Source organism: Erpetoichthys calabaricus, chromosome 3 (assembly GCF_900747795.2).
Source record: "Erpetoichthys calabaricus chromosome 3, fErpCal1.3, whole genome shotgun sequence".
NCBI lineage: Eukaryota > Metazoa > Chordata > Cladistia > Polypteriformes > Polypteridae > Erpetoichthys > Erpetoichthys calabaricus.
In genome coordinates, this window is record NC_041396.2 from 27,481,234 (window position 1) to 27,553,322 (window position 72,089).

The window sequence follows — 72,089 nt, forward strand, 5'->3', positions numbered from 1 at the left end:
TATGGTCTGGTATGGCCTTTAGGCCCTGTCCACAAGGACACCTGAACTGAGCATTTCTGTGCCGTCTGTACCATCAGACGAGACCAGATCGCATGCAGAGTGTTTTTACAAGGAGTAACTGGATGAGAACTGCCAGAGCCCTACAAAATTATCTCCAGCAGGCCACTGCTGTGATTGTCTCTGACCAAACAATCAGAAACAGACTTCATTAGGGTGGCCTGAGGGTCCAACGTCCTCTAGTGGGCCCTCTGCTCATTGACCAGCTGGCACCATGAAGCTCAATTGGCATTTACCATAGAATACCAGAATTGGCAGGTCCACCACTTGTGTCCTGTGCTTTTCACAGATGAGAGCAGGTTCACCCTGAGCACATGTGACAGACTTGAAGGGTCTGGGCAAGCCACGGAGATCGTTCAGCACTACCGGTTTGGTGGTGGGTCAGTGATGGTCTGGGGATGCATATCCATGGAGGGACGCACCGACCTCTACAGGCTAGACAACGGCACCTTGACTGCCATTAGGTATAGGGATGAGATCCTTGGACCCATTGTCAGACCCTATGCTGGTACAGTGGCTCCTGGGTTCCTCCTGGTGCACGACAATGCCCAGCCTCATGTGGCGAGAGTATGCAGGCAGTTCCTGGAGGATGATGGAATTGACCTCAATCCTATAGAACACCTCCGGGTGGGACATTATGTTTCGGTCCATCCGACACTGTCAGGTTGCACCTAAGACTGTTCAGGAGCTCAGTGATGCCCTGGTAAAGATCTGGGAGGAGATCCCCCAGGACACCACACATCGTCTCATTAGGAGCATGCACCCCTCCCACCCTGATGTTGTCAGGCATGCATACAAGCACGTGGGGGCCATACAAACTACTGAGTACGATTTGGAGTTGTTGAAAGAAAACTTCGGCAAAATGGACTAGCCTGCCGCATAATTTTTTCTCTTTTGATTTTCGGGGTGTCTTTGAATTCTGTAGGTTGATCATTTTCATAATTTTCATTTCCATCAAAAGATGTGGCATCCTTTCATTCCTAACACATTACCCAGTCCATATCGGTAGAGATATCCAGCAGGATTTTTTTTCCCCATTGAGATCTGACGTGTTTTCAAAGCGTTCCTTTAATTTTTTCAGCAGTTTATATATATATATATATATATACATATATATATATACATATTATATACACTAGGGGCTGAGTAATAATTTCCATTTGTTTATGCTAATGCAATCTTTACTATCAACTTTTGAGACTTTCAAATTTTAGTACTTTCATTATCTCTAACCTGCTCTGCATGTGTATAGCGCCAACGTTTTTGAATTCTTTACTACGTTCTACAGGGTGGTCCAGATCTAATTATGCAACTGTTCGACTGGCAACCGTCTCCCCGCCATTTTGGAATGCAGGGCAGTTGCTGCCATCTATCTGCAACAAAAAGAATTTTAAGTGAACTCTCTATGTGCAGGGCAGGTGCTGTGAATTCTCTATGTAATAAACCTAATAAGTTATAGCGTAATGAAAATTGCATAATTAGATCTGGACCACTCTACTCATCTACTCTTTCTTTTATTTCCAGACCCAGGCATGATTAAATCTCTTGGCACAAAGTCTTGTCTCGCGAGACGTGAAAGTATCTCTCTGAAAAAGTCTTGTCATAGTCCCAGGATTTTTTTTATTATAATAGAGAGAAATATAATATATATGGGCACAAATTAAGTTCTATCTATCTATCTATCTATCTATCTATCTATCTATCTATCTATCTATCTATCTATCTATCTATCTATCTATCTATCTATCAATCACATGACTAAGATGACATTGCAAAACATTTTCCAAACAGTCTTATTACAGTTGTGGGTTGTGAGAGACAGAAGTCTTTCTGTGCAAAATTAGCTGCAAGGCCAGAATTAACCCTGGATAAAGTGGTAGTTTGTCACAGAGTTCACTCACTCACATATTCATACTCACACAGGGCCAATCAACTTGGAAATCCTAACTGACCTAATAAACACACACACACGTCTCATGGGATGTAAGCACAAATTAGTGTAGGAGGAAGAAAATCCATGGAGACATATGTTGACTCTACATGGACAACAATTATTGCAGGATTCAAACCCAGGATAGTAGATTTGTGAGGTCAACCATGGTGCCCCCATAATTAAGCACATGGACATTAAGACATGGAATAAGAGCATTTGATCTACCCCAAAAGACAACATGGTGGCAACAGTGATTAGCAGCACTGCATCACAACTCCTGGGACTCAGGTTTGACTTTCAGCAGGGTTTCAGTCTGTATAGTGTTTGTATGTTCTCTCTGTATGTGTTTGAGGATTTCCTCTGTATTCTGTGATAGTTGACTCTAGTATGAGTAGCTGTGCCCTGTGAATGTGAGGTGTGAGGACAACTTAGCTATTAGCTACCTAAACAAGTCTGCTGGACTGATTGGTCTCCTCTTCTTTGTCAAACTTAGGCTCCTACAATCTAGGTGAGTAGTTCTGCTTTTCTTGATATCTCCGAGTAACACACCAATTTCATTGAGAACCAAAATATTTAAGTATTCATCTTCTAATGAGGTCAAAATTGTTTGTGAGAGATGGAACAGTTTACCCCTCTCTTCTCCTCGTCCTGGTACTCTGGAGCACTGGGGAACCAAGTTTTACCCTGGCGATTTCTTTTCAGAAGGACAACTTGTATTCCATAGACAAGTACAACATTCAAAACAGTGAAAAGTTTAATTTAATGATGAAACATTTTTGATAAAAACACTGCATTCCTTGCTACCAGAAAAATACATATTAAAAATGAATGTATCACATTTGTAGTATTGCACTTGAAGCAGTTCTACCAGAGCAACAAATTACTTCCTATTTATTAAAAAAATTTATCCACCTTAATAAAAGGACAAGTGTCTGTGCCTCTGTAATGTTCATCTGGTTGTTATGTCTTTGTCATTCCAACAGATGGCGCATCACAAACATTTGTAGTAATAACATGGATTGCATTTTTCATTCCAAAAGTCGGTTCATCACAAACAAAATTGCTTTTATGAATTTCATACGAAATGGCATATAATGGAGACCTATGCATTGTATTTTTCCAACAGATAGTGCATCACTAACAATATGCAATAATTAATTTTATTAATACAAATGTTGGTAATTTGCCATCTGTTGGAACTGCAAATGCAATGTGTGTTATTACTGCATGCATTACAAAATAAATTCCAATAGATGCTGTGCTGCAGACATTGAAATCAATGTAAACCTCAGTGTTAATCTGTTTTAGACAAGTAGCACAGCTAGTTACTGTATAAAGCAGTAACAATTCCAAGAGTTAAGAAATTAATTAACTGAGTTATGGATTTTTAATAACTGTGCACTTATGAAACCTGATCTTTTTCAAAAACATCTTGGCTGGTTTGTCTTTACAGGACGCAATGTAACATGGCCTGTGTTGTTCACCTCTGGTGACTATACCAGGAAATTACAGCTTCTGCATCTACTAAAACAGCCTAATGAAAATTTCTCATGTTTAAAAATCCTCTTCTAAAGATTGTGAGCACTCTTGAGTTTGGAAATTATGTCATTGAGCTAAAAAAACAGTTTTGCATAAAATACCCAACAGCTTTACTGTAGTAAAAGTAGAGTTCGATTTTAGGAAAGCACCTGAAGAAAAATTGCCCATGAGAAAGCCTACACAAGTGGAAGTTTAAACAATCTGATATTAAGTGTAGTTAAGTATCGAAAGTATCAGCACCAGTAGAGCACAATTCCAAGGATGATATGCTCAAGCTTCATAATGCACTGCTGAGGCCACATATGGAGTACTGTGTACAGTTTTGTTCTCCAAGCTATGAAAAAGGACATAGTAGCACTAGACAAAGTCCAGAAAACCATGACTAGACTGATTCCAGGGCTACATGGGATGAATTATGAGAACAAATTAAAAGAGCTGAGCCTTTAAAGTTTAAGCAAAAGATAATTAAGGGGAGACATGACTGAAGTGTTCAAAATTATGAAGGCAATTAATCCAGTGGATTAAGACTTTAAAATAAATTCACCAAGAACATGGAGACACATTTGGAAAAAGGTAAATTTTGCACAAACATTAGGAAGTTTTTCTTCCCACAGAGAATCATAGACTCATGGAATAAATTACCAAATAGTGTACTGCAAACTATGACTCTAGGGACCTTCAAAACTTAATGCTATTATGAAGGAATTAAGCAGATAAGACTGGTGAGCTTTGTTGAGAGATATGGTGTGAGAGACAGCTGGCAGCTCAGCCCGGCCGGGACGCCCCTGTAATGGAAGGATGGGAGAAGGCAGTGACATTTGGACACTGCCTCCCCCAAAACGCTACATGGCAGCTCCTCTGGTGTGTAGCAGTGCCCCGGATTCCAGCCATCTGTCACTATATATATACAGTATATATATATATATATGGGCGGCACGGTGGTGCAGTGGGTAGTGCTGCTGCCTCGCAGTTGGGAGACCTGGGGACCCGGGTTCGCTTCCCAGGTCCTCCCTGCGTGGAGTTTGCATGTTCTCCTCGTGTCTGCGTGGGTTTCCTCCGGGCGCTCCGGTTTCCTCCCACATTCCAAAGACATGCAGGTTAGGTGGATTGGCGATTCTAAATTGGCCCTGGTGTGTGCTTGGTGTGTTTGTGTGTGTCCTGTGGTGGGTTGGCACCCTGCCCAGGATTGGTTCCCTGCCTTGTGCCCTGTGTTGGCTGGGATTGGCTCCGGCAGACCCCCATGACCCTGTGTTCGGATTCAGCGTATATATAATTTAATATGGAAGCGAAGGTCTGTGATACGGTTTGCATATTTGTAGGTGGAGATCCACAAAGAGTGAGAATGTATCATAAAGTAGTTTTTATTCTTGACCTTTCAGCTCCTGCCAGGAGCCGTCATCAGAGGGTAATGATTAGACATACAAGAATCAAAAGCAATATATAGCAAAATAAGGTGGGGGGTGGGGATTTGGGATGGGTAGGTGAGTGTGTGCGGTGTGTGGGGGGGGGTAATGAGGTGGGGATAGAAAGGTGTTGGTCGTAAAGTTTTATTTATTATGAGGCAGGAGCTGAAAGCTTAAGAATTAAAACTACTTTATGATACATGATTCATTCTCTCCCTTTGTGGATCTCCAACTACAAATATATATAGTTTTATATATACTAGGGGGTTTCCCCCTGCTCACTTTGCTTGCCAACCCCCCTGGCCTGCACTACGCACCAGCTATTTTGCGTCTCTGCCACTCGCGTTGTGAAGAGGGGGGCTGAACGCACCCCAAGGTGATGCAGTCGCTCCTCTGAAACCCCCTCTTAAACGGTGATACAATGGGAAAACAAGTTTTTTTTTTTTTTTTACCTCCTCTTTGCTCGATCAGCTGCTGACTTCCTGCTGCTGCTGTGCCATGTGATCTGCATCTTGCACTGCACTTCGAATATTTAAAAGCGTGTACAGCAGCTGTCCTACTCTTTGTCTTTTATTTCTGGCCTCAGGCGTGGTTAAATCTCTTGGCACAAAGTCTTGTCTCGCGGGATGCAAGTTCTTGATATTTTTTAGCTTATAATTTAAAAATGGAATATGAATCTGAAAATCTAACAAGATCACATTAAAGTTCGATAAATTCTGAAAAGAATGATACCAAACATACAGTATGTATGTAGGTTTTAAAGTAAGCCTGATTTAAAGTGACATATACATCACATAAAATCATTACACTTTTAGGCTTAGAATTGTGTATATGTACTGTATATGTATATATAATATATATATATATACATATATATATATATATATATATATATATATATATATATATATATACAGTGCATCTGGAAAGTATTCACAGTGCATCACTTTTTCCACGTTTTGTTATGTTACAGCCTTATTCCAAAACGGATTAAATTCATTTTTTCCTCAGAATTCTACACACAACACCCCATAATGACAGCGTGAATAAAGTTTACTTGAGATTTTTGAAAATGTATTAAAAATAAAAAAATTGAGAAAGCACATGTACATAAGTATTCACAGCCTTTGCCATGAAGCTCAAAATTGAGCTCAGGTGCATCCTGTTTCCCCTGATCATCCTTGAGATGTTTCTGCAGCTTAATTGGAGTCCACCTGTGGTAAATTCAGTTGATTGGACATGATTTGGAAAGGCACACACCTGTCTATATAAGGTCCCACAGTTGACAGTTCATGTCAGAGCACAAACCAAGCATGAAGTCACAGGAATTGTCTATAGACCTCCGAGAAAGGATTGTCTCGAAGCACAAATCTGGGGAAGGTTACAGAAAAATTTCTGCTGCTTTGAAGGACCTAATGAGCACAGTGGTCTCCATCATCCGTAAGTGGAAGAAGTTCAAAACCACCAGGACTCAGTGGAGAAAGGCCTTAGTCAGGGAGGTGACCAAGAACCTGATGGTCACTCTGTCAGAACTCCAGAGGTCCTCTGTGGAGAGAGGAGAACCTTCCAGAAGGACAACCATCTCTGCAGCAATCCACCAATCAGGCCTGTATGGTAGAGTGGCCAGATGGAAGCCACTCCTTAGTAAAAGGCACATGGCAGCCCGCCTGGAGTTTGCCAAAAGGCACCTGAAGGACTCTCAGACCATGAGAAAGAAAATTCTCTGGTCTGATGAGACAAAGATTGAACTCTTTGGTGTGAATGCCATGCGTCACGTTTGGAGGAAACCTGGCACCATCCCTACAGTGAAGCATGGTGGTGGCAGGATCATGCTGTGGGGATGTTTTTCAGCGGCAGGGACTGGGAGACTAGTCAGTATAAAGGGAAAGATGACTGCAGCAATGTACAGAGACATCCTGGATGAAAACCTGCTCCAGAGCGCTCTTGACCTCAGACTGGGGCGACGGTTCATCTTTCAGCAGGACAACGACCCTAAGCACACAGCCATGATATCAAAGGAGTGGCTTCAGGACAACTCTGTGAATGTCCATGAGTGTCCCAGCCAGAGCCCAGACTTGAATCCGATTGAACATCTCTGGAGAGATCTTAAAATGGCTGTGCACCGACGCTTCCCATCCAACCTGATGGAGCTTGAGAGGTGCTGCAAAGAGGAATGCGTGAAACTGGGCAAGGATAGGTGTGCCAAGCTTGTGGCATCATATTCAACAAGACTTGACGCTGTAATTGCTGCCAAAGGTGCATCGACAAAGTATTGAGCAAAGGCTGTGAATACTTATGTACATGGGATTTCTCAGTTTTTTATTTTTAATAAATTTGCAAAAACCTCAAGTAAACTTTTTTCACATTGTCATTATGGGGTGTTGTGTGTAGAATTCTGAGGAAAAAAATGAATTTAATCCATTTTGGAATAAGGCTGTAACATAACAAAATGTGGAAAAAGTGATGCGCTGTGAATACTTTCCGGATGCACTGTATATATATATATATATATATATACTAGCAAAATACCCGCGCTTCGCAGCGGAGAAGTAGTGTGTTAAAGAGGTTATGAAAAAGTAAAGGAAACATTTTAAAAATAACGTAACATGATTGTCAATGTAATTGTGTTGTCATTGTTATGAGTGTTGCTGTCATATATATATACATATACACATATACACACACATATACACACATATACAGATATATTATATATACATATACACATATATTTTTTATATATATATTTTATATATATATATATATATATATATATATATATATATATATATATATATATATATATATATATATATATATATATATACACATACATACATACATATACACACATAGATGCACTTACAATAACATAGAAATCAATATAAACAACATTAACATCATTATCATATGAGAATATGAAGTAATATATAAGAAGCACATTTCATATAAATATAAATTATTAAACAGTAAAATCTTCTTCAATAATTTGCTACCGTGGCTTTTCGTTGGTCTGTCCAGGATTTTAAATCACATGTAGCTTGCAAACCGTTTCACGTATTGACTTGAAATGTGGTACACATATAATACGTCACGTCTGCTATCCGCTTTATGGGTGATGATTGTATTACTCTTTTTATGTTTATTTTATTTTAGAATCAACTCCTATCTGCGCACACCAGGGCGGCCGTGGGCAGATGCGTATGGTGTATTCACTCCATGTTATCGTGCATTGCGCTGTCACTGGTATTTTCATAAAAGAATTTGAACAATATATAAGAAGCGTATAAATTATTAAACAGTAAAACATTAACATTTAAGAAGTAAAGTTACATTGAGTACTACTGCAGTGCCTTCGGGTATACCTCATTTTTTCTCTGCCCATTACATGCTTAAATGTATACATTTTTTGGTGTACCTACCCGAGAACACGCGACATATAACCGACCGTGGGAGAAGCATGGATTTTAAACACGCGTTGAGTTCATCTGCTGGTCTCCCTCGTGGAATAACTGGTAATGTTTGAGTAAAATCTACAGCGAGTAAAACGACATTACCTCCTTTTTTTTTTTACGATCTCTGAGATCTTGCTTTTTTCGGTTCAAGGCTTCATAAGCTCTTTTATGTTCAATGTTGTACTTAATAAGTACTAATTATCCCAAACCATCATCTTTGAATGTTGCAAGACTTTCGCCTTGTATGTAGATCGGGGTAATTACATTCATTGCATTCCTAGTCTGAATCACAATCTGATTGTATGGGTGGTTACCTGGCACTGTAGGGTTGCCACCCGTCCTTTAAAATACGGAATCGTGCCGCGTTTGAGAATGAAATTGCGCGTCCCGTTTTGAATCAATACTGGACGGGATTTATCCCGTATTTTTTTTATCATTTTTTTTTTAAAGCAGCGTCTCATGCAAATCATCCCACACGCATTTTATGAAGATGCCTCCTTTCCTAGTTTTGATTGGGTAATACTTGATGTCATCGTTAGTTTGATTGGTGTTTTTAACTGTCCAGTGAGGAGGGCGTGTCTTTTAAGTACAGTCTGCAAAGTGTTGGCACTGAGATATGGCGTCAGCGCCATAGTTGAAGCCCCTAACGTTGCGGTCAGCAAGTCGGCTAACATCCGCCATGTGCCGTCTTTCAGTTGCGAGAAGCAGATCATAGAATGGTTGAAACTGTTGCCCCTAACGTTGCGCCACGGCGTGTGCTTCGTTTATACCTCGTGTCTTCTCATTAAACTTTTATCTCGCGAATATGTTATTGCAATCCGCAGCGGGAGCGTTTCTATTAACTTAATTTAAACTTACGTTTTACACCGTGCTTTGTTTCCCTTATGAACATGCTTGTATGCTTAACTCGCTCCGTTCTCAATTGTTTAATTAATTTTTTGCTCTTCGCTGTTTGCGGCTGTTCCTCCATTTCCCCCTACTTCGTTCTTTTATCTCGCGAATATGTTATTGCAATCCTTAACGGGAGCGTTTCAATAAACTGATTGAAAATAGTTTTGCATTTACCTTTTTAGTAAAAGGCGAGCTTTTAAGCCTGAGAAATCACCCCGTAAATGCACACGTTTAATTGGACATGTGTTAATATGTATGGTTACACAGTATTAAAAGACAGTGAACAACGTCAGTTACCTTTCTTCCCGCATTTGATAAAAGGTGAGCTTTTAAGCCTGAGAAATCACCCCGTAAATGCACACGTTTAATTGCACATGTGTTAATATGTATGCTCACACAGTATTAAAAGACAGTCAAAAATTAACGTAATTTACCTTCGTTCCCGCGTGTGACTCGTGCTGTAAATGTCTTCCTTGTTTTTAGTTCACGTGATTACGTAGGAGGCGTGATGACGTGATACGTGACTCCACCTCCTCCATTACAGTGTATGGACAAAAAATATGTTCCAGTTATGACCATTACGCTTTGAATTTCGAATGAAACCTGCCTAACTTTTGTAAGTAAGCTGTAAGGAATGAGCCTGCCAAATTTCAGCCTTCCACCTACACGGGAAGTTGGAGAATTAGTGATGAGTGAGTCAGTGAGTGAGTCAGTCAGTCAGTGAGGGCTTTGCCTTTTATTATTATATATATATATATATATATATATATATATATATATATATATATATATATATATATATATATATATATATATATATATATATAAATATATATATATATATATAATGTATATATATAATATAGAGATAGATAGATATAAATCGAATCAATGATTCAGTAATCAAAATCCAATCAACCTAGCAAAGTCCAAAAACACAGAGACAAGTGAAAGAATACTTAAAATTAAAAATTAAAAAAGAAAAAAAATGTAAAAGCAAAATAGATCCAAACAAACAAAAGATGTTCAATGTCAAGAAAACACTGGGTGGATAGTTACTGAAGGCAGGGATTAAAAGAGAAGGAAGCCACCATGGACACTTAAATATGACTGCATGTATGCTTAACTATTAAATGTCAAAAGCATTGATTCCCTAATTTTATGGAGTATTTTTATTTATTGGGAGTTTAGGACATTTTGCAGACAGAATCAGAGAATGTAAGGGCAGAAACAAGTCTACAACTTGTGCAGAAAGTTAATCAATTGAAACAAATTAATAAAAGATGACCTTGCTGTCAGAATAAAGGTCAGGAAAACATGCTGGAGCATGTTAGAAGAAAAATCAATATGTAGACAAATAGGAATATATATTTTTATTGGGGCGGCACGGTGGCGCAGTGGTAGCGCTGCTGCCTCACAGTTAGGAGACCCGGGTTTGCTTCCCGGGTCCACCCTGCGTGGAGTTTGCATGTTCTCCCTGTGTCTGCGTGGGTTTCCTCCGGGTGCTCCGGTTTCCTCCAACAGTCCAAAGACATGCAGGTTAGGTGGATTGGCGATTCTAAATTGGCCCTAGTGTGTGCTGGGTGTGTTTGTGTGTGTCCTGCGGTGGGTTGGCACCCTGCCCAGGATTGTTTCCTGCCTTGTTGGCTGGGATTGGCTCCAGCAGACCCCCGTGACCCTGTGTTCGGATTCAGCGGGTTGGATAATGGATGGATGGATATAATAGCTTTATGGCTTGTCATAATTAAAAAGCACATTAAAAAAATTAAATTTCAGCATCACTCTCCAGGTTTAATTGCATAGCTCTTTATCACTTTAAATTTAACCAGTTTCATTTATATAAATACATTCAACAAAAATCACCTTTCTTATATTAAGTATATCCTCTAATAAATCCATCCTTACGCCTATTATCAAATCCATCCATCCATCCATTTTCCAACCCTCTGAATCCGAACACAGGGTCACGGGGGTCCGCTGGAGCCAATCCCAGCCAACACAGGGCAGAAGGCAGGAACCAATCCTGGGCAGGGTGCCAACCCACCGCAGTATTATCAAATCTACTTAATCCAGTTGAAGATTTTGGAAGGCTCGAACTGATTTATCAAAAGGATCCAGAATCTCAACAAATGATCCTTAACCAATTCTCCAAGACCAGATGTGACGTATTCGATATCTGATGCAATGAAGCGCCCCAGTAGTTGCTCTATACCTGATCTGCTTAGTCATTTAGTAAATATAAGTTATTATAAGTTTCACCTCAGCTCCCAGTTTTTGAACTTATATTGATTTGATTTTTTTCACCCACCAATTACAGAACCCACTCGTAGACAATGAAAGTGACTAAGTTAAGACTCAAACCCAGTCTCCCCAGGACTCTATTATAAAGCTTGCATTTGCACACAAAGTCTGCTTTTAAACAACGAAGTAAAACAAATCCTTAAGTAGATATTTTAAACTTCAAGTGAGACTCTGCTGCCGTACTCATCTTGGAGTCTTATTTGGATGCTGTAGCAAAAATGGCATTAAACTTGATGCCTAGGTCTTCCATTTCTTTCATGTGCACATCTTTGAATCCAGTGGCCTGCAGGGCCTCCATGTAGAGTTCAGGCTGCCACACCTTACCTCTTAGGAGCCCAAATGAGACCCCTGTTTTGACAGTATTCAGTCTGAGAGTGGTAACCATCAGTGCTTCTGTTAGTAAATGGAAGAAAAAAAAAATGTCAAATATACAGTATAGATAGATAGATAGATAGATAGATAGATAGATAGATAGATAGATAGATAGATAGATAGATAGATAGATAGATAGATAGATAGATAGATAGATAGATGGGTACTTTATTAATCTCCAAGGGGAAATTCACAATAAATGTAAAACATTTATGTTTAATAAATTTCTCCATATTGTGAACCAATTTCTCCCAGTATCATATAAAAGTTAGATGAATCTTGACTGGAATAGGTGTGTGGAAGCGAAAAATACGCTGAAGATTCTCACTTTAAATGAAGGCTAAAGGAGTCGAAGGATAGGCAAACAGAATAATTAGATTTATTGCAATAAACAATAACACGGACTCAGCCCAATTAGGCCAAACTAAGCTTAGCCCCGAACAGGCCAAAAATCACAGTTTATATAATCATTTCTAATCATCTTGACCTCGTTTGAAACAATGCCTTTGCATTGCAAAAGGCTATGACACTATAAACCTGTTATAATGGCTGAATGTCTTTTGAGAGGTATAGGAGGGTCCAGTGTAAGGCGGACGGCTGGGGGCCATATCCAGCCGGTACGCCTGGAAGGGCCGGGAGAGGGACTATACTTCCCCTGGGCCACGAGAGAGCAGCTGTCCTAGTCTGTATGGGGGCCACGGGAACAGAGCGTGGAAGCTCAGCCCTGTTGGGGCCTGTGGCCACTACAGGGGATGCCCTGAGGATTGTGAGCCCTGGATGTCAGCACTTCCAGGGACACACAGAGTGCTTCCGCGTACTCATGGGCACTTCCGCCACACCAGGAAGTGCCGCCGGAAGATCGTCAGAGAGCACCTGGAGCACATCTGGGTGATTACAAAAGAGGCCGCCTTCCTCCAGTCGGGGGCTGGAGTCGGGAGTAGGAAGACAAAGCTTGGGAGGAGAGGTGTAAAGGCGGCAGGATACAAAGAGTGAAGGAAAGAAGGGACTGAGTTTGGGCTGACGAAAGCATCGTGTTGGGTGGTGTTTATGAAAATCGTAATAAATGTGTGTGTTTCTGAACATTTGGTGTCTGTCTGTCTGTGCCCGTGGACTGTCTTTCCACAAGGGGCAAGATTAACACCCATGAGACAAGGAAGCAAAGCACGCGCTCTTTGGAGAACCTTCAGTAAGACAATGAAGAACCAGAGCAAAGCAGACGATAAGTGGGAGTCAGCGTGGGGAAGTAGCGGTCTCTTCTGCAGGTCTCTGGGCGTGAAGGAGTGCGTGACTCAACAATTACATTTTTTAGGCTGGCAGGCATTTTCCTGTGGTGTATTGTTATTGTGTTGTTTATTTGAAATCAAGACACCATATCCATGTTTTTTTTTTTTTTTTTGAGGAAAATGTATAAACACTGCAGACTTAGTGTAGCGGCTGGTTGGCTGACTGAGATGTGTAAGAGGGTCCAGGGACAAGATGGATAGCCGTGAGACATGCAATTGAAGCAAGCACTCTTTGGAGAACCCTTGGGAAGAAAACAGAAAATGGGCTGAGTCAGAGTGAAGTAGAGGATAAATGAGGGAGTCTGGGCAAGATTCAGTGGTCAGGACATTTATTACAGTGAATTGATAAGTTTGGCAGGAGTTTTCTGAACCCTAAACAGAAAGTTTAGCAAATACATAAAGTTATTGTCTTGTTTGGTTGAAATCAAGACTCCAGATTCAGGTTTACCTAAGCTGAAGTGTGTCATTATTGTCATGGAGTGGGAGGTGGTATGGACAGACCACTGGAGACAAACATCTAGTACAAGCGGAGGTCAGGGGTATGGGCCCAGTTCCAATTGTCTAAAATCAACGTAGAGCTTGTTGAAAGAAACTTTTTGTAGTCAGCTTGCCTTCCACTAGAGCTGCACACCAAGAATACTGGAAACCTGTGCTTTGTGGTTTTGCTACCAGTGGGGGAATCATAAAGAAATTATGTGATGCTGGGAAACCTGGTATACTATGGCCTACCTTTACCTTGAAGAGAAAAGCTGAAGATGAGTGCATTTAATGGTTTGCGTTCAGGTTAATGACTCTGCTAACAGATGGTTAACCAAGAAAGCTGGTAGTATGGTGCTGAAAGACCTGCCTCCTAAAGAATTAATGCATTTGGGAGCCATGTCAACTGAACTGGAGTGCAGATTTGACTGAATTGTGTCCCATTGGGGGGTAAGATTAAGTCACTAGTAAAACAGGCATACCCTAAGTTTCCATGGACAGTTGTGGCAGATTTATGAGGGATCTTATATCCGAGTCACTGTACCAGCATGAATACTTTACTCTTCCTGCTAGAATACAGTGACAGATTTGCCACTTACCCCGAGCATGTGGGCAGAACCCATTTGTCACATCAGTGCATAGATAGATAGATAGATAGATAGATGGGTACTTTATTAATCTCCAAGGGGAAATTCACAATAAATGTAAAACATTTATGTTTAATAAATTTCTCCATATTGTGAACCAGTTTCTCCCAGTATAATATAACAGTTAGATGAATCTTGACTGGAATAGGTGTGTGGAAGCGAAAAATATGCTGAAGATTCTCACTTTAAATGAAGGCTAAAGGAGTCGAAAGATAGGCAAACAGAATAATTAGATTTATTGCAATAAACAATCACACGGACTCAACCCAATTAGGCCAAACTAAGCTTAGCCCTGAACAGGCCAAATATCACAGTTTATATAATCATTTCTTATCATCTTGACCTCGTTTGAAACAATGCCTTTGCTGTCTATTCTGACTCACTACTCCAGCTGGCTACTCGCTGGCTACCAATATTTTCTGGTTTTCGTCATTAGTATCATTCCTTGCTTCCTGGCCTTGAAACAACAGGTGTTCTCCTTATTCCCCCTTCTTTGTCCTTGGGTAGTTTCTGTACGTCATTCTCTTCCTGCTCTAACTTTCCAAGTTACCCAGTATTGGTGATTTCGCTTTGAGCTTAACTAAAAATGAAATGTGACTAATGCATTTATTTAACTGTTTGCTTGACATATCTAATTTACACTCTATTTAATGCTTATAGAAGCTGTTAATTACTTTTATGTCTATTTATGCTAATACATAAATTTTTATTTTCCATAGGTGCAAGACAGGAATTGACCCAGAATGAGATGCCAGGGTACACCCACTCATATTTATACTAATGTGTACCTTTGTGATGAGTGAGGAAGATTCAGCACTTGGAGAACAACAAATAATTAGAACTGACAATATTCAAGCCTGAAATTGAATTCTACAGCTCTGGGGCAGTAGTGCATGATTCTCATTTTCAAACACTGTCTGTGCCAGATGACGTTCCCCAACATAAAAATATACAACTGCCAGGGCATGCTCTAGGTAATACCTTTTCAACCACCTTATTTATCCAATTACAGTATGTAATTAGATAAGAAAAAATGTAGAATTAACTATAACAGAAAAATGTCAAAACGCATGTGAAAACACATACCACGAGAATTTAGCCACATGTATTTTTTGATTAATTCTTTCATGCTACACATGTATGCACTCTACTCATATAATATTTGAAATTCAAGGTAACTGAGGAGTGGAGCAGATCCTGACAACACTGGATGCAAGGTAAGAAACAGTCCTGAATTGGGAGCCAGCCTATGGACCACTGATGCACACACTCCACACTAACTCCGAGCCGGTTTTCCTAACATCTACAGTATACTTTTTGAAGGGTAGCAGCAAAACCAGAAAACCCAGAGAAAAAAAAAAAACCTTAGCATACACACAGAAACCGTGCACTCTCCACATGCACACCACACTCTTTAAAAACAAAAGCTGGCAAAGTGATTCTTCAGAGTGATGCCATAGGTGAACTATTTTTGGTTTGTTAAAGAACCATCCACAAGAAGGTTCCAGAAAAAAACTTTTATTTAGACCCATAACAGTCTCCTTAAATAACCATGAATAGATGATAACATTCATTCATCCATTTTCCAACCCGCTGAATCCAAACACAGGGTCACGGGGGTCTGCTGGAGCCAATCCCAGCCAACACAGGGCACAAGGCAGGAACCAATCCCGGGCAGGGTGCCAATCCACCGCAGGACACACACAAACACACCCACACACCAAGCACACACTAGGGCCAATTTAGAATCGCCAATCCACCTAACCTGCATGTCTTTGAACTGTGGGAGGAAACCAGAGCGCCCGGAAGAAACCCACGCAGACACGGGGAGAACATGCAAACACCACGCAGGGAGGACCCGGGAAGCAAACCCTGGTCTCCTAACTGCGAGGCAGCAGCCCTACCACTGCGCCACCATGCCTCCCTAGATGATAACAGATTTATGAAATACTAATGGGTTTCTGATTGTTAAAGGAATCCCACTGCATACATTCAAAGAGGATAAGTTCAGGCTTTCTCAATCTGTGTTATCCTGGTAGGGAGTGTACTCTACATTAAAGATGTCTGTTTTGTCCACATATTGAGGACTGTTCAAGTCAAAACAGCCAGGTTCCTATGCAAAGAACAATTCACAGAGTGAAAAAAAATGAAATAAAAAAGTAGAAAAAAAAAAAAGAAGTAAAAGCTTGTCCATTTCACTCAAGACTAATGTAGGCACTGCAGCCCCTGTACCCAACTGGGACCAATGCATTTCCAATACAATGGCTTTGGCTCTTTCCAGCATTGAACTGGAATAAGCTAACTTAGATAAAATGAATGAAAGATAAAAGCAACTGCGTGGCAGAGACACTTGATCATTGATAACAAAAGTAAAAAGAGCAAACCTGGTTTCATCACTCTGAGAAGTTCTGCAGAACCCTTCTTGAGGTCTGGCCAGAAGTAGTAACAATTGCAGTGAAACACTCTGTCTACACTGGAGTCCGGTAGTGGGATGTCCTCCACGCTGCCCAGTATAAGCTGTACTTTTCCAGAAGTTATCTGCTTCTGGAGTCGCCTACTGGCCGTTTTGTGCATGTATTCAGAGTAGTCAAGTCCATACAGCATACCAGTAGAGTCAGTTAGGTAACGGAGAGCTTCCTGGAGCCCCAAACCGGGTCCAAATCCAACTTCCAGGACTGTGTTATTGGGCTGGATCTGTGCCAGATTTGCTGCTTTTACCTCTACGATCCAATTCTTTTTCACTAGAAATCCTTTTACCAGCCAACCAATCAATGACCGTGTGGGGTGTCCAAGCTGCTGAGACACTTTATTGATCAATTTGGCTAAAAAAAAAAAAACAATTATTGTTATTAAAGAGGTTTATTTAAAGAATGCACACACTGTTCTAGGTTTATTTTGGTTAGCTTTTGCATTTATCTAAAGAATCACATAAATTGCACAATTTAGTAATGTGACTTGCTCAAAGCCACACAATTAGTCAGTGGTGGCATTTTTGTGTTTTATGCCATTTCTGTTAGGGTTGTTATTTTCTACAGTTTTATTACATCTTGAAAAATTCTACCATTTCTTTAGTGTTTATTTGTTTTTTTATCATTACTAATAATACATACAAAACTGTGCAATTGATGCCAATATATAATCAATATCTTTTGAAGTCATTCAACTTGTTCTTTATACTTCCACAATCAAAATAAAAAAAAACACAGAAAATACTAATTCACTGTGTTACACAGTCTGTGACAACATTTTAAAGTGGGACACTATCAGGTAGTGTTGACATCGGCCAGCAATACCAAATCATCACTGGTCCAATGAGGGACTTACCAAACTTGGACTGCCAGCGATTAACCCATTTTGGGCCACTAATGGAACTTTCCCAGGGGGCTCCTTGTAGTTGACCCCCACATTGGGCCAGTGTTTGTTTTTTTTTTTGTAACCCACAATGACCATGGTCTTCCGACAGTGGTCCAATGAGTAGATGTTTGCTATATGCTACAATTTGTATGTGACAAAGAAAAGAAGGGTTGAGTTGATTTTTGTTTCATTATGTTTCAAAAAGTTCCAATTAGACATGGTCAGTTTTAAGACCAGCCAAGACTTCTCCTAAGTTATTATATATATACAATTAGGTCCATAAATATTTGGACAGAGACAACTTTTTTCTAATTTTGGTTCTGTACATTACCACAATGAATTTTAAATGACACAACTCAGATGCAGTTGAAGTGCAGACTTTCAGCTTTAATTCAATGGGGTGAACAAAACGATTGCATAAAAATGTGAGGCAACTAAAGCATTTTTTGAACACAATCCCTTCATTTCAGGGGCTCAAAAGTAATTGGACAAATTAAATAACTGGAAATAAAATGTTCATTTCTAATACTTGGTTGAAAACCCTTTGCTGGCAATGACAGCCTGAAGTCTTGAACTCATGGACATCACCAGATGCTGGATTTCCTCCTTTTTAATACTCTGCCAGGCCTTTACTGCAGCGGCTTTCAGTTGCTGTGTGTTTGTGGGCCTTTCTGTCTGAAGTTTAGTCTTCAACAAGTGAAATGCCTGCTCAATTGGGTTAAGATCAGGGGACTGACTTGGCCATTCAAGAATTTTCCACTTCTTTGCTTTAATAAACTCCTGGGTTGCTTTGGCTGTATGTTTTGGGTCATTGTCCATCTGTATCATGAAACGCCGCCCAATCAATTTGACTGTATTTAGCTGGATTTGAGCAGACAGTATGTCTCTGAACACCTCAGAATTCATTCGGCTGCTTCTGTCCTGTGTCACATCATCAGTAAACACTAGTGTCCCAGTGCCACTGGCAGCCATGCACGCCCAAGCCATCACACTGCCTCCACCGTGTTTTACAGATGATGTGCTATGCTTTGGATAATGAGCTGTTCCACGCCTTCTCCATACTTTTTTCTTGCCATCATTCTGGTAGAGGTTGATCTTGGTTTCATCTGTCCAAAGAACGTTTTTCCAGAACTGTGCTGGCTTTTTTAGATGTTCTTTAGTAAAGTCCAATCTAGCCTTTCTATTCTTGAGGCTTATGAGTGGCTTGCACCTTGCAGTGTACCCTCTGTATTTACTTTCATGCAGTCTTCTCTTTATGGTAGACTTGGATATCGATACGCCTACCCCCTGGAGAGTGTTGTTCACTTGGTTGGCTGTTGTGAAGGGGTTTCTCTTCACCATGGAAGTGATTCTGCGATCATCCACCATTGTTGTCTTCCGTGGATGTCCAGGTCTTTTTGCGTTGCTGAGTTCACCAGTGCTTGCTTTCTTTCTCAGGATGTACCAAACTGTAGATTTTGCCACTCATAATATTGTAGCAATTTCTTGGATGGGTTTTTTCTGTTTTCGCAACTTAAGGATGGCTTCTTTCACCTGCATGGAGAGCTCCTTTGACCGCATGTTGTCTGTTCACAGCAACATCTTCCACATGCAAGCACCACACCTCAAATCAACTCCAGGCCTTTTATCTGCTTAATTGATAATGACATAACGACGGACTTGCCCACACCTGCCCATGAAATAGCCTTTGAGTCAATTGTCCAATTACTTTTGAGCTCCTGAAATAAAGGGATTGTGTTCAAAAAATGCTTTAGTTGCCTTACATTTTTATGCAATCGTTTTGTTCACCCCACTGAATTAAAGCTGAAAGTCTGCTCTTCAACTGCATCTGAGACGTTTCATTTAAAATTCATTTTGGTAATGCACAGAACCAAAATTAGAAAAAAGTTGTCTCTGTCCAAATATTTATGGACCTAACTGTAGCTGGCTTCATTTTTATTTCAGGTGTTATTTTTATTTATGAGACAATGGCGGCGCGCACAGACGCTGCAGCTTTGTGCTCCCCGAATAAGTGCTCTTTTCTGCTATTATTGTTCTTAATATTGACTTTCATCGTTTTACACACGGAAGCGAGCATCCACTACAGTTGTCAAAAGCTTCTACAGATCGGCTCTAATAGCAAAGATAATTATTACTAGCCAACGCCCGCCGTAGCATATGGCGGTGTAACAATAGGAACGGAAAACGGTGAGAAAGGAATTCAGAAATCAAGAAGAAATAAATACTTCTTGAAAGACGCAGTGTGCATGTATAATTTCCAGCCAAGCAGGATTACATGTGAAAATGATAAATAAATCAGGCTTTCCGAATTTACGTACTATGGCCATGGCATCCTGATAGTTTTGTTGCATGTATCTTGGACTTCCTGGAAATATGGATGGTAATATGGTCATTTTGCCTACACGTGCATTGTTATTTTCAGCGTTTGCTTGTAGTGCTTCTAATAGTTTCAGATCTTGTTGATGTAATCTGAGATAGTTGAGACGCGTGCCCTCTGTTTTAACATACGCATCTATGACGTACTGTGGGAATAGTTTGCTGCTGAGGTGCAAAATGCTAAATGTATTCCTCATTGCTAATCTGTACGCGTAAAATTGGCATTGAGTAAGCCTTATTCGCTTGGCGGTTCTTTTATAGGGAACATGGTGTAAATCTTTGTGCCAGCCAATGTTTCCGTAAGGGAATAAAAGTGGGTAAACCATAGGATCGCAATTCATATTAAGCTTGGAAATCTGTTTACAGGAGTTGCCTATGGGATAGATGCTAATGTCCCTTTCGGCAGGCGTTTCGCCATCTTCTCCAACGAAAATCGCTGCAACATCGGTGTGACATGTCAGGGCATTGTATCGTCGTAAATCCTGCCTAGGGTTTTCCTTGAAAACCATTCGTACAGATGCTGTTGGACTGGACTGAGCAATTTCATGCATCTGTTTGTATGATTTAGCGAAGCGGTTAATGGTTCTGAGCATGGAATCTAGCTGGAGAACCACATTTTCGCTGAGTTTGCTGTATTTTGTAAGCGTACTTCAGTAGATTGTGCTGTGTCAAAAACATACAACTGTCCATATCCTGGAGAGGTAGAAGTGTTAGCGTATAGTGGAGAGATTTGGTGATAAATTTGTCTGTGTATTTTAAAATAGTATGGTCCATGGCCAGGAGGCTGAGTTATCTGTGCACCCATGGAAGCAAATGCTAGAGAACAGTTGTATTCTCGAATGTGTTCATGATAATTTTTATCTTCTGATGTTTGCTGTGTAAGAAGCTGTTGTAAAGATGCAGGTGGCTCCCGCAAAGGTGGTGAAGCTACTTTACCGTTGTGGTAGCACCTCGAGTACTTGTTGGATGTATTACACTCAGCAGGCCAGTATAGTGCATGACATGGAAGAGGACGAATAGGAATCGAGAAATGCCGTGTCGGCTGCGTGTGAGCGGGACCGGTATTGAAGTGGAAGTAGGACGAACCAGAAGAGACATATATACAAGAGATAACACAGAAGCAATACCACAGGAGATTCTCGGATCACTGGGAGTTACATTGACTCCTACACTTGGAAGACGACGACGCAGACGGTGCAGGGAGAGGAAGCAAAAAAGAGGCAAAGCGAGCAGGATCACTATCTAGGCTAAAGGCTGCTCCGCATAAAGCACCTCTTCCTAGCGTTCTTTTTGCGAATACTAGATCACTCACAAATAAAATGGACGAGCTCCAACTGGATATTTCCACACATACAACAACAAGGGACTGTTGCCTTTTGATTTTTTCGGAGACGTGGCTAGATCCCAACATACCGAACACAGCAGTTGAACTTGCAGGTTGCACGCTCCATCGAGCTGATCGAACCCCCGATTCCGGTAAGAAAACAGGTGGAGGACTGTGTGTCTATACTAATAATGCTTGGTGCACTAATCTAACTACAATCAACAAGTTTTGTTGTTCAGATGTGGAATATCTGATGCTAAGATGCCGACCGTTTTACCTACCAAGAGAACATACTGTCGTTAGTGTAACGGCAGTATACATACCTCCTCAGGCTAACGTTAAGTCAGCCCTTGAAAAATTGTTTGACGTTATCAGTAAACAACAGAACTTGCACCCTGATGCAGTTTTTATCATTGCTGGGGATTTTAATCAAGCGAATCTTAAGGATGTATTCCCCAGATTTTATCAGCATGTACATTGTAAAACCAGAGGGGAAAACACCTTAGACAACGTCTATACAAACATAAAAGACGTCTAAAAGGTCAATCCACGCCCATACCTCGGCCAGTCTGATCATCTCTTTATTTCTTGTTCCAGCGCACAAAGCCCTTATCAACAGTACTAATCTAATTAGCAAAACTGGTAAAGTTTGGCCTGAAGCTGCCATTTGCCAACTCGAGAACTGCTTTGAACAAACAGACTGGAATATATTTTTTCATCAGACAGACTTAGAGACATATGCTTCATCTGTGCTGTCATATATTAATTACTGTGTGGACAATGTCACTGTCAACAAAAGGATTAAGGTCTACCCAAATGAGAAACCATGGATGAACAGTGAAGTCAAACAGCTGCTCAGGGAAAGGGGCAAAGCCTTTAAATTAGGAGACACCTCAGGCTATAGAGCTGCCAGAGGTAACCTTAAGAAGAGCATCAAATCTGCTAAACTAATGCACAAACAACGGATTGAGGAGGACTTTGACAGTAACTCAAACTCACAGCGGATGTGGTAAGGCATCCGATAAATCACGGATTACAAAAAGAAAAATGATGTACAATGTACACTGGCCAATAACAATGCCATTCTAGCAAAGGAACTTCGAGCTGACCGGAGACTCACAGCCTTTGGTCGTACACATACATGATATGCGGCGGGCTCTCGAAAACATCAATACAAGGAAGGCAGCAGGTCCTGATAATGTGCAAGAACGTGTGCTCCAGGCCTGCACTGACCAATTAGCGGAGGTATTTACACACATATTCAACCTCTCTCTCTACTCAGGTGTACTCCCTTTGTGCCTGAAATCCACAACCATTGTACCTGTTCACCAAAAAAACGAGGATAACCTGTCTTAATGAGTATCGACCAGTCGCTCTCACCCCTGTCATTGCAAAGTGCTTTGAAAGACTGGTAATCACCCACATTAAAGCCTCCACTGATCTAGACCTACACCAGTTGGCCTACCTGTCAAACAGATCAACTGAGGACGCCATCTGTGTGGCTCTACATGCTGCCCTCTCGCACCTGGAAAAGCCCCACACCTATGGCTCTGCATTTAATACCATCATACCTAACCAGCTGATCAAAAAACTCTATGCACTAGGACTTGCTCCGTCCATGTGCAACTGGTTACTGGATTTTCTCACCAACCACCCCCAGTCTGTCAGGATGGGCAAACACACATCTTCTACCCTTACCCTGAGCACTGGTGTGCCGCAAGGATGTGTACTAAGTCCTCTTCTCTATGCATTCTTCACCCATAACTGTCAATCCATCAACCAATCAAACATTATTGTTAAATTTGCAGATGATACGACTGTCATTGGGCTTGTAACAGACAACAATGAAGCTGCATATAGGGAAGAGGTTCAGAATTTGACAGCATGGTGCAACACCAACAACCTGGTCTTAAATACTAAAAAGACCAAAGAAGTTATTCTGGACTTTAGCACCACTAAAATGACCAATCACGGTCCGATAACAATCCATGTAGATGCTGTGGAAAGTTTCCAGCTTTAAGTTTCTAGGAGTCACCATCTCAGAGGACCTGTCCTGGGCTGACAATAACTTGGCTATAATAGGCAAAGCACAACAACACCTCTATTTTCTCAGGAAGCCAAGAAGAGCTGACCTCCCCAGAAGCTGCTGGTTAACTTCTATAGATGCACTACAGAGAGCATCTTAACTAATTGCATGATGGTCTGGTACAACAGCTGGACCAAGGCTGCTAAAGAAGCCCTGCAGCGGGTCGTAAAAACGGCAGAGGCCATTATTGGGACTGAACTGCCATCACTCGAACTCTCGTATAAGACTCGCTGTGTGAGAAGGGCCAAAAACATTCTAAAGGACAAAACTCATCCTGGAAATTCTTTGTTAGTGCTCCTCCCGTCAGGAAGACGCTTTAGGTCAATCTGTGTATGCACAAACAGACCAAAAAATAGCTTTTTCCCATCTGCCATAAACTTTATGAACTCTGAATCTCCTCAGTCTGAGATCATTTTTAATTGAACATGTGCAATAAGCTATATTGGTAATGTGCAATATAGTAATGTAATACAATACTGTATATAATACGGAATGTACTATTAATTAACAGGTGCAATAACAATTTATGCTGCTGTACTTTGAGCAATAATAATTTGCTCTGGTTACTTGATCACTCAGCACTGTATACGACATATTTGGAATTATTTGACTTTTCTTTAAATGCACCTTGGGGCTGTCACAAAAAGTAATTTTGTTGTGTTACACAATGACAACAAAATGCTTGAACTTGAACTTAAGATTACTGTTGTTCTACAAAAAATAAACATTATATTAAACTATGTCTATATTTTTGTGTTTTTACTTTTTTGCCATGGAAGAGAAATTGCAACCCTGCAAGTATTTAAAACATTTACTAAGAAGATGAATTGCTTCATCAAAAAAAAATAATAAACATTGATCTTATACAAAAGAAATTGTCAAATTTCAATTATATACCTCCCCTTAGTCCTCTTCCTTGAAAATCAAAATCTGGTCACCTAATAAACTGATATTATGTCTACATTAGTGTGCGTTCTGCCGAGACAAGTACGTAAAATATGAATTATTCCCGCACACACCAAGCAAGATGTGAGCCCTGCAGCCCAGCCCTGCATAATACACCACTGATCCTCTCCACGCAAAGGTAAGTTGATACATATAGAGAAAAAAGAGGGGAAAAACTGAAAATAAGGAAAAAACAAAACCAGCAGCACTCCAACCAGTTATCACTATAGTGCATTTGTACAGTTTATGCACCACAATGCCAGGAATATTTTATTTATTCATTTGAAAACTCAAGTTGTTCAATATATAATGATACACTGTATGTACAGTATTGTGTATAGTTTATTTTTCCAGAATTTTCTCAGACGTTCATCTACACTCTGACCACCTGTGCACGACTACATCAATAAAGAGTAATCGTTCACTCACAACTGTTAAGGTTTTGCATCTCGAAAAAAAAAAATTGAGTCTGCAGGAATACAGAAGACCTGTAGAAGCTGGCTACACCATCAGGGTATGGACAACAAATGAAAATAATCCACAAACACTGTCAGCTCTCTCAAGATACCTACAAGATGTAAAGATTTTGTTATTGTCTAATGGTAAAGGTTATGCTCCAACACTGTGCTAAGCACTAACATCCTGTAGCCCCATCACACACAAATATATTGTAGTGTCAGCGCTAAGCACTAAATTCTCTGCTCTTTACATGGCTCTTTAAAGTGGCTTGCTATCCTTAAAAGGACCGCTCATCTTTTGCTACACTAGTTGGAAAATCATGCCATCCATTTATATAGGCGCTCTTACTCTAGGTGTTGTAATGGCAGCTCATACTTGGGTTACTCATCCCAGGCTCAAGTAACATGTCAGTGACATTGCATAGCCCTCACATCGAAGTCGCTGTCCCCAGCAACCACTTGCAACTCCTTGCAAAGGTGTTCAGACCCATTGAAACTACAGCATGGTCTTTTCTGTTGCTTCAGTCGTGCAGTTGGTGATGAGGGTATATCAGCAGGGATTATGAATTCTGTGTTGTCAAATGGCATAGCTGGAATGTTGAGTGCTGCACTGTCATGCGGTGCAGCAGAGGTGTTCAACGCTGGTCAGTTGTAAGCAAGCCAGCAAACCTCTTCATATGGAGATGCAGATGTACTGGTCCCTGAGCTGTTTTCTTTCACTGAACTGGAACTGTAAATAACATTTCAAGTCTGGATCTCTGCTTTGAGACTCTCCCTTCACCGCCACTTCACAATGTCTGTATAATCTGCTTTATCATTTGCCTGCATATATTTAATACCCTGCTTCTCACAGCTCACTTTGGGTCAGTGACATCTAAATCTGCCACACTTTGCCTCAGCTCTCTTCCCCCCTCTACTGCTGCTGTAAACAGCACTCCAGATTATGGATCTGAGCCTCAAGACTCTCTGGCAACTCCTCTGAAGAGCCAAGGAGGTCCATTTTAGGTCTCCAAGGTACTCAGTGCTGTGCTAAATCGGACTGTATGTCTTATCATCCCACTCTAACACCAATGTAACATTGGCACTGAGCATCACAATGGATTGATTCTCTGCTCTTTACATTGCTCTATGAGGTGGCTCACTGTCCTTAAAAGGACTGCTTACCTTTTGCTGCATTAGTTGGAAAAGGAGGTGACTTTCCAGACTTGCCATTTATATAGGCACCCCTGACACTGGTGATGTGATACTTGCTCATACTTGGGTGACTTTTCTTTGGCTGATGTAACTTGTCAGTGCCGTTACAATACTGACAAACACTGAACTGGTAAAGTATGGAGCGCTTTTAGATTCTAAAGAGACTTAAGAGAAATTGTCTAATTGTACATAGTTGGCCTGTCTTAAAATATATACTTAGTACTAATAGCACATTTTTTTATTTCTTTATTTTAGGAGAAAAAGGCTATGACACTATAAACCTGTTATAATGGCTGGATGTCTTTTGAGAGGTATAAGAGTGTCCAGTGTAAGGCGGACGGCTGGGGGCCATATCCAGCCGGGACGCCTGGAAGGGCTGGGAGAGGGACTATACCTCCCCTGGGCCATGAGAGAGCAGCTGTCCTAGTCTGTATGGGGGCCACGGGAACAGAGCATGGAAGCTCAGCCCTGTTGGGGCCCGTGGCCACCACAGGGGGGTGCCCTGAGGATTGTGAGCCCTGGATGTCAGCACTCCCAGGGACACCCGGAGTGCTTCCGCGTACTCATGCGGCACTTCCGCCACACCAGGAAGTGCCTCCGGAAGATCGTCAGAGAGCACCTGGAGCACATCTGGGTGATTACAAAAGAGGCCACCTTCCTCCAGTCGGGGGCTGGAGTCGGGAGTAGGAAGACAAAGCTTGGGAGGAGAGGTGTAAAGGCGGCAGAATACAAAGAGTGAAGGAAAGAAGGGACTGAGTTTGGGCTGACGAAAGCATTGTGTTGGGTGGTGTTTATGAAAATCGTAATAAATGTGTTTCTGAACATTTGGTGTCTGTCTGTCTATGCCTGAGGACTGTCTTTCCACAAGGGGCAAGATTAACACCCATGAGACAAGGAAGCAAAGCAAGCGCTCTTTGGAGAACCTTCAGTAAGACAATGAAGAACCAGAGCAAAGCAGACGATAAGAGAGAGTCAGCGTGGGGAAGTAGCGGTCTCTTCTGCAGGTCTCTGGGCGTGAAGGAGTGAGTGACTCAACAATTACATTTTTTAGGCTGGCAGGCATTTTCCTGTGGCGTACTGTTATTGTCTGGTTTATTTGAAATCATGACACCATATCCATGTTTTTTGTAGAGGAAAATGTATAAACACTGCAGACTTAGTGTAGCAGCTGGTTGGCTGACTGAGATGTGTAAGAGGGTCCAGGGACAAGATGGATAGCCGTGAGACATGCAATTGAAGCAAGCGCTCTTTGGAGAACCCTTGGGAAAAAAACGGAAAATGGGCTGAGTCAGAGTGAAGTAGAGGATAAATGAGGGAGTCTGGGCAAGATTCAGTGGTCATGACATTTATTACAGTGAATTGATAAGTTTGGCAGGAGTTTTCTGAACCCTAAACAGAAAGTTTAGCAAATACATAAAGTTATTGTCTTGTTTGGTTGAAATCAAGACTCCAGATTCAGGTTTACCTAAGCTGAAGTGTGTCATTATTGTCATGGAGTGGGAGGTGGTATGGACAGACCACTGGAGACAAACATCTAGTACAAGCGGAGGTCAGGGGTATGAGCCCAGTTCCAATTGTCTAAAATCAAGGTAGAGCTTGTCGAAGGAAACTTTTTGTAGTCAGCTTGCCTTCCACTAGAGCTGCACACCAAGAATACTGGAAACCTGTGCTTTGTGGTTTTGCTAGCAGTGGGGGAATCATAAAGAAATTATGTGATGCTGGGAAACCCGGTACACTATGGCCTACCTTTACATTGAAGAGAAAAGCTGAAGATGAGTGCATTTAATGGTTTGTGTTCATGGAAAGTCTATTGGAACCGGTTCCAGGTTAATGACTCTGCTAACAGATGGGAACCAAGAAAGCTGGTAGTATGGTGCTGAAAGACCTGCCTCCTAAAGACTTAATGAATTTGGGAGCCATGTCAACTGAACTGGAGTGCAGATTTGACTGAATTGTGTCCCATTGGGGAGTAAGATTAAGTCACTAGTAAAACAGGTATACCCTCAGTTTCCATGGACAGTTGTGGCAGATTTATGAGGGATCTTATATCCGAGTCACTGTACCAGCATGAATACTTTACTCTTCCTGCTAGAATACAGTGACAGATTTGCCACTTACCCCGAGCATGTGGGCAGAACCCATTTGGAACATCATAGCATAGACACAAGCAAAGCCCTTTCCATAAAACACCGGGCCGTGCCGCATTCCCTATGCTTGCCAAGCAGCTGCTGAGAAAAAGATGTTGGAAAACTGGCATTATAGTGCTATCTGAGTCTCCCTGGTATTTTCTAGTGGTTCTCATCTAAAGAATTGGGAGTTCTTGTTTTTGGGCCATCGTCTAAGTAGGCAGAATATCACCACTGAGGGAGATAAAGTGGCCGCAGTTATACTTTGGCCCCCTTCACTGAGGTAAGTGTGGGAATTCTTGGGCCTGTCATCATATTATCAGACGTTTGTTCACAGTTTTGCCACAATTGCAGCTCCCTTTCATCCTCTATTGTGCCAAGGCAATGCTTTCCAGTGGGGTATGGAGGAACATGGGGCTTGCTGAAAACTTCTCTGTGCCAGGCCTCTACGCTAGCACCACCTGATACAAACGTGCTTTTATATTGGACATGGGTGCCAGTTGTAAGATCCATTTGTTATTTAGTAAAGTTATGTTAAACTGATAGAACTATTTTCTTAGTTATGTTAAAATGCTTGCATAGTCTATGGAAGATTCTATTATATCCTCCACAAACTAAATTGAAATGGAATATTCTAATTATTTCTTGTTCCTCCGACTACAGATTAGTTCCAGTTTCTGCCTTGCAGTTAGTAAGCCATGAAGGGCAACAGTTTTCAAACAGTATCATATCATATTGAACGTATTGACTAAATTGAATGTGCCATACGTATAGAACGTACTGAATGTATTAAGTAAAGCATATGTAAGTTTACCATAGAGAAATAACACAAACTTTACATGTAGAAAGTAACTGAAGTTTAACAAGAAAAAGCTAAGTTTGTAGAAGAAACATTTTTTCTTCCTTTTTTGCCTTTTATCCTGCTTGTGTAATAACTTTTTTCTCTGTTTTGTGTGAATAGATTTACTTTGAATTTTCACTAAACCTTTATAAAATTAAATTTATTGGACTAAGGAATTTATTTTGTTACATGTTTGACTCATGGTGGATCCTACCTTGCCAACTCAGTAGCTGCTCAATTTTGGGAAACTGGAAAAGATGCAGCTACGCTTTAAGTTTGAAAACTGCCTGTTTAAGCTTGAAATCAGTTCACAATGGAAGAAAACAGGGACAATTGAAAGACTCATCAGGTACCTTAATGTTTGCATGCTTTGACACATTTGCTGATCAGAACTGAACCTTTTGAAAAGACAGAAAGTGCTCTTTTGTGGGACTGTATAAGCTAAGGCACAATAATTTAAATACCTTAAAAGGAACGTTCCTGGTGCATGACTAAATTGTTGTTTCCACATGGAAGCCTGAGTGGTTATCCTGATGACTGCACTTCCAAATTGATGAAGATGAACGAAAGAAACAATATAAAAGTCTCATTGCTAAACTGAAGACTTTAAATACATTTCTGGGAGAAACAATGGACTGGTTTTGGAAAACATGTCAAAATAAAAGTTTATGCAAGCCGCCTTCCAATAAGGCAAATGAAAAACCTTTAGATCATTTCAATGAGTAGACGTTTCTTGACGATGTCACTCCTGTCGACAGTATTTCTCAAGTTTCTGTAAAAACAAAAAGTCGAGTAAGCTCAGCAGCCACTTTTATTAGTACGCTCATTGTGCAGGAGGTGGAACATGCAGAGATGCTCACTTGTGTTGAAGCTTTAGAATGGCAGCAGGCTCTCGATTTGGAAGAAGCAACGGCCCTGTAGTTAGGATAAAGCGGTTTGGATAATGGATGGATGGAAGGCTAAAAGTTAAAATAAATCATCTGGCTTTAAAAGTAGCAATTGCAGAATCCAATGCAAAACTGAGAGCTTTTAAGGGACACGGTCACATTTCAAGTCCAAATCCTTATCATCCTTATGATGTTCCTAAAAAGCCACATGAGAAGAATGAAGAGCCATATGGTGCAAGTAGCAGTAGTTCTATGTATACTAATGAAAGTAAATATGAACCTCAACAGTAAAATGAGGTTCGCCAAGATCATTATGAAGAGAAAAATAAAGCACACATATCCTACAGTAAAGTCACAGTGTTTGAAGGTGACCTAACAGCCATTCAAGCTTTATTAGAGCATTTGACAATGATGATGGAGAACCCCTGAGATAAATTGGATTTCTTAGATTAATTTACTAAAAGCTCATCACATGAAATTGTTAAAGGCTGTAGATACTTTCACCGGAAGAAGGTTACTAAAAGGCCAGAAAGCAAGCTGAGATCTATTATGGAAACCAGCTACAGGTAGCCGATGCATATCTAAAAAAAATCAATGAAGTGGCTACAAAAAGAGTCGGATGATGGAGCTGGTCTGAGAGATTATGCAGCCTTCCTTTCCAACATGAAGAATGGATATGAATTTGATAACTGCGCAAACATTCGTACAATTCTCTCAAACCTTCCCTGCCAACTGAGAGGACAGTGAGAAAAAATAGACTGCAATATTGAGAAAAACAGAGGCACATGACTCGCTGACATTATAGAACGACAGGAAACAAGATCCCTGCATCCTATGCACTGTAGAGTTTATCAAAACCATAGTTTCAAGAAGGAAAAGACTGACAAGGGGAAGTCTCCTCTGAAAAGTATCCTGAGAAGAAGCAGTTTTTCTACAATTGCCACTGAAAAGGGGACTCAACAACTCAGTCAAAAAGGCAGAGATGGCTGCTTGTGCATTCAGTGAACTCTGTCTATTTTGCAATGAAAGTCACACCCTTGTCAAATGCTGTAAATTCCAGAGACTAAAAAATGAAAATAGGATTAATTTTTCAAAATCTAAAGGCTTATGCTTTAAGTGCCTTAAACTAGGATGTCTTAGTAAAGACTGTAGAAAAAATTAAATGTCAAATGTATTCTTAGTTACACTCAGACATATTTCTTATGGGTAAAGAAAATAAAGCCTCACCCACTAAAAAAGAGGACATCAGTACTGAAAAGAAGAATATTTTGTATGTCTCTCTAGAATCAGAGGCGTGCACTGTTACCCTAAAGAGTCAGTAAAGAGTATGTTCTAGCTGTGGTCCCAGTCAAAATGAAGTCTAAAATGAGTGAAAGCTGTATAAAAACCTATGTCCTTATAACCTCTGGAAGTACAAGAACATTCTGCACAGAAAACCTTCAAAAGCAGTTAAGACTTCCTGGAAGAAGAGCTCAATTTCATATCAGCACGGTGGAAAGCAATACAATACAGACTTTCCAGAGCACAGATGTGAGGAGAAAGATTAAATGTCAAAAGAAGACATTAAGTTAATGAACATAGTCTTAGAGTCTGCAAAATTGGTGGATGAACACTATTGCATAAATCTGCCTTTGAAATATGAGACACTTAAAATGCCAAACGCTCATTGCGTTACAGAACAGCAAGCTATTGGCCTCAAGGAAACACTTCAAAAGAGTTTAAAATTCCAAGAAGATTTCAATATTTTCATAAAAGATATTTTAGGCAAAAGGTGTGTTATTAGGGTGCTAACAGGACAGGTGTCACTCAAGAAGACAGAGTGTGGTACATCCCTCACCACAGGGTATATCATCCGAAGAAAAATGAAATTAGAGTGGATTTTGTCTGTACAGCCACTTACCAAGGGTTCTCACTGAATGAACAGTTACTGACCGGACCTGCCCTAACTGATACTATGATTGAAGCAAGAAACACAGCTTCTGAACAAGCAAATAACACTGTGCTTCACAATTTATATTTTGATGGCTGTCTAAAGTCAGTTGCTACAGAAGAACTAGCTATAAAATTATCCAAAGAACTTCAAGCCTTGTGCTTCAAAGGAGGATTTCACCTGACCATATGGGCGAGTAACAGCAGAACAGTTTTGTTGTCTATACCTGAAGAAGACAGGGCTATCGAACAAAAGGACTTGGAATTAAGCCATAATTTATTACAAATTCAGAGGGCCCTAGGCATTCAATTGAGCACACAAGAGACAGTTTCAAGTTCCATATAAAATTACAAGATAAGCCTGCTATAAGACATGGTATTCTGTCAGTTGTCACTTTAGTATATGACCCACATGATGGGTGATTTGCAGTTACTTGTGGATTACAATGTAAGCAGGTGTATCAAATCAACAGGGTCTTGGATACATAAAGTCTCCACAAATGCATCATTTTGGATATGTTTCTGAAGATGGATATGGCACTGTTTCTTATCTTCTCCTAACTATCAAAGAACAAAAGAGACATTGTTCATTTTTAATGGGGATGACAAGAGTGGCACCAATGTCACTATACCAACGTTAGAATTAACATCAGCTGTGGTGGCAGTCAAAATACATGAGATGCTAAAACATGAACTTCAAATTCCCCTGCAATAGTCAACCTTTTGGGCTGATAGCACCATTGTATTAAGGTACATTTCAAATGAAAGTATTGGCTACAAAACCTTTGTTGGCAACAGAGTCACAGTGATAAGAGAGGACTCTCAGCCCTCACAATGGAGATACGTCACATTTGTATCAAATCCAGCAGACCAAGCATGAAGAGGATTGACCGTAAGAAGCTTCATCAATAGTAAAACATGGATTCCAGACCCAAACTTCCTACTAAAGCCAGAAAATGAATGGCCAAATAGACCTGATGAAGAGTATTTGCTCATTGAAGATGACCCAGAAAAAAAAAGCTGTGTAATAAACTCAAATAGCGTAGAAGAGACAACTGAACATGTAAATAAACTCCTCACCCACTTCTTAGAATGGCCACACTTAAAGAAAGCAGTGGCATGGTTTTTCAAGTTCAAAGATATAGTGCTGCATATAAGAAATGAGAGGAAGACATTTCAACTTGAAGTCAGTCGATCTGAACACAACCCAGAAAGACAAAAACAGTAATCATAAAACATATGAAGGAATATAAATCAACAATGAAGTTAAAGCTAGTTTCTTTAGAAGACCTATCTAAAACTGAAGTAGAGCTTATTCGTCTTAGTCAATTACAAGCTTATCCAGAAGAGATTAAAGCTTTACAGAAAAATCACCATGTAAAGAAAAATAGCCAAATTTACATTACAAACTTGATCTAGTACTGCAAAGTGCAATTCTAAATGTTGGAGGCAGACTCAGCAAAGCTGATATGCCAGAAGAAGCTAAACACCCCACAATTCTTCACAAGAATTCACATATTTCTCCTCTGATTTTGCAGCACATCCATAAAGAAGATGGACATTGTGGATGTAACTACATGCTAGCACAGTTACGTCAAAAATCCTGGATTCCCCAAGTTAATTCAGCTACCAGAAAACATCATTTCAAAGTGTCCAACTTGTAGAAGATATGATGTATAAACAGGTGATCAAGAAATGGCAGAGAATCATTTACTCCCTCACCAGCCACCTTTCACCAATGTTGGAGTCAATTACTTTGGACCTTTTCAAGTAAGAATAGGATGAAGCTTAGTCAAGAGGTACGGAATAATTTTCTCTTTTCTAACATTTAGAGCTGTACACATTGAGATTGCACACAACTTGGGCACGGATTCTTGTATCAATGTCATACATCAATTTATTTGCAGAAGAGGACAAGTCAAAATTATGCACTCAGATAATGGAACAAATTATGTTGGAGCAGAAAGAGAACTAAAAAAAGCAGTTAAAAACTCTGGCCCAGAAAAAATTTGCAACGCCATGATGAAGAAAGAAATCAAATGGATTTTTAATCCACTATCAGCTTCTCATGAAGGTGGCATGTGGGAAAGACAAATTAGAAGCATACGAAAAATCCTAAACTTAATTCTTAAGCACTAGACAATGAAAGTCTTCAAACATTGATGGGTGAAGCAGAATCCATCATCAACAGCAGACCCCTTACAAAGGTATCAGATGATCCAAATGACTTAGAGTGACTGACACCCAATCACTTCCGGTTACTCAAGACTCAACGCAGCATTCCTCCAGGACATTTTTTTAAAAATGACCAGTACACATGAAGACACTGGAAACAAGTTCAATACATTGGTAATTTGTATTGGAAAAGAAGGACTAAAGAGTACTTACCAATAGAACGTCAGAAATGGTTCTCACCAAGAAGAAATTTAGAGCCAGGTGACACTGTTCTCATTGTAGATGAAACTACAGCTCGGAGCTCTTGGGTAACAGGCATACTGGACAAACCCGTAAGCAATCTGTGCCGGCTCCAAGAAACGGAAATTTAATTGAAATGATTAATTTTAAATTTTGTGTTCTTAAATTGCGTTTGTGCTTTTATATTGAAGTTTAAGTTTACATTTAAGTGTTCACGTATAAGTTAAGGATCTTACCTAAGTGTTGTAGTAATTGATTTTGCCCTTAGCAAATTAACCCTAACCCTGTGTAGCGGTGCTACTAAAATTTGAAACTGCAACTCCCAGCAGTCCCTGCAGTGGCTCTGTTTGGTCTTCTGCTGAGGGTGCAGGGGCTGTTGGGGTCAAAGGAGGTCAGCGCGGCTTTTAAAAAAGGGGCCGGTGACCAAAAGAGAAAAGAATCTGTCTACCTTCTGTTGTGTTACCTGTATTTATTTGTTTTGTCCTGGATCGTTTCGTGGTTAGGGTCTGGATTCTCTGCCGTCTGCCTGTGTATATGAGGACTGTAAGAGGATTCATGGCCATCCTGCAAGGAAAGGAGTGCTCCTGAACCTGTCCACCCGTCTTCACCCATTCAGGAACTACCAGTAGGACAATCTTTACATTCCCATTCAACGTACAGATCTCTGGACTATCTATCTTCATCATTACATTTCATCCATTGCTGTTTTTCATGGACTTTGCTGTGTGTGTTTTGTTTGTGCTTTGTGTATTTAATGTATAGTCGCTGTAAGGGGAACAGGGGTGGTATTGTTGCTTTTATTTATTTCATTTGTTTTCATTACATTCTTTAATTGTTGTTTGATTATCAGTTTGCTTTGTTTTTGTCTCTGATCGGGCCAAGGCTGGGTGTGTCCCTGGAATCTCCACCATAAAAATAAATAAATCACCGTCTTCTCAACGATGTGAATCTTAGCAGCACTGGACTGCTACACCTGAAACAACCATACATGGACTATGCTAATCATCCTCATACATATGCAATCATGATGGTGCAGACCTTAATTGGCTGTTAGAACATCTTCCCACTTGAAGCATCCAGACACCATCATCTGCATTTGAGGAGTCCTATGGTGTTCTCTGCCCAACATTCTAGCACCTCTTCTCTGTACTCTGGGGTTAGGGAAAGGCGTAAGGTATCAGCACCTGAGTGGGTAGTTACTATCACTTGACAATGCTACTTTGCCTCAAAATAAATGAATTATGGGTGGACCCAGGCCACCATCCTATCCAGAAAGCAAGCCATTGTTAAAACCTGGATATGAACAGGTAGAGCTTCATTGTGTGCAGTCTGTCTTTCTAATGCCTGACCCAGTTCAGCACATACTTCAAAAAGAATGGTTCTTAAAAGTCTAAATCAACTCATAAGCCAATGCTTATCATGACCAATAAATCATGCCAGTTTGCAAAAGGAACAGCTTGTTCTTTTGTATATTCTCATTAGCATAGTCTTCATGCAGCATCAAACAAGCCATTCTGTGTCAGAACTTTTAGGCTATGTGATTTAGGACATGAGATTTATAGTTTTCTGCATGGTGGGACTGAACCATGTTCTTGTTTTTACTGCAGATTGGTTTCTAAATCTGAGAAGTGACTACAAGTAGCCGATATAAAGTGAAAAAAAAACATAAACTTTTACAGTACAAATATGCAGTATTAGCCATCTTAAAAGGGAACCAACATCAAGTCTGTACATCATTTTCATCACTTCTGAGGTGTAATATGTCTGTCATTTTAACGCACATTATACTAATGGCTTAATAATATGAATTACTATGCAAGTGAGTCATCATTTAGCTGGTTTTGGCTGCATTTCCCTAATTTATCAAGGGTGCTGTCATTCCAATATTCTCTGAAATGTTACATACAGATGGGTTAGATTTGACATAAATACACATCAGCTTTCTTTTATAAATCCTGTTTTTGTGCGTAATCAAGTTTTACACGTCAAGCCTCTGGGTGAAAATCTTCAAAAGCAAATTTCACAGAAGTTGTGGACACCTTGCCTGAGGAAGGGTCCTTAGCTGTCTCGAAAGCTTGCATTTGTAATCTATTTAGTTAGCCAATAAAAGGTGTCATTTCACCCTACTTTCTCCTGTATCAATCGATGGCTAACATGGTACAACACTCTACTGCTATTGTAACCCACTGCAAATTTTCAAGGAGGTTATAAACACTTTGCATTAAATTGAAAATCTGAAACAACTCCCCATTCACCTGCACCAAACCACACATGTGAGTAAAAAATGAGTGAGAAAGTGGATATTTGAAAGATATTAATATGTTTCCCTCAGCAAGTAAATACTTTGATAATGAGAAAAGGATCTGAGTACTCTTTTGACCTCTTCAGTAGTTATTGAAAATGAAGAATGACAATTGAAAATTGTGAGAAAAGACCCTCAGGGCAAACTGTAAAGTTCCCACGGCATGCAGCCTTTCCTTTTGTAACAGAGGTGGTCTGATAAACTCTGTGCCTGCACACCAGACAACATAGGCAAAAGTAATTGAATGAGCAATAGGCATACATATGGAATGTTGCTCATCCCCTTATACATAAAGTGATAAAATGTCCAGCATCCATGCCGGGGTGTAGTCGTTAGGCATTCAAAAGAGGGTGGCAATGGGCGATGAACGGAGGAAACAAGAAACACCAAGACAAGCTGTAAAAAGTGAAATAAAAGATTTGCAAATGAATGCAGTGTGATGAATTCAATACTTTATATGGCTATACAGGAATATTTTTGAAAAAATTCAATAAACAAATACACAAATAAATTAATTAATTGTGAAATGTGACAATAAATAAACAAAAATACAATGATGTATGAATATTAATAATTATGTGTCAAGAAATGTGTTCTTTCTTTCTTTCTTTCTTTCTTTCTTTCTTTCTTTCTTTCTTTCTTTCTTTCTTTCAGTGACACCACACCCGGCATTAAATACTGTATGACTTGAAATGGAAACTGTCATTTTAACCTGTCAGAGTTCAGATGCTGGACTCTAGCGAGTACCGTACTTTGATTAGTGATTTGTCGGTAGGTTGGACAAAAATTTTTACCAAATGAGCCACATTTAGAGAAGACACCTCAGAGTCTCAGATGACTCCTGATGATGAGTTCAGAACTTCTTGAATCAAAGTAGCTGCTTGCTGCAGTAATTCTGGCCATTTTTCTTCTCAGTGCTAGTGAAGTGCATAAATGAATAAATCACGAGCCTTAATAACTACACACCAGGGTTTTCATATATAAAACTTTGCTTTGATTCTAAACTAAAAGTTTGCTTAGGCTTGGAGGGCAACATCAGTGTATGTACAAAATAAAATCATATTTATAAAATTGTACGTATGCCACATACCACACCAAGTTCCTTTATAAACTGCAAATCAGGTAAAACTATGCATGCACTTTTAGCAACTCCCCATCACTTCCCACCAGTAACCATGTATGGCTTAAAACATTCCGTTTTTGAATATTTGTTGGCCTAATCACCATATAAATTTGGTCATGTGCCTGAGCGATGTCCTTACTTTTTAAACTATGTGAGAATACAGAAAGCAAAACTTCAGAGAATGCGACCTTGTGGTATTACTGAGGTATTATATTTGGCAGAGTTTAAGGAGTGGTCTGGGGACCAAACAATGGATACACTATGTCACTAAAATAAGTCTCAAATAAAGGACAATTTTTTCTTCAAAGTTTTTAAGACTGTAGTTAATCTAAAAATGTTAATGAACCAATTATGTGCATAGTGACTTAGTGGTAGCACTGCTGTCACATAGTAAGGAGTCTGAGGGTTATGACCTGAGTGCTCCGTACTGCACGTGGGGCCAGGTGGGTTTTCTCCAGTTTCCTTCCACAGTCTAAAGACATGCAGGGTAGATCATTTCTGATGTGTGTGTGCGTGTGTGTGTGTTCACCCTCCAATGGGCTGGCATCCTGACCAAGAGCTGTTCCTGCCTATGCCCATTGCTTATTGGGAAGGCTCCAACTGCCCACAACCCTTCTCTAGATAAGTGGATTTAATGGATGGATGGATCAACAGATGCTGTAATTCGGCCAGTTCAATTGCTGGTTAGTTCACTGTTTCAGATTTAGCTTGAGAGAGGTTATTTTAACCTGACTATGTGGTCTACAGTATTTTCTACATTTACACACCCAAACGATGCTTGTGTCTGCAAAACAGATCCTCAGTAGTCAGCATGACTGACTGACACAATAGTTTGCTGCTTATGCTTGCTTGTACAAACAACAATGTGGTGGTCTGAGCAAATTTCCATCACATGTCACATATACCACATCTTTAAAAAACAAAAATGTGATGTGTCTCTTTGATGAAGTAAATAAATAACAGAAAATGCTGCAAATCAGTTAAGTAAGTGGCACCCAAACATTACACTATGCATATATCTTCTAATTTCATAAAATAACAAGGTGCTTATTTTGCCACAGAAGCTTAAAAACAAAATGTTTTCTGTCATTTAAATAGTATTAATGATATGTGTGTTCTTTTTTGCAATGATGGCTGACTTGCAAGCTGATTTAGACATTCTGATTTGTCCTTCTGGAGTTCTGTGCTGAATTGGAGCCTGCGTTACAGAGGCCATCACACAGAAGTCATACAAGCCCTGTTCTGTTACAGGTTGAGAACAACTGGGATTAGAAAACTGAAGGATGGATGAACTGGCATCAAAATATGAATGATGTGTCTTTGTGATTTACAATAAAATTAGATTTTCAGTTCACTTGAGATAGATAGATAGATAGATAGATAGATAGATAGATAGATAGATAGATAGATAGATAGATAGATAGATAGATAGATAGATAGATAGATAGATAGATAGATAGATAGATAGATAGATACTTTATTAATGCCCAAGGGGAAATTCACATACTCCAGCAGCAGCATACTGATAAAAAACAATATTAAATTAAAGAGTGATAACAATGCAGGTATAACAGACAATAACTTTGTATAATGTTAACGTTTACCCCCCGGGTGGAATTGAAGAGTCGCATAGTGTGGAGGAGGAACGATCTCCTCAGTCTGTCAGTGGAGCAGGACGGTGACAGCAGTCTCTCGCTGAAGCTGCTCCTCTGTCTGGAGATGATACTGTTCAGTGGATGCAGTGGATTCTCCATGATTGACAGGAGTCTGCTCAGCGCCCGTCGCTCTGCCACGGATGTCAAACTGTCCAGCTCCATGCCTACAATAGAGCCTGCCTTCCTCACTAGTTTGTCCAGGCATGAGGCATCCCTTTTCTTTATGCTGCCTCCCCAGCACACCACCGGAGTGTAGCCTGTGGAGTCACTAAAATACCAATACCAAAAAAGATTGTGTAGGACTTCTGAATGGTCGAAACTTTCTGTACCTTTAAGACAATTTCCATGTCAAGTTTGTTTTAATAAATCCTAACTTTTGTGTAGGAAACGGCTTACACACATTTCTGTGTGTAATAAAGTTTTATAGATGAAGCCCACTAGCTTAAAATTTGTAGTTGAGAAAGAGCTTTGAGCGCCTTACTATAACTTACCTGACGATTGCAACATAAGAATTCCTGGATTCATTTCAGTTTGCATGTAGAACCATCTGGTCTGTGCATGATGCAGTGAATTTGGGTTTAAACTTTATTTACAAATATGTTGATATGCCAGGGGCAGATGTGAAGATCTTGTTTGTGGGTTTTAGCTCTGTTTTTAATACCATCATCCCAGAGCTCCTAGATAATACACTCATTCAGTGAGTGACTAGCCATTGGATTACACACTTTCTTATGGATAGGAAACATTTTGTGCAGTTGGGCACACACGTGTCCAACTCTTTAACTTTTAGTACTGGTACACTGCAGGACTGTGTTCTTTCTCCAGTACTTTTTTCATTATACACTAATTATTATTATTTTTTTATTTGTCTGTGAAACATCTTAAATTTTCAGATGACATCACATTAATAGGCCTCATTTCAAACAATGATGAGTCCATACAGAGATGAGAGGAGAAACATCTGACAGTCTGGTGTAGCTATAATAATTTGAACCTTAACATTAAAAAAAAACTCAGGAGATGAACAAAGGTTTCAGGTAACAGCCACTTCCTCACCTATTTTTAATCTTATACATTATATACCTAAATGGCTCAATCCTTAGGGCACCAGAATCATTTAAGTTTCTGCGCACTGTGCTGTCACAAAACTTTAAGTGAGATGAAAACATCACATGTATTATCAAAAAAGCCAATCAGAGAATATTCTTTTTACACTAGTTGGGGAAATTCAATCTCTAACAAACAATATTGTTCCACTTCTATACAACCACCATTGAGTGCATTTTGACCTCATCTGTGACTGTCTGGTTTGATGCTGCCTCTGCTTAGGATAAGCTCAATCTGCAGCACATCATCAGAGCTTGTGAAAAGATCCTATATAGGCTGTGACTTACCTGCCATTCAAGTCCTACTTGAGTCCCAGGTAATAATAATAATAATTCATTACATTTATATAGCACTTTTCTCAGTACTCAAAGCACTATCCACACAGAGAGGAACCGGGAAGCGAACCCACAATCTTCCACAGTCTCCTTACTGCAAAGCAGCAGCACTACCACTGCGCCACCTGTGAGGTAAGGAACTGTGCTGCAAAGATAATTGCTGATCCAGCTCACCAAGGGCACCAGCTATTCCATAGACCTCCCATTGGCAAACGCCTTTGAACAGGGAAAGCTAAAACAATGCATTTTTCCCCATGTACACTGATTCTGACTGACAAGGTTTGACATACTGTATCTACGAATAATTGTCATTTCAAGGCATATTTCTTAGTGCATGTTTTGTCACTGAAATAAATAAGTAAATAAATAAATAAATAAATATGAGGGACGTTCAAAAAGTTTCTGCACTTTTATATTTTCATTGGAAACGGTGAAGGTGGGAGGAATAGTAATTGGGCATTAAAAAGTTGGTACGACGCTGGGAAAATTACATCGCAAACGAAGGTGGCTATGTAGAAAAGTAATGTAATTTATTTTTAAAATTCTTAATTAATAGAATTAAAAAGTGCGGAAACTTTTTGAACGTCCCTTGTAAATAAATAAATAACATATTGCATAAAATGTTTATTTAAATGGCATATATTTCATAAAATGTTTATTTAAATGGTTAATTCTCATATCATGTAGTTATTATTTATTCATTGCTACATTGCACTATTTCTTTATTTAAATTATATTTTGTCTAAAATATTCCTCCCAATCTGTCTCTTTCCAAACAAATTTTAAGGACAAATTACTTACACTTTTAATTCTTTGTAAAAAAATTCCATCCATGTTATTTGCACTGTACACAGAAGTGAAACATTTGACAATTTTTGCAAAGTAAAATAGATTATTCATAAATAAAACGTAGGTTATAAATTGTAGGCGGCAAGCTCACCATCTCAAAGAGAACTATGTGTCATTTTTATACACATTTCGTTCTATTTCGAAATCCCACTCCCTGTATTTTCCTTGGGAGCCACAGTTTTGCTAACTTTGCTATGGTAAATTGTCACATGAAGAATATATATGTAGCAAAGGACCACTTTATCTTTCGTATGTTCAGGACTTATAGTGTTCACTCCGGAGTGTCGGTCAGGACACTGGCAAATGATGCAGAATATTCCACACAGCAGCTTAGTTTGAAATTGAACTTATTTATTTTGGAGATATACACCTGCATTCGAATAGGTATAGGTGTATTTGTAGTTGTGTGTGTGTGGTCTACAATAAAAAAGAATACATAAAACTTATTGATAAAGTACCCAAAGTCCACTAGATGGCAGTATTACTGAAATTAAGCACTAGCTTACCGGCAGTATAGAATTCAAATCAATAACGTAATCAGTACATTTAAACGACTTTACATCTTAACATATAAAACATAAAATACAAGGAAAATGCAAACGAACCCACCTCTGGTCATCAACGCACACTTATCTTAACTCGGTACACTGCTGATTCTTACTTAAAACAAATAAATGTTTCTTTTTGCGGATTGACTATTGCGACACTCGCGCACCTTCTTCACTTTTTAACATCCCATAATAGACACTCTCATGCATGCTGGGAGGTGCACCCTTAAATGTGATCCGTGGCTCTTTATAATTGATACCTCTCTAACAACATAAATGAAAAGGACTATTACTAACTAACTAAGATTTCATATTACTGTTTTCAAAATGAGTTCAAATGTTGTCTCACTTTCATTTTATTCAAATCCTCAATACCTACGGAATCAACATAAGTGTCAATTTATACTCTGTAATTATTGAATTTTTTAAATGTATACGTGCCTTTGAAGATGCAAGGCAGTTGCGCAAAGAGGCTGAAATCGAGTAGCCTCTTCTGACAATGTCAAACTGCTAGAATTTGTAAGGAAAACTTGACTTGGACAGGCATTATTATTGCTATACCTTAAAAACAATACAATATTCATTTTTTGTCTGTTTTAGTTTCAATGACTTAGACCTATTTATACCATTGATTATATACTGTATATATGTGTGTGTGTGCGCGCGTGTGTGTGTGTGTATACAGTTCGGGTTTTTGTATGTATTTATTTGCCTATCCCAGAGGTAGAGAAACCGAACGTCAAATTAATATCCATTTTCAGATCTGAGAGACTTTGGCTCACACACTGGGAAGCCGCTCGATAAAGAGTCCTTCACAATATGCGAGAGAAAACAAAAAGCCATACAACAGGACAAATTCGAATTTTAGCCGACAACACAGACACTCGCAACAATCCGCGATACTGCATATTCATATTCTCACCGTTACAAACAACAAGCTTTTATGAGATCGAAATTTCATATGGTCTTGTGCACATAGATGGTCATTTAAAACAAGAGACGAGTGGTGCAGCAAAAAGAAAATGAAAAAAAATGAAGAAAAAACGCTGTTTTGCTGAATGTTATACCTGGCATTTATATGTGCTAGACAACGAGGCCACTGCAGGAGAGGAGAACCACTGAATAACCACAAACCTGAAAGAAGGAACTCATTTCCAGTCCGTTATTTTTTTAACTGGCGCAAATGTGACTCCAAAACGTTCAGGTACATTTCACATTTTCTGTCAGAAAGTGGAATAGTCTGAAAAATGCATAACTGATAATCGTTAATTGAACAACAGAAGGAAACTGATTTCCAGCTCATGTGATATGCACTCATCAATTATACTTTGTTAGCTTTTGATTTTATTTTCTACTTCAGTCCCTTCATCTGATTTATTATTAACAAATGTGATGTTTATATGGTTTGAGTATGTGCCTATGTCTAGTGGGGTGAGTGCCTTTAAGTTTTGACACCCATGGGTCCGAGGGCGTCTTAATCCCTTAATTCGATTTTGCGAAGACTGAACGGCTAACTAACTTTTGGAAGGTATAAAAGCTGCACAGTTTTAGCACAACTAACAAAACGCTAACATATTTATGACAAACTTACGTCCAGACTAACAGCTTCAAAGCTCTTCCGACACTATTATATTAACAACAGTCCACAATGACTGCATTATTTTTACAAACGTAATTCAAATAGATCTACATTACCCATGCTTCCCATGTCTGTCAAAGCGACCTCATGTAGCGTTGAAGGAAACGTGTAAGGCAGTAGTAAGTGACAGGTTGAAGCATCTTAAATAGATGGAAAGGGTTGGGCAAGATGACACTCGGGGTTGTTTTTAAGCAAAAAGTAGGAGAAAGTGCTCAGTTAAAGTCCCGACAACAATAACATCTAACCAATAGCCAAAGGGATACCTTCATTTAATTAGAAACGCTTCAGCACTGACGTTCATGTCTCGAGTGACTCTTCCTGTGAAGTCAGACGGATTAAGAGAGCATGAGGGTTCCTGATGTTGATGGAAAGGGGTGTGTGGCGCTCTCGATGCTCACGGAGTCTCGAATGACGCACATGACCTGCATTTTTTATGAGGGAGGTCAGTTACGGCACTACAGCCATGTGCCGCGATTCCCCGAGGGCGATAATGGCTCAGAGAGGACCCGAGCGGATAGATCAGGTCAAGTAGATAGATGTTCAATGCCGGAGGGTAGGACTGGAATACGTGTCTGCCTACCAGGAGGCTGAAACTCGGATCTCGAGGTGTTTCGTTGTGTGGTGGGTGAGGCAACAGTTGTATCAGTGCATGCTCCCCAACCGGACCTGACTTGACCTGACATGACTGCGGACGTTGCAATGCAAAATATTTCACCATATCTCAAAATAATACCACAGAGGAACATAACTGTAAGTTAAAGTAATTTCCCTATAGCGGGAAAGCGCTACAGTAATGTATCCTTCATTAAAAAGACCATTGATGTAAAATTTACAATGTAAGTGCAGTATTCTCTGTTAGTTAATGAATATCAAAATAAATAAATACATAACTAAATAGATAAATAAATAAATTGTCACAGGTGTCTGGTCACACTTATAGGTAATCTAACTTAGACACCATTAAAATATCCGACTACGCCACCCAGTTTTATTAAGAGACTGGGAACTCCTGAAATTTACCAATAATAGCACACAGGTTTCTTTAAATTGGGTGGTGAGTAAACACACAATGAAAGACACAACAGTAATTTCAGAAAAAGGCAACAGTAATTCTATTGTACAGGACAATATAAGGTACATTAAAAGATAAACGAACATAACAGAACCTAAACATATCAGGAATTAATGTCCTTTTTTTAAAAGGAAAATACACAGTCCACACTCTAAAAGTCCATAAAAACAAGAATTGTAGGATACAACCTTTAGTGGTGCAGAGTCCAGTTTGGGCACTGTGTTACCCCAACACTTAATTGTTCACAGACGTTGTGTCAAATTGTTGACTCCCTGTCAGCGTCTCTTCGTTGTCCCTTTTTCTTCCACTCTGGGCTCCTTGTGTTGTTGTGACCTAGGCATGCCTCATTTCTCGTCGGTCAGCTTTACTGGGTCCTTTCATGCAGATTCCCTCTCTCGCTGAACCCACATCCGGCGTCTCTTTGTGGAGCTGTCTCTTCCTCCCTGGAAGTGTTGCCGTCCTTGTGCCTCACGTTGTGCCAGCCAGGTACCCTTGTCTGCCTGCGAGCCCCTGTGCCCTGTCCGAGTGTCTTGGCAGCGTTTCCTGTGGACTCTTCCTCCTCCTGCCTTCTGCTGGCCAGCAGTTTATATTTACTTCACCCCTCTGTTGTCAGTCCTGGACAAACAGTTTAATCCATGGCACATCTAAATTGCCTGGGTTTAACAATTAATAAAAACACAAACAAAATGTATAGTTACCAAACATTAATAAGTACAGATATGCTGATTAGGAACCAATATTTCCAAGCCAGGTAAATACAGACATTCTACCAAGGCCAGACTTCAAAGCAGTGATTCTCTTGCAGGACAGCAAATACCATTAATAAGTACAGACAGCCTTTTAACTTCTCACCCCCCCTAGTCCCAACAGTGGGTGCCTAATGGAACCACCCAGTGCACAAAAAAAAATGTAAAAGTGTCCCCCTCTGACATCTACCAAGAAATGTTTTGAAAATGTATATTCATCAACGCAGGAGGTGTGTTGGAGCGCAACAACTCATGCGAGGAGTTTGTTCCTCAAGGACTGCACTTTTGGAGACATCTTAACGGCATTCAGTCCAAGAAAGAGCTTTTGAAACACTTCAAATGTGTATTTTAACTATAGTGGGTAACTCAGATTTGTAGCACATATTAAGCCCATGGGCAGAAGGCAAGCCTTTGTCACACATTTACAATTATCAAGTACCACAGTTCCCTCAGTGATGTTGGACACAGTGCCAGGACCAGGGCCTTCTTCTGTTCCATGCAGTACAAAGATTTTCATAACGAGATGGCAGTATGTCAAGAATCGATTACTGGGTCTTAACGGGAGGCATGGTGGAAACAGTGACGGCAAATGTTTACTGTCTATTTAGCTATTTTTTAATGACTGGACATTAAAACTTTGCATACCTGCTGGAGATCCATTACACACAACTTTGTCAATCCTGCACTGACTGTTATCCATCCATCCATTTTCTAACCCGCTATATCCTAACTACAGGGTCACGGGGGTCTGCTGGAGCCAATCCCAGCCAACAAAGGGTGCATGGCAGGAAACAAACCCCGGGCAGGGCACCAGCCCACCACAGGGCACACACACACACACACCCACACACTCACCACACACTAGGGACAATTTAGGATCGCCAATGCACCTAACATGCATGTCTTTGGACTGTGGGAGGAAACCCACGCAGACACGGGGAGAACATGCAAACTCCATGCAGGGAGGACATAGGAAGCAAACCTGGGTCTCCTAACTGAGAGGCAGCAGCAATACCACTGCGCCACTGTGCCGCCCTATATCTGATACCGAGGCATCAAATTCATTCTGCTATGCTTTCAGTAGACATGTCAGATTTCTCCTGGTTACAAACCCATTTACTGCAGGTGAAACCCCAGTCGGCTCTGGCAGTGCTTTGGCTGAGAGTGCTCAAATTTATGCAAACGTTATATTTTCTGTTAAAGTATATAAAACTCGCACCTAAAAAAAGATAAGAGATGTTGTGGTGTTGCGGGTCCACAGCTCTCATCAGGAAGGCCACTTTTAAATAAATAATTGCTGCACTCGCGGCTTAGCGAGGGGGCATCGTGGTTGTGTGGCTGAAGCGGTTTCCCAGGGTGATTCGTGATGTGGGCGTTTCTCACCTAAGTACACAGGTGAGAAGCGGTCCGCATCCGTGATTGTTCCGGGGCTGCTGATTTGCCACAGCTGCCATGTCCTCTTCATAAATAGAAGCGAGAGGCAGCTAAAGAGGGGAAGAAGAAACAAAAAAAGAGAGGGTAACAGAAAGACAAAGGTTGCAGGAAGCAGTGAATGAATGAGTGAGTGAGTGCAGCCATCCAGCTGGACAGTGAGCCCTAGCAGGGGTGTTTGTCCAACACCTAGGGCAGTTGGAAGTGGTTGCTCCCGCTGAGCATTTTATGAAGGAACGGGAGTGATCGGCAGTAGGACGGCTGGCTGCGTAAGGCAGAGAAGGCAGTGGGAGTCGGGAGGCTTGGGCAGTGAATTCCCTGACGTGAGCGTCTGGTCATTAGGGAAGCCAAGTCTCGGTCTGGAGAATGCACGACCGAAACCAGGGATTGGGAGGCCTCCAGACCAGATGAGCGGAGAGAAGGTCAGCTGCTGGTAGTGCGACTCTCCTGTTGTGGGGCCCAGATAGAAGAAGCAGGGGAGCTGCCAGGTAAAGAAGACACTGGGTTTTGTTGTTTTTCCTGCCGTTGTTTTAACCTTGTTTTAAAGGATTGTTTTTTTTTTTCTATGGTGTTTTTAAGCTTCACTCTGCATCTGTTTTAATGGATTATTGATTTAATGATCTTTGATGCACTGCACTTCATTTATTTGGATACTGTTGATGATTTTAAATAAAAGCACTTTGGCATCTTTTTTACACCATCCCCTTGCTCCATTTGTTATGCCTTACTGCCAAGCTCATCGGTAACATTACCGATGGTGCAGGGTTCAAGAGCTCCCTGAAGCTGAAAGGGAGCATGGAGCGAACTTGCATCGTCACAGATGTATTTGACCTTTTAGCGTTCTCAGCTTTCACCATACTACTCGTTGAAAAGCTGGGGTTAAATTGTGATGAACTTCAGTTTTCATTGTTTTTCAACCTCCATTTGGGTTATGCACTTCTCTTTTTGTTTTAATGCTTCTCAAGTTGTCTGCGCAGTCTTCATTTTGTTTGCGTGCTGCTCCATTTGCATTTGTTGTTTCTGATTTGTTTTTGCATATTCAATGTGTTTTTGCATATTGTGATTTGTTGTTGCATATTCAATTTGCCTTTGCGCATTCAATTCGTTTTTGCGTTTTTTGATTAGTTTTTGCATTTATTTTTTTGTTTTTGCGCATTGCACTTCATGGTCACCGTAGGGTAGCAGGTCCTGTAACAGACGACGACACAAGTCTTACCACACAACACACCTATAGCGGGGAAGTGCTTTTGTTTTGGTCCCCACAGTAACACAGTTCCCGAGCAACAAACCACAATGCAACAGTCTTTTCTTTTCTTCGTACTATCACCACCACCACCTCCTCCTCCTCCTCTTCCGGCAAGCTTGGTCCTCTTACTCCAGACTGTAATGAGGTGGCTCCTTTTATGCTGCATCTGGGAGCACTTCTGGTGGCTCATCAGCACTATCTGGAAGTGCTCCCAGGTGTAGTGGAAACCCAAAGTAGGGCTCTGCAGCTGCCCCGGTGGCCCCCTCAGAATCTAACAGGGTTGCACCAAATTACACACCCATGGAGCCCTGCGGGAATCCAGGGTGCCGCTACAACCCAATGGCGGCTGCAATCAAGCGCACCAGGGAGGACAGAGTCCTGCGATCGTCTACTCCCCAGGTCCTAGTACATTGACTTACTGGCTGGAAAAGAACCACAGGCTGAACATAAAAATGTCAGAACATAAAAGTTTGTGTCACATGTGCAGAGAACACATGGCACATTTTAAAAATTAACATGATGCAAAGAAAAAACCTTTTAGCATCATCAGATTATACATTGGAATTCAACAGCATCAATCTATTAACATGTCCAATGCCACATGAGAGGAAAAAACACACTTGATTATGTATACAGTAACTTCAAGCATGGGTATAAAGCATTACCTCTCTCACATCTGGGTCAGTCTGATCACATCTCTGTATTTTTTCCTCGAGTATACAGACCTGTTGTAAACAATCAGCAAACCAACTGTAACAGAAATAAAGGTGTTACATTAGACTTAGTGATTACTAAAGGACTAAAAGTTGATGTAAAGCAGGTCATTGATATTGGTCTATCAGACCATTTTCTTCTACTTTTAGTTTTTAGATAGAAAACACTCATGAGAAGCATATTGTTAAAAAACGCTTCTTTGACTCATCAGCAGCTTTAAAACTTACAAACATTCTAAGCAATCAGTCCGTTTATAGTGCCAACTATAATAGCGAGGATAATGTAAATAGTAAGGTGGAAAGATTTAATACTAAGGTGAGCGCTGCTGTTGATATAGTCGCACCTGAAAAAACAGTTAAAAAATTTTCTAGCATTGTTATACCATGGAAGACCCAAAGAGTGTCTGATTTAAAGAGAACATGCCGTAGAGCTGAGCGTAAATGGAGGAAAACTAAACTAACTATCCACTATGAAATATTAAAGGTTAAGATAACAGAATACAATAACACAGTCCGTCTTGAGAGGTGCTGCTATTTCTCTAAGATTATAAATAACAATGCTAGTAATCCCGGAGTCCTATTCTCCACGATTGATCGTCTGTTAAACCCAGGTAACTCAAAGGAATGCCTCCTAAGTACTTCCAGTAAAACCTGTGAGGCTATCGCTGTATTTTTCAATCAAAAAATTAATGATATTAGAAATAACATAGTATATATCCCCAACACTGAGGATCTTCCTAAACCCCAGTACTCCGTTACAAACAAATTAAACTCTTTCACTAGGATAGATTTACCTGATTTACATGAAATAATTTCTCAAATGAAACCCTCCACCTGTGCCCTTGACCCAATACCAACAAATTTTTTCAAAGAAGTATCAGGCGTGCTAATTGATAATGTTCTTGACATAGTAAATTCATCATTAGATACGGGGGTCTTCCCAGAATGTCTTAAGACTGCTGTAGTTAATCCCCTACTTAAGAAAAATAATCTCGACCCCTCTGCTCTTGAAAATTATAGACCCATCTCTAACCTGCCTTTCTTAAGTAAAATTCTACAGAAGGCAGTCATTATGCAGTTAAATGAGCACCTCAATAAACATGCTATTCTTGATAAATTTCAGTCAGGTTTTAGAACAAATCACAGCACAGAAACTGCACTCGTTAAAGTAGTAAATGATTTGCGGGTAAATGCAGACAGAGGCCATTTATCTGTTCTCATCTTCTTAGATCTGAGTGCCGCATTTGACACCATTGATCATAATATTCTTAGAAATTGCCTTAGTCAATGGGTGGGCCTCTCTGGCAGCATCTTAAATTGGTTTGAATCCTACCTGGAAGGGAGAAAAGTCTTTGTTAGTTGTGGTAATTATAATTCAAAGACACATGATATCCTATATGGTGTTCCACAAGGCTCTATCCTGGGTCCGCTGCTCTTCTCAATCTACATGCTTCCATTAGGTCAGATTATCTCAGGGCACAACTTGAGCTACCACAGCTATGCTGATGAGACACAGCTGTATTTATCAATTGCACCTGATGACCCCGAATCTCTTGATTCACTAACACAATGTCTAACTTGTATCTCAGAATGGATGAATAGTAACTTTCTCAAATTAAATAAAGAGAAAACTGAAATCTTAGTAATTGGCAATAATGGATACAATGAGGCTATTAGAAATAAACTGGATGCATTAGGATTAAAAGTCAAAACGGAGGTAAAAAGCTTAGGGGTAACTGTTGACTGTAATCTAAATTTTAAATCGCATATTAATCAGATCACTAGGACAGCATTTTTTCACTTAAGAAACATAGCAAAAGTTAGACCTCTTATATCATTGAAAGAAGCAGAAAAATTAGTTCACGTGTTTGTTTTCAGTCGACTAGATTACTGTAACGCACTCCTCTCAGGACTACCCAAAAAAGACATAAATCGTTTGCAACTAGTGCAGAACGCAGCTGCTAGAATCCTTACCAGGAAAAGAAAATCCGAGTACATCTCTCCAGTTTTGATGTCACTACACTGGTTACCTGTGTCATTCAGGATTGACTTTAAAATTCTGCTTATGGTTTATAAAGCCTTAAATAATCTCACCCCATCTTGTATATCGGAATGTCTGACACCTTATATTCCAAATCGCAACCTCAGATCCTCAACTGAGTGTTTCCTTAGAATTCCAAGAGCAAAACTTAAAAGAAGTGGTGAGGCGGCCTTCTGCTGTTATGCACCTAAAATCTGGAATAGCCTGCCAGTAGGATTCGCCAGGCTAATACAGTGGAGCACTTTAAAAATCTGCAGAAAACACATTATTTTAACATGGCCTTCTCATAACTTCACTGTAATTTAAATCTTGATACTCTATATATCCAATTCATTATAATAACTATTTATGGTGGCTCTAAAATCTGTACTAACCCCTACTCTCTCTTCTGTTTCCTTTTCCAGTGTCCTTTTGGTGGTTGCTTGCTCCACCACCATCTACTCTAAGTACCATGATGTTCCAACAATGATGGATGGATTAAAAGCCAGAAGTCTGTATGACCATCAGCATCAAGTGACTCCGTGAGAACCCTAACTACAAAGAGGACTATTTCATTTATGTTAGGTAGAATGCCCAGAGGGGACTGGGCGGTCTTTTGGCCTGGAACCCCTATAGATTTTATTTTTTTTCTCCAGCTTTCTGGAGTTTTTTTTTTGTTTGTTTTTTCTGTCCACCCTGGCCATCGGACCTTACTCCTTTTCTATGTTAACTAATGTTGTCTTATTTTAATTTCTTATTTTGTCTTTTATTTATCTTTTCTTCATTATGTAAAGCACTTTGAGCTACTTTTTGTATGAAAATGTGCTATATAAATAAATGTTGTTGTTGTTGTTGTCAGAGAGAGCTTCTGAGTAGCTCCAGGACTGCTTCAGTAGCACTGACTGGACTGTTTTTGAAGATGACAATATTCATATTTACACCTCTGGTATACTGTTTTATATAAAGACCTGCACAGACATTATCACTATAATAAAAACCATGCTTTCTCAACAATAAGCTGTGGATGACAAGATGTACAACTCTTATTAAAGGCTCACAATAAGGCTTTCCAATCTGGTGATAAACAGCAGTACAATGTTGCTGGGTCTAAGCTAAAAAGGGGCATTAGAGATACCAAAGCAGCCTACAAGCAGAACATTAAGCATTATTTTGACAACTCAGACCCCCGCCATGCATGGCAAGGTATACATCACATCACTAAACAAAACAATAATACCCACCCAGCTACCAGTAACAGAAGTTCCTTACTGACAGAACAGCTTAACAACTTCCTTGGACTCCATGGGGAGGAGAGACCAGGAACTGTAATGACCACCATTACAGCTCCAGATACCAACAACCAGGTACTCACTATTCAGTCGGCTGATATCATATGCACATTCCGGAATATCAATGTACAGACAGGAGCTGGCCCAGTTATTGTCCCAGGATGGGTTTTCAGAGACTGTGAGAGTTAGTGGAGGTATTTACAAACACCTTCAATCAATCTCTATCAGACTGCACTGTCCCTATCTGCCTGAAGACATCTACCATAGTACTAGTTCCAAAGCAGACGTCAGTAACCTGCATCAATGATTACAGACCAGTAGCATTAACACCAGTAATCATGAAGTGTCTGGAAAGATTGGCCCTCAAGTACATCAAGGATGTTCTCCCACCCTCTCTAGACCCTCATCAATACATATATAGATTCAATAGGTCAACAAACAATGCCAATTCCGCTGCTCCACAGGGAGGAGCATATGCACGACTGCTGTTTATGAACTACAGATCTACTTTTAATACCATCATACCCAGCAGACTGTTTTCCAAGATGTCCAACTTCAGCTTACAGGATAACATCTGCCTATGGATACAGGACTTTTTTTTTAAAAACCAGCCATAGTCAGTCAGGATGTGCCCCACCACTCCCCCACTTTGTTACTCAGCATAGGAGCACCACAAGGCTGTGTGCTGAGCCATTTCCTTAACTCTCTGTATACATATGACTGTGTATACCAGCCCACAACAACAATGCCATTTTTAAATTTGCAGATGATACAACAATAGCGGGGCTATTCGCTTATGGAGAGGAGTCTGTCTACTGTCTACTGGGAGGAGGTATGAAGACTGACAGACTAGTGCACAGAGAATAACTTGATGCTTAACACCAAAAAACTAAAGAACCGATCATTGATTTTAGGAAAAAGCAGGATGACCTTTGGCCATTGTATATGAACAGTGACAGAGTGGAGACAGTCTCCAGTTTTAGGTTCTTGGGAACCTACATCTCAGAAGATCTCACATGGATAATAAAAACAAACTCACTGCTTTAAAAGCATAACAATGGCTTTACTTCCTGAGCTATCTCAGGAAAGATGATCTGTCACAAAATCTTCTGGTGTCTTCCTATCCTTGTTCCACTGAGAGTATGTTGACTCATGGGATACTTGTGTGGTATGACAACAGCTCAGCAACTGACTAAAAGGCTCTGCAGAGAATCATAAACACAGCAGAGAAAATTACCAATACAGCTTTGCGTAGATTGGAAGATATCTACACCTCTCAGTGTCTGTGGAAAACATCCATCATCATAAGGGACTTGTATCACCCAGCACACAAACTGTTTGACTTTATCCCATCAGGACAAACATACAGGTCCATTAGAGCGCAGACCACAACAAGACTGATGAAGAGTTTCTACCCCAAAGCAACTACTACACTAAATTCTGTACTGAAATAACACACCTTATATACATAATTGTGAAATACTATATTCACCATTATTTATTTATTATCTTGCACAATATTAAAAAAATTGCATATGCTGAAAGTTGTGTAATATGTGAACTTATGTGAGAATATTAGATAATAGACTTTTTCAAAAGTATAGTTCTGAGCATCGTTTCAGGTAGTGTTCCGGTATGTCATTGTATGTGTTAATCAATGACAATAAAGGAATCTTATCTTATCATGGTCTCCTGAGTACAGTATAGCTTCAGCCTGGCAGCCACAACTCGTCTCTCATACTTATTACACTGCACGTTGCACGTGAGTCAAGTTGGCATGGGCAGGGGATTGCTGTTAACATTTTAAGTTAACATACCATTTATTTCACTGATAAAAATTATTATGGGGTGCTAAATATAATATGTATAAAATATGTAAAATTTACTTTCAGTAATTTACTTTTAATGTGAAATATGCAATTTTGGGTAAAATACACACTGCTACCCATTTTTTAACATTTAAAAATGCATTTTATAAGATCGTATTAAATGTTATTAAAAATAGTGCATACAATGAAGTAGATTAATTTAAGTAAAAACTTAATCATGCCAAAGTTAAGTTAAAGTTGCTCAGAAACGTAACGCTCGCAAGCGCACCCACCTCAGTGGCGACAGAACTTGAAGGATGCAGGAGGACATGTTAATGAAGCTTTTAGAATACAGCAGAGTTTTTACAAGGAGCGGCATTGGACAGTTTGAATTAAAGGTAAAATTTAATTACAGAAATAAAAAAAATGGGTTCCAGTTCATTCACAATTGGCAAATGCAAATGAATACTGACTGTAATCGGCGGAAGCCAGTTTCTCCTGCCATTATGAATTCATTTTGGGTAAAATTAACAACATGGAGTATATCATTTAATTTAAGTGTGAATTCGAAGCTTTGGCTTTATTGTAAATGAACTTCGAGTCTTCAAATCAAAGTATTTGTATAGCACAACATTATTAACACTTGACAGGAGCTGTTATTTATTGTCAAATGTACAGTATGTGAAAAAGGAAATGTCGCTGGCGTTAAAACAGATACCCTCGTCAATCCTTTCTTGTTCACTAGTCTTGCGTTGTTTAAAATAATGATGTGTGGTATAAAACACCACTGTGTCACAAAGCATACACAATTACGTAACATTATTTTACAAATGTAAGCACAATGCATGCGTAAGAAAAAATAAAAATAAAAAAAGCAGCGTGTTTAATTTAAATAAGCGCATGGACGGTTTGGAGTTGTGTGTTCATGTGTTCCATGGCAGGGTAACAGTGCTTCGTATAGCTAAGCATACTCGTTAAATCACGGTAGATATCATACTCAATAGCAATAGGTAGGGCAATCGATTTGAAACATGTCAATACTATATGGCAACATTGAAACAGGTCAACCCGGTAATACTGTATTATTGCAAACAGTGTTAGAAGGCTTGATTTGACAAAAGAAACAATATGGCGAATATAGCCAAACAAAATAAGACTCAAGAAAAGTGAGGTTTAACAAGGTTCAACGGTGTTTTGAGAGCAGTGCGTTTCTCACATAGTGTTTGAAGGCGACTTTAAAGAGTCCCGGTCAATGAATTGTTTAATTTATATTTTTTTAATGTTCGTAAATCCACCAATTTAGTTAGTGAATGCACATTTCACAATAATTAGGACAAAGTTTGAATTATTATGAATAATTTTTACAAGCCATTTGTTAACTTTAAATTCCACTAATCTCTCAGTTGTTAACAAATATATTATTTTGAAGGTGAAAAAGTTTTCACTTGGTTTGACCCTCATTATTACATATTAAAAATGAGTCATAGCAGAGATATGTGAATGAATACTAAACACAAGTGAAAATACATAATTATGTAATTTTGTGTGCTTAAGAAGTATCATCAGGTTCGATGCACTTTCAAATCCGATGAGATTAATTCATAAATCAATCCTTCTTCAACAGTGTGCAGTATATTTTGTGCAAACAATATGAACAACAAAAATAAAAACCTGGTTTCCTCTGTTAGAGTAAAAAACAACTGTGGCATGTTAAAATATGACTTATAAACCGGTGCGCACATTAAGATCTCAAGATGCTTATGATTCCAAGAATTAATAAAATAACAGTGGGAGGACAGGGTTTTTTTAGTTACAGGGCCCCTAAACTGTGGACTGGTCTGCCTGCTACTATAAGAGATGCCCCTTCAGTCTCAGCTTTCAAATCCGGACTGAAGACTTCAGTTTAGCACGCCCTGACTAGAGCTGCTGATTAACTGTACAGACTGCATCTCTGTTGTTGGTCATTAGCACTAAAACATAAGTAACATGATAGTTCTAATTTGTTACTAACCCTCACCTATTCTGTTTCTCTTCTTGGTACACAATGTGGAACTTGGTGCCACAGCCCACCTGCCAAGTTGTTTTGCCTGCCTAAGGTAAAGTCATCTCTGATGGAGGATCTCAGTAATCGTTGGGAAGAGGGTTCCTTTCATCAGATCAGTTGGCCCAGCACTGTCTCAGCTTTGGAATGGCCAAATGGGGGAGGCAGATTAATGGCTGAGGTCTCCAGGACTCTAAACAAATCCAAATCATATTACGTGATATCATCTGTTAAATTCTGCTCCGTACTTATAATATTTTAATTTTACTATTATATTGTATTGAGGATTACTTGTGTTCTGTTCTGTGTATTCTATTGACTCCCTTCTTTTTGACACCCACCTTACCTACCTACCTGTAAAGGGGTCTCTTTTTGAACTGCCTTTCCCAAGGTTTCTTCCATTTTTTCCGTACAAGAGTTTTTTCATGGAGTTTTTTCTTGTCTTCTTAGAGAGTCAAGGCTGGGGGGCTGTCAAGAGGCAGGGCCTGTTAAAGCCCATTGCGACACTTCTTGTGTGATTTTGGGCTATACAAAAATAAATGGTATTGTATTGTATTGTATAAAATATGCATGTCTGTAATATTGTTTATTTCCTCAGTTTTCTGAAACACCATAAATTGTCACCCGCAGACTACTGGATCAGGTGGAGTGGCTTCATCATTCCTAAGGTATGCCAGTTTTTGATATTGTGGCACTTTATGCATTTGCAAGGGAATTTGAGGACTTCTGGTAATTTCCCATGCAATTGTTTCTGACTACTATTTTGATTTTATTGAAGGTCAGACAATATTTTATCAGAAATCCAGGTCATTCTAAAGAATTAAAAAAGTATTTTCATAATTGTAGATTAGAAACATATAGTTTTCAACTGATTCCCCAGTGTTGGGTGAAGTAATTATTGGATCTGCATGTACTTATTATTCATTTCAGGAAATGAACATGCATTTTATTTTTTTCTGTAGTTCTAGATGAGCTTTCTGGAATATGTGACCATACCAAAAATCACTTACTCACTAGATCAAGGAATTCAGAAGAATTACAACTATTTGCCTGGAGCAGAAGTTCTTGAATTCATGACAGCCAAGGGAGGAGTTGCTGGAACTAAAATTAGAGACCAATTCTGGATACTTTGAATGAGGTATACATTAACCTAATTATTTTGGTTTGTTCTTTACTTGGTGTAACAAGATCTACTGAACTAATCAGACCAGCAGCCAATTCCATCGTTTTACTGAATAACAAGAACTATAGGGTGTCATGGTGGTACAGTGCTAGCGCTGCTGCCTCGCAGTAAGGAGACCCGGGTTTGCTTCCCAGGTCCTTCCTGCGCGGAGTTTGCATGTTCTCCCCGTGTCTGCATGGGTTTCCTCCCAAAGACATGCAGGTTTAGTGGCGCCCTGCCCAGGATTTATTCCTATGCTGGCTGGGATTAGCTCCAGCAGACCCCCGTGACCCTGTGTTAGGATATAGCGGGTTGGGTAATGACTGGCAAGAACTATAATAAATATTTTTGGATTTAAGAAAAATTAAACCTATTATTAATTAACACGACATACACAAGAAAAAATACCTACAGTGAACTGTGGTGTTGAAATGGTTATGCTATTTGATACTTTTAAAAAGAAGGTACTGGTTGCTATGGTGTCCCTGCTTTTTTGAAGAATGCACAGTCTGAGTAGCCACAAACTTGTGAGGAGACTGAAACAATTTGGCACAACCACTCCTAAACAGTGTGTAAAGCTGTCATTGCTGCAAAGGGTGGCTGTAGAAAAATATTGGAAGTGTTTAATAAACATTGTATATTCCAGGTCATATGAACACATTCTGAACCAAAACACATTAAATGCTGCATTTCTTTGCTTTGAATTAGATCCTGAATAGATAACAGCAATTTTAGCTTTATATTTTCTCTCAGAATCAAGCTTTTTGTTCAGTATCTTTGGCCTCTCCCTAAAACCCTGATGACAGTTTAAAATACATGGACTGGAGAAATGGGGGACAGGTGTTTCAGGAAGAAGCCCTGTGGGTGTACCCTTTGTAGTGCTGCAGTTCACTGCTATTCACTGGACACTTTTTAAAGAGCTGGCACCAGTTGGCTAACAGCATGCATCTTAAGGCAGTACATAAAGTTTATGTACTCATCAGATCTGAAGTGCTGGCTACAAACATACATGCTATCATGTTATATAAAAAATTGTTCCTTTCTTTCTTTCTTTCTTTATTTATTTGATTGCTTGGATCCATTTCTTCTCTAAGTTTCATCAATGGGAATGCTGTTTAAACTTGAGTAAAGATACCTTTGTTTAGAATTTCAACACTGCAGGGGTTAGTAAAGAAAATCTTTTTTTCTGATTTTGCCATTGTTTAACCAGAAGAGAGTTTACCCCTGTTAATGTGGTCAACTGGATGAAAAAATGCACAAGTGTGAAAAAGAATGACCTTTTTTTTTCTGTTTCAAAACTGTAGAAATATATATATTTTTTATTTTGTAAGTCTTGTTTAACTTTATCCCATGTATCTCTGCTTCCGCCTCCCTCACTTTCTGTTCCCCTGTACTGCCATTCCTATTACTCTTGTGCCCACATATTCATTGTTTCTCCTTACCACTTAAAGCTACTTTTCTGGACATTATTCTCAGATATTTAATTGCACCTGTAATTGTCCATGCATCTCACCTTTGTACCACTAAGCTGCAACTAAATAGCTTTAGAGTCCTTTACCTAAAGGAACCAAATATTTAGCTGCAGATCCTTATCCAACGAGGTCAAATTCTCTATAAATTACGACATCTCTGACTAAGAGATTTACAAGCCTTTCATCTTGTTAAAAGCAAATCACAAGCAGACCTATTGGTCAATAGAATAATTAATGTTTGGGAGCATTTAATTCGTTTCTGCATTGTTGGACAAAATGTGATTTGGCATGGCGCATTTTTCCATATAGGTTTAACTAAGGGAAATGTCAGGATTGTACGACATTCAATGCAAATCTCTGTACTTGTTATACAGTATGAAGGGAGTATTAATAGAACGGCATTATCTTTATTTTGTGATTATCATATAGGTTATTGTTTTGTCAAAGCCTTGGCTCACTTGAAATTTCTAGCGAAGTAAGATTTCAAAGCATAAGATTTCAATTGTCATTTTAGTGATAGTCTCATGCTACTTCTGCTCAAAAGGAAAAAAAAGAGTTATTTAGGAAGTAAGTTGGCACCCTGACCTAGGTTTATAAGTCCATGCAGGTTGCATTTTTTATTTATTTATGTATTTTTTCTTTTCTCCTGAAAGTTGTTTTTTAGAGTCTTATTTTTAAGTTTGGTTACATTGTCAGGTTTATCAACAATAGCTAGCAATGATTTGTACTAATTGATATGTTTATGAAAACATCATGTCAATACATTAGTCCATCCATCCATCCATTATCCAACGCGCTATATCCTAACTACAGGATCACAGGGGTCTGCTGGAGCCAACATAGGGTGCAAGGCAGGAAACAAACCCCGGGCAGGGCGCCAGCCCACCGCAACAATACATTAGTCAAATTAGTTAATTGTGATGAAAATTTTGATCACAATTGTAATCAAACTTTTTTAAAAATTTCTACTAAAAACTATTATTTTCCTACTTTTACATCAGTTTCAAAGATTATTTAAGCCATTAATTAATGATTTGAAGACAGATAATTACAAACAAACAACAAGTATCCTTTATCTAATAATATCCAATATATTTTGCTAATTTTAGACAATAACTTTTGAAGTATTTCAATAAAGTTAGTAAAGTTAAAATACTGTGGTGGGTTGGCACCCTGCCGGGGATTGGTTCCTGCCTTGTGGCCTGTGTTGGCTGGGATTGGCTCCAGCAGACCCCCGTGACCCTGTGTTCGGATTCAGCGGGTTGGACAATGGATGGAAGTTAAAATAAATTGAAGTCCAGCATGAAATGCACATACCTACTTTGCACATCACGCAGAAAACTCGAGAAATCCGACATATCAGGAAAATTCACGGGCATTTCTCAGTTTACACCGTAGAGAATGTCATAACTCCCTACCTTTTTCTTAATAAGGACACGTAACCATTTCTCAAGAAACTGAGAATTTCAAAGATCTCAAGCTCCCATTGACCATAAAAGTAGAACACCCAACTACTTCAGTGATGGTAAGCATTCATTGCTCTGTGAATACACAGCTAATTAGCACGTTGTAGTACAATTTATCAGCAATGGAGAACAGGGATATTAACAGGTTCGCATGTTAGAAGCCATTAATGTTTTACTGTAGCCAATTATCAAATAACAACAACAACAACAACAACATTCATTTATATAGCACATTTTCATACAAAAAGTAGCTCAAAGTGCTTTACATAATGAAGAGAAGAAAAATAAAAGACAAAATAAGAAATTAAAATAAGACAACATTAATTAACATAGAAAGGAGTAAGGTCCGATGGCCAGGGTGGACAGAAAAAACAAAAAAAAACTCCAGAAGGCTGGAGAAAAAAAATAAAATCTGTAGGGGTTCCAGGCCACGAGACCGCCCAGTCCCCTTTGGGCATTCTACCTAACATAAATGAAATAGTCCTCTTGGTAGTTCGGGTTTTTCACGGAGTCACTTGATGCTGATGGTCATACAGACTTCTGGCTTTTAATCCATCCATCATTGTTGGAACATCATGGCGCTTTGGGTAGATGGTGGTGGCGCACGCCACCACCAACAGGACACCGGAAAAGGAAACAGAAGAGAGAGTAGGGGTTAGTACAGATTTTGAATGAATAGTTATCATAATGAATTGGATATACAGAGTATCAGGATTAAATTACAGTGAAGTTATGAGAAGGCCATGTTAAAATAATGTGTTTTCAGTAGTTTTTTAAAGTGCTCCACTGTATTAGCCTGGCGAATTCCTACTGGCAGGCTATTCCAGATTTTAGGTGCATAACAGCAGAAGGCCACCTCACCACTTCTTTTAAGTTTTGCTCTTGGAATTCTAAGGAGACACTCAGTTGAGGATCTGAGGTTACGATTTGGAATATAAGGTGTCAGACATTCCGATATATAAGCCGGGGCGAGATTATTTAAAGCTTTATAAACCATAAGCAGAATTTTAAAGTCAATTCTGAATGATATAGGTAACCAGTGTAGTGACATCAAAACTGGAGAAATGTGTTCGGATTTTCTTTTCCTGGTAAGGATTCTAGCAGCTGCATTCTGCACTAGTTGCAAACGATTGATGTCTTTTTTGGGTAGTCCTGAGAGGAGTGCGTTACAGTAATCTAGCCGACTGAAAACAAACGCATGAACTAATTTTTCTGCATCTTTCGATGATATAAGAGGTCTAACTTTTGCTATGTTTCTTAGGTGAAAAAATGCTGTCCTAGTAATCTGATTAATATGCGATTTAAAATTCAGATTACAATCAATGGTTACCCCTAAGCTTTTTACCTCCGATTTGACTTTTAATCCTAATGCATCCAGTTTATTTCTAATAGCCTCATTGTATCCATTATTGCCAATCACTAAGATTTCGTTTTTTTCTTTATTTAATTTGAGAAAGTTACTATTCATCCATTCTGAGATACAAGTTAGACATTGTGTTAGCGAATCAAAAGATTTGGGGTCATCAGGTGCTATTGATAAATACAGCTGTGTGTCATCAGCATAGCTGTGGTAGCTCACGTTGTGCCCTGAGATAATCTGACCTAATGGAAGCATGTAGATTGAGAAGAGCAGTGGACCCAGGATAGAGCCTTGTGGAACACCATATAGAATATCATGTGTCTTTGAGTTATAATTACCACAACTAACAAAGAATTTTCTCCCTGCCAGGTAGGATTCAAACCAATTTAAGACACTGCCAGAGAGGCCCACCCATTGACTAAGGCGATTCTTAAGAATATTATGATCAATGGTGTCAAATGCGGCACTCAGATCTAAGAGGATGAGAACAGATAAATGGCCTCTGTCTGCATTTACCCGCAAGTCATTTACTACTTTAACGAGTGCAGTTTCTGTGCTGTGATTTGTTCTAAAACCTGACTGAAATTTATCAAGAATAGCATGTTTATTGAGGTGCTCATTTAACTGCATAATGACTGCCTTCTCTAGAATTTTACTTAAGAAAGGCAGGTTAGAGATGGGTCTATAATTTTCAAGAGCAGAGGGATCGAGATTATTTTTCTTAAGTAAATTAACACTTTGTCCACCGACAGGAAAGTCCCTTACGAGAATCCATTCATGCAGTGCAGAGGGCAGCCCAATTCAAGGAGGCCATTTTATCTGCGTTACAACCCAATTGCCCTTTTTGAATCCTGATCGAGGCTGCGGTGTAACTGGATTGTAATTCAAGTGGGCAGCCTGTTCGTTTGGATGAAATTTTCTGTTGCCTGCCCACGACGTTTCCAGGGGTGTCAAACTCCAGGCCTGGTGGGCCGCAGTGGCTGCAGGTTTTCATTTTCACCCTTTTCCTAATCAGTAATCAGTTTTCACTGCTAATTAACTTCTTTTCCCTTCATTTTAATTAGCCCTGTTTTTAAGGATTCAGCCCTCGGAGTTGATTCGTTTCTTCATTTAACAACAGCCAAACAGAAATGAGATGTGAAGCGAGCCAGCAGATGACCACCTAAACAGTGATTTCATACTCCAACCAATCTCTTAATCAGAAGCCGATTCTTGCTGTTAATTAGGCCTGTTATTTTATTCCATGGCCTGTTGTTGCTCTCATTCTGCCACAGCAGACATTTCCAAAACTGTTGATTTTCTGTTTTTCCTAAGAACACCATCAAGATGTTTTGGTGACCTGAGCAGACCAATATGACCGAGACCTTCACCTTTCTTTATTTTCAGATATTGTGTGATGGCCACAGGTGAGCCGGTCATGTGGCGACTCATTTTGTGTCTCATTATCATTTGGTTGCTAATTAAGCAATAAGAAACAACTAAAGGTGCCTGAGTCACGTTAATTAAAACGAAGGTTAAAATAAGTGAATTAGTAGCAAAAACAGCTCACTAATGAAGAAGATGGTTAGAATGAAAACCGGCAGCCACTGCGGCCCTCCAGGACCGGAGTTCGACACCCGTGGTTCAAGCAAAGGCGGATTGCAACAGTTTGCTCAGGTCAACTCGGGTCACTGTTACAACAGCCATCTTACTTCAGGTGCATTTTTTCAATTTAAAAATAATGTTTTTGGTGAAACGTTAATTAGTTATCGACACTTAGAAGATATATTCTCAAAGGATCTCATTTTATTTAAAAGGACTTATTGTAATAATATGCAGTATTTATTTAATTGAATTCTCCCATATTGTGTGAACTGGAATGTGTTAACATATAAATATAAAATGCTCTCAATTGAAAGATGTGTTCCCTTTGTTAAGTGCTCATGTGATTTTGGTGCGTGGTGGTGCGCATGTGCATGTAAAAAGATTTTTTTTTCTTTAATAAAAAAGGAGACTGCATGACCGGTGTATTTTACCCTGGTCAAGAAGCTTCAGAGAGTGTTATTATTCTTCCGACATCAATATATTACCCAAGCGTACGCTGTTAATAGTTTTCTTGCCATCACAAGGACATTTAGTCTACATGTCAACAGGTGATGGGCCCAGGACACGCGTGAGTTAATTGGCAAGAAATTTCGAGTAAAACAGCATGGCGGGTACTGCAGACGCACTGGCTACTAGAATTAAAAAGAGAGAACAGGGTAACCGATGGAGTAGGTTAGTGTTCAATGGAGAAGAGAAGAACTATGAACTGTGGGAAACAAAATATTTGGGCCATCTGCAGTTACAAGGGATAAAAGAGACGATACTGCATGAGCCAAGTGAAGATGAAGACAGAGAGTAAGACGCCGAAAGAAATGGTGAGGCCTATGCTGAATTAATACAGTTTCTAGACGATAAGAGCCTCTCCCTCATTATGCGAGAGGCTGCAGATGACGGCAGAAAAGCACTAAAAATCTTAAGAGACTATTACACTGGTAAGGGCAAGCCACAAATAATTAGTTTGTACACTGAGTCTACCTCATTACAGAAGGCACATGAAGAAAGCATAACCGGTTATATAATACGTTTAGAGAACACCATTACAGCACTAAGAAGTGTGGGGGAAACACTAAGTGACGATCTCCTGATAGCAATGATTTTGAAGGGCCTTCCAGAAACATTTAAGCCATTTACTGTGTATGTGATGCATAGCGATGAGACTATGACGTTTGCAGAATTTAAAGTTAAATTGAGAAGTTATGAAGACACAGAGAAATACAGTGTTTGTGCATCAGATGATCACGTGATGAGAGTACAGATACAAGAAAAGCCCAATGCACCAGCACAAAGCCAGGCGGATACTATATGCTACAGTTGTGGTCAGAAAGGACATATAGCCAGAGCATGTCTGAAAAAGCATTCTGGACAGACCCAGTGGTGCAGCTATTGCAAAAGTAAGACACACAGACATGCAACATGCTGAAGGAGATGGCAGGACAATGACAATGTAAAGCAGATGGCTGAGGAGGACACCGAACACACTTATGCTTTCAAGACAAGTGTAAACCTGAGCCAGCCAAGGCTGAAGCTAAAAGGCTTCATGGTCGACATAGGAGCAACATCCCATATCATTACAGATATCAAAAGGTTTAAGACATTTGATGATAATTGAGGCACACCATGGAGCTGGCTGATGGAACCAAAACCAGAGGAAACGTGCAATGGAAAGGAGATGCGGAAGTGGAGCTGATTGGCAGCAGAGCACGACAGTGCACAGTGACACTCAGAGAAGCGCTATACATTCCCTCGTACCCTCGTACCCACAGGACATTTTCTCAGTGAAAGCAGTGACGGCCAGCGGAGCCAGAGTGATCTTCCAGCAAGACAGAGATATAATTCAGCTCAAAGACGGTAATTCATTTGACATCAAAGAGTATAACAGACTGTACTTCTTAAACACGGTATGTGATGGAAACGATGACAGTTGTAAAAGTTGTCAGGATGTGCAGACATTGCATGAAATTCTTGGCCATTGTAATTATGATGACATATTGAAGCTACAACATGTTGTTGACAGGTTACAAATCAAGGGTAAAGGTGATAAGACCAGTTTTACCTGTGAAGTTTGCATTCAGGGAAAATTTATCCAGAGTAGAAACAGATGTCCTGACAAAAGAGCCAAAGAAGTACTTGAATTAGTTCATACAGATTTAGCAGGTCCAATTGACCCAGTATCAAAGGAGGGATATAAATATGTGATGGCATTCACTGATGACTTTTCCAGTGTAATATTTGTCTATTTTTTAAAGGATGAAAGTGGTACTCTGGTAGCTTTGGAGAAGGTTATTGCTGACAGTGCTTGTCACAAGCCACCTACAAGAGTAGCTAACTTGCTAGTAGTTTGTGACCGACCAGGACCAGGAGTTGATACCATCAGAGTCAAAATCAAAGAATGACGGCAGGAAGAAAAAAGTAAAACAGTGGTTTATTGTTTCAATCCATTGGCAAGTAAAGGTCTGGGGCAGGAACATATAAAGTGCCCATACTCACAAAGAAAAATTTTACAAAGAAAAAATAAATAAATAAAACAACCCATAAACTTCTGCACCACAAACTTTGTAAAAAAAAATGATAGAGAAAAAAACAAACAAACAAAAAAACCCCACAATAATCAAAATATCACCTTATCTTCGAGGCAACTTTCACTTTCTATGGAAAAAAAACCTGCCTGACCATTAACTACTCAATTAAGGCTCTGAAATAGTTTAAAATATTTCAGCTGAACTGACTAATAGGAGACTGTCATTCTCCCCACAAGCAGCCCAAACACAACTCTGTAATCCTAAATCAGGTAAACGTCTTTTCTAGCGACCCATGTCCAACCCCTTATAAAGCCGCTATTATTTCTTTCCCGGTGCCCACAGCTATAGGACTACACTAGGGGGGGAGGGACACTAAAACCCAATAGCACTTTCCTATATCTGTGATATCCGAAATAACACACTAAAAAAAGCGTTAAACCAACAAAACTCAAGGACTTAAAAAAAAACAAACCTTTCATCCCCAACGGCCGTCTTTTCCCAGATTCCTAATCACGGCGCAAGCGCCTGATCAAAGCGCCACGTTTAAAATGTTATCTTGGACTGACTCTCGCGTCTTTGCTTGTAAGGAGATAACCGGAGAATAAGGAACTACAGTAACCCCCTCCCTTCCCACGCTAGCGAATGACGGTAAGTACTCTTATTTAAAACCCTTTGTTTTCAGTATATATATATATATATATATATATATATATATATATATATATATATATATATATATATATATATATATGTGTGTGTGTGTGTGTGTGTGTGGTTGAAATAGTTTACTGTCAAATAAATGCAAAGAGTACGCGACACGTGTTTCGCCCTCATTCTGGGCTCATCAGGCGTACAAACTCCTCTGCACTCCCTCTCGGGAATCGAACCTCGGCGCCAGAGGCGATGCCCCTAACGTTGCGCCACGGCGTGTGGTTCGTTTATTTGACAGCATGTAGATCGGGGTAATTACATTCACGGCATTCGAAGTCTGTGTCACAATCTGATTGTATGGGTGGTTACCTACCAGGTAACGCTTGTGGTTGGCCAGCAATCTGCTAACATCCGCCACGGTGCCCTCAGTTTGTGAGGAGCAGATCATAGAATGGTTGAAATAGTTTACTGTCAAATAAATGCAAAGAGTACGCGACACGTGTTTCGCCCTCATCAGGCGTACAAACTCCACTGCACTCCCTCTCCGGAATCGAATCGAACCTCGGCGCCAGAGGCGAAGCCCCTAACGTTGCGCCACGGCGTGTGGTTCGTTTATTTGACAGCATGTAGTCGCGTACTCTTTGCATTTATTTGACAGAGAAAAGCCAAGCAAAATGACACCTTTTATTGGCTAACTAGAAAGATTACAATATGCAAGCTTTCGAGGCAACTCAGGCCCCTTCTTCAGGCCTGATTACATCTTACCTGAAGAAGGGGCCTGAGTTGCCTCGAAAGCTTGCATATTGTAATCTTTCTAGTTAGCCAATAAAAGGTGTCATTTTGCTTGGCTTTTCTCTACATTCATAATGGCTAACACGGTACAACACCCTAGTACTACATTTATTTGACAGTAAACTATTTCAACCATTCTATGATCTGCTCCTCACAAACTGAGGGCACCGTGGCGGATGTTAGCAGATTGCTGGCCAACCACAGGCGTTACCTGGTAGATAACCACCCATACAATCAGATTGTGACACAGACTTCGAATGCCGTGAATGTAATTACCCCGATCTACATGCTGTCAAATAAACGAACCACACGCCGTGGCGCAACGTTAGGGGCATCGCCTCTGGCGCCGAGGTTCGATTCCCGAGAGGGAGTGCAGTGGAGTTTGTACGCCTGATGAGCCAAGAATGAGGGCGAAACACGTGTCGCGTACTCTTTGCATTTATTTGACAGAAAACTATTTCAACCACACACACACACACATATATATATATATATATATATATATATATATATATATATATATATATCCATCCATCCATTTTCCAACCGGCTGAATCCAAACACAGGGTCACGGGGGTCTGCTGGAGCCAATCCCAGCCAACACAGGGAACAAGGCAGGAACCAATCCCTGGCAGGGTGCCAACCCACCGCAGCACACACACAAACACACCCACACACCAAGCACACACTAGGGCTAATTTAGAATCGCCAATCCACCTAACCTGCATGTCTTTGGACTGTGGGAGGAATCCGGAGCACCAGGAGGAAACCCACGCAGACACACACACACACACATATATATATATATACAGTATATATAAATACAGGTGGTGGTCATAAAATTAGAATATCATGACAAAGTTGATTTATTTCAGTAATTCCATTCAAAAAGTGAAACTTGTATATTAGATTCATTCATTACACACAGACTGATGTATTTCAAATGTTTATTTCTTTTAATGTTGATGATTATAACTGACAACTAATGAAAGTCCCAAATTCAGTATCTCGGAAAATTAGAATATTGTGAAAAGGTTCAATATTGAAGACACCTGGTGCCACACTCTAATCAGCTAATTAACTCAAAACACCTGCAAAAGCCTTTAAATGGTCTCTCAGTCTAGTTCTGTAGGCTACACAATCATGGGGAAGACTGCTGACTTGACAGTTGTCCAAAAGACGACCATTGACACCTTGCACAAGGAGGGCAAGACACAAAAGGTCATTGCTAAAGAGGCTGGCTGTTCACAGAGCTCTGTGTCCAAGCACATTAATGGAGAGGTGAAGGGAAGGACAAGATGTGGTAGAAACAAGTGTACAAGCAATAGGGATAACCGCACCCTGGAGAGGATTGTGAAACAAAACCCATTCAAAAATGTGGGGGAGATTCACAAAGAGTGGACTGCAGCTGGAGTCAGTGCTTCAAGAACCACTACGCACAGACGTATGCAAGACATGGGTTTCAGCTGTCGCATTCCTTGTGTCAAGCCGCGTCAGAAGCGTCTCGCCTGGGCTAAAGACAAAAAGGACTGGACTGCTGCTGAGTGGTCCAAAGTTATGTTCTCTGATGAAAGTAAATTTTACATTTCCTTTAGAAATCAAGGTCCCAGAGTCTGGAGGAAGAGAGGAGAGGCACAGAATCCACGTTGCGTGAGGTCCAGTGTAAAGTTTCCACAGTCAGTGATGGTTTGGGGTGCCATGTCATCTGCTGGTGTTGGTCCATTGTGTTTTCTGAGGTCCAAGGTCAACGCAGCCGTCTACCAGGAAGTTTTAGAGCACTTCATGCTTCCTGCTGCTGACGAACTTTATGGAGATGCAGATTTCATTTTCCAACAGGACCTGGCACCTGCACACAGTGCCAAAGCTACCAGTACCTGGTTTAAGGACCATGGCATCCCTGTTCTTGTATAGCCAGCAAACTCGCCTGACCTTAACCCCATAGAAAATCTATGAGGTATTGTGAAGAGGAAGGTGCAATACGCCAGACCCAACAATTCAGAAGAGCTGAAGGCCACTATCAGAGCAACATGGGCTCTCATAACACCTGAGCAGTGCCACAGACTGATCGACTCCATGCCACGCCGCATTGCTGCAGTAATCCAGGCCAAAGGAGCCCCAACTAAATATTCAGTGCTGTACATGCTCATACTTTTCATGTTCATACCTTTCAGTTGGCCAACATTTCTAAAAATCCTTTTTTTGCATTGGTCTTAATTGATATTCAAATTTTCTGAGATACTGAATTTGGAACTTTCATTAGTTGTCAGTTATAATCATCAACATTAAAAGAAACATTTGAAATACATCAGTCTGTGTGTAATGAATGAATCTAATATACAAGTTTCACTTTTTGAATGGAATTACTGAAATAAATCAACTTTGTCATGATATTCTAATTTTATGACCAGCACCTGTATATTTATAATTTTTTTTCTCTCTCTCTCTGTGTTTTGTGCCGCTGGACACTCAAAGTGAAGTCAGCCAGGTGTAGGCGGCAAGTTGCTATGGGGACGCATTTCCACGTCACACTGCTCCTTATGGGAAAATCAAATGTGTGCGGTCAGACAATGGAACAGAATTTATATCTGAAAGTTTTAAATCACTGCTGACCAAAAATGGTATCAGACATGAAACGTCTGCACCTTACTCACCTCACCAGTGCTGAATGACAGTGGAGAACAATATTTGACATGGCCAGGTGCCTGCACATTGACAGTAACCTCCCCAAAGAGCTATGGACGTATGCAGTGAAAACAGCAGCGATAATCAGGAACAAGTGCTACTGTAATCGCGCCAAACAGACACCATAGTTTCTGTTGACAGGGAAAAGGCCTAATGTTTCTGGGATGCATAAGTTTGGGTCAGTACACTATGCACACAAACAAGACAAAAAAAAGTTAGACAGTAGGTGTGAGAAAGGTATTTTTGTTGGCTATGACAAATATAGTCCAGCCTACATAATTTACTATCCAGATACTGGCAGGGTCCTAAAGCACAGACTACTGAAATTTATTGAGAAGGGTAAGATAGAGCAGAGCACACAAACTGACCAGGAACAGATTGATGACAGTGATGATTATGACCCCGAGGAGGGGTAATACTAGGCAGATTAGCAGAATTATTGGTAGTTCAGACATTACTGATGAAAAGCCAGTACAGGTTCATGGAAATGAAACTGGAGCAGGTAACCAAGACAATTCACAAGCCAATCCAGGCACACGCTATCCCAGCAGAGAGCATAGGAAGCCAGCATACTTGGATTATTATGTATCTGATAAAGATAACAATGACCAAACAACAGTTAATATTGATTTTTGTTACAATTTTATAAGTAAGCTGCCACAAACATTTACAGAAGCCGTAAATTGCAATCAATTCAGTGAGTGGGAGAATGCAATGAAGGAAGAAATGAACTCATTGAAAGAAAATAAGACTTTCACGTTAACCACCTTACCTGAGGGTAAAAAATGAAGTGGGGGGATCGATGGGTGTATGCCATTAAGAACAATCCTGATGGTTCTGAGACAAAGCAAGGTATGTAACTAAAGGGTACAATCAGGTGGCAGGAGTAGATTATAAAGAGACTTTTTCTCCAACTGCAAATATGACCAGCATAAGAGTTTTGATCCAAATAACTGCACAGAATGGTATGTTGTTACATCAGATGGATGTAAAACCTGCATACTTGCATGCGCCGATAGACTGTGAAGTGTACAGTATATGGAACAGCCAGAAAGATTTGAGGTTGATTCTGAGAAAGGAGAAAAATTAGTATGCAAATTGAAGAAATCATTGTATGGGTTAAAACAGTCAGGCAGGAATTGGTACAAAATGTTACATGATCACTTGTGTAAAAATGGATTCATATAAAATCCGGCTGACCATTGTGTGTATACCAAAGAAACTGGATTTGACATAGCAGTCATTATTGGTTGACGATTGATACTAGCTGCAAGTGATGAAGAGGATATGAAAAATGTAAAAGAAATGCTAACAGAGAAGTTCAGAACGAAAGACCTGGCAAAACTGACACATTTCTTAGGAATAAACTTTCAGCAAGGAGATGATTTTATAAAAAAAGGACCAAGAGGGGTATATTAAGAAAATTTTGGGAAAGGTTTGACTTGACAGAATATAAAACAAGAGCAACACCATGTGAGCAGAAGCTGGATTATAACCCGGAGTATGATAAGTCAGTTGATCCCAAAAGGTTTAGAGAACTAGTTGGCAGTTTGATCTATTTAATGAGATGTACTAGACCAGACTTAAGATTTGTCATCAGTTAGCTATCACAGTACTTGTCCAAACCAAGTGCCCAACAGTGGGTGACAGCAAAACATGTGTTACGATATTTGAAAGGAACTGCTGACAATGCTATATGTTATAGAAAATGTGAAGATCAATTAAAATTACAAGCCTATAGTGATGTAGATTAGGCAACTGATGCAGATGATAGACAAAGAAGCGGTCCACTGTGGCATTATCTACATGTGAAGCTGAGTATATGGCACTTACTGCCACAGTACAGGAGGGTATGTATCTCACGCAGCTCTTAAAATGAATAGATGGTGAAATGAACCAGTGGAAATTTATGAGGATAACCAGGGTGCAGTTGCCCTAGCAAAGAACCCTGTAAGCAGACAGAGGTCTAAACATGTGGACATTAGGTACCACATTGTCAGAGCAATTTTTAAATGATAGAAAAATTACTCTGAAGTACTGTTCAACAGAAGAAATGTTTTGCTGATATTATGACAAAACCTGTAACAAAGTTGAAATTGGAAAGGTTCAAAGGATTTGTCTTCGGTTTGTAAATTGAGAAGTCTATTTTTTTTTATGGAAGGCTGTTGTCAAACATGCATAGCA

General features: G+C 39.8%; 1 protein-coding gene across 1 annotated transcript; it reads right to left on the reverse strand.

The window, feature by feature from the left end:
- Positions 1 to 11,768: 11,768 nt before the first annotated feature.
- Positions 11,769 to 26,156, reverse strand: LOC114647676 (uncharacterized methyltransferase YdaC-like). Its single transcript, XM_051924317.1, has 3 exons — positions 26,066 to 26,156; positions 16,743 to 17,180; positions 11,769 to 11,972 (listed from the first exon to the last, which is right to left on the reverse strand). Exons 1-3 carry the CDS (start codon positions 26,154 to 26,156, stop codon positions 11,776 to 11,778), a joined length of 726 nt encoding a protein of 241 aa, XP_051780277.1. The 3' UTR covers positions 11,769 to 11,775.
- Positions 26,157 to 72,089: the final 45,933 nt, after the last annotated feature.

What these genes read in the sequence shown, in the direction of transcription:
- LOC114647676 (XM_051924317.1), bottom strand. Translation starts at nt 26,156, where the DNA reads ATGAGCAAGTATCACATCACCAGTGTCAGGGGTGCCTATATAAATGGC. An exon ending in TCCAACTAATGCAGCAAAAG is followed by an intron (nt 17,181 to 26,065) that starts GTAAGCAGTCCT and finishes TTTTTTTTTTAG; the next exon opens with CCAAATTGATCAATAAAGTG. An exon ending in TCTCAGAGTGATGAAACCAG is followed by an intron (nt 11,973 to 16,742) that starts GTTTGCTCTTTT and finishes ATTTACTAACAG; the next exon opens with AAGCACTGATGGTTACCACT.